At 44.4% G+C, this 64,165-nt stretch overlaps 2 protein-coding genes across 2 annotated transcripts; one reads left to right on the forward strand and one right to left on the reverse strand.

Moving 5' to 3' along the window:
• Positions 1 to 1,084: 1,084 nt before the first annotated feature.
• On the reverse strand, positions 1,085 to 15,781 carry SLC1A6 (solute carrier family 1 member 6). The gene is made up of 10 exons (XM_045992306.1): positions 15,419 to 15,781; positions 11,278 to 11,489; positions 10,948 to 11,085; positions 9,215 to 9,419; positions 8,388 to 8,430; positions 7,534 to 7,877; positions 4,758 to 4,991; positions 3,379 to 3,573; positions 2,450 to 2,584; positions 1,085 to 1,686 (listed from the first exon to the last, which is right to left on the reverse strand). Exons 2-10 carry the CDS (start codon positions 11,480 to 11,482, stop codon positions 1,491 to 1,493), a joined length of 1,695 nt encoding a protein of 564 aa, XP_045848262.1. The 5' UTR covers positions 11,483 to 11,489; positions 15,419 to 15,781; the 3' UTR covers positions 1,085 to 1,490.
• A 20,434-nt stretch (positions 15,782 to 36,215) lies between these two features.
• Positions 36,216 to 44,757, forward strand: CCDC105 (coiled-coil domain containing 105). Its single transcript, XM_045989718.1, has 7 exons — positions 36,216 to 36,785; positions 38,185 to 38,289; positions 42,703 to 42,901; positions 43,299 to 43,465; positions 43,599 to 43,694; positions 43,803 to 43,916; positions 44,509 to 44,757. The coding sequence occupies exons 1-7, from the start codon at positions 36,216 to 36,218 to the stop codon at positions 44,755 to 44,757; spliced, it is 1,500 nt and encodes a 499-aa protein (XP_045845674.1).
• The last annotated feature ends 19,408 nt before the right edge of the window (positions 44,758 to 64,165 follow it).

Below are 64,165 nucleotides of genomic sequence, written 5' to 3' on the forward strand. Positions count from 1 at the left end.
AGCTTCTTGCCTTTACATGGACTTTTCCAGTCACTGGCATAAAGGTTTCCATGGTGACTGCAAATAAGTTAAAGAATTCTTCCATCCCTTCTTCCACATTCTCCCATTTACATAGCCCAAGGGTTCTCTTGGGATCCTAAAGAATGGAGGAGGAGGCATCCCCAAACATACCTGTGTTGGAATGTCCCTTCCCCCTTGAGAGAGGTAGGTGCTCAAGTGAAGTTTAATTTGATTTAGAAAAAGCTAATATTATGTTCCCTCGACAAAAGGATTATAGAGTTAAGTTATATCCATGAGGTCTGGAATTATGTTACTCTCTATTTACTTGGGTTTTCCCCCAGTTTTATTAAGGTCTCATTTAATGTCCCACCTGGTTCATTGGGCCTGCCTGTGTAGTAAGGAGACACAGAGCTTCCTGAGGTCAGCATGGGTGTTTGAGCCAACTGGTTTCAGGAGTCAAGAGTTGGGACTACAAGATGCTGCTACTCATCCCTATGGGAAGCTGCTTCCTCTATTACCAGCCATGGGTGTATGAAGTAAAGGGTTAACTGGAAGGGCTAGGGGTACTCGAAGCCTAAATATTCCAGAGAAAGAACTTGTCCTTGACCAGCTCCCAGGAAATAACATCTGAGTCCTTGGAATATTCTCCCTGATAAAAGTGTCTTTGTAACCTAGGGCCCTGTGCCATGCCAGGTTGTCTATGCTGACAGTGTAATTTATGGTGAATGCCTGTTTTTGTTCACCTGGGGCCTTGGACAAAACTGTATTCACTTGACTTCTGTGGGGGCTGAAGCTCTCCTTGCCTACAAGACAGACCCCCCAATAAAAATCCTGGACACCAAGGCTAAGGTGAGCTTCCTCAGCTGGCATACATACTGTCACACATCATTGCTGAATTAAGGGCGTCCATGGGATTCCACAGAGGGGACAATTGGAAGCCCATATCTGGTGTCTTCTGGACCCTGCCCCAGGCAACTTTTGTCCTTGCAGATTTTAATCTGTATCCTCTCACTGCAATAAATCATAAAAAATGTGAGCATCACAGCTTTTCCAAGTTCCACGAGTCCTAGCAAATCACTGAAGGTCATGGGGACCCCCAACATGGAGATCATGAACATTGTTTTATTATAATAAATGGTGGTTTTCCTTTCCCTCTTTCAATTCCACCACTCCTTGAGAAAATAAATAACATAAGCTGACTCCTCAGCTTGTGGGACCCGAAGTTGTCCTCACCCCCAGTCCCAGAAGAAGTGTTTCCTCCCTGCCTTGCTCAGTGCCTTCCACAAGTTCTCCCCATGCACTTAAAGAGAAATGGAGGCCTTGGACATCCTTTCATCCCTGCTCCTTTATCTCGATTTCCACCAAACAAGCCAGACAGAACGTGTGTGTTCAGTGCACAGTCATTTGGGCAGCAGGTCTTCCCTAGGACATCCCCCCACCCCCACCCCAGCCCCATTCCCTCCTCTCTGAGCGGCAGAGCTGGGGGCCCCTCACATGGCACTCTCGTTGCCTCCCCGTCCCCTGGATGTCCCCTTCTCTTGTGCCATGAGTGACTTGTAGGGCTTCCCCAGGCTGGGGAGGGTAAGTTCGGCTTCCTGCAGCTCCAGCTCCCGCTGGGACAAATGCTCAATGACGGCAGCTCCAATAGAGTCCCCCAGGACATTGGTCATTGTGCGAAGTCGGTCACTGGGGAAGGGTGGGGAGAGAGAAGCCACTGTTAGCTGAGATTTGAAGAGCTCATGGAGGAGGGGGTGCATCAGGGTGGGAGGTTCTTTGTATCGAGATGTGGGGCTAATGTTCCATCCACAACCACATAACCTCAAGCAGGTGCCTCCCCCTTGATGTCCTCAGTTTCCCCTCCTCCTAACAGATGTGGATTGGATCAGCTCTGTTAGACTCACATGTGATCTTAGCATTGCAATTCTTCTTTTTTTTTTTAAGGATGTAAACATCTGATAGAGAAAATTAGGGGTTGTGGGTTGAACAGCATAACAACTGTGAGCAAATCAGGCCAGACTGGACCCTGTCTAAGTGGATCTCAGATCCACATGACTGCTCCTAAATGGGAAGGAAAGTCCAGATTTTTTTAATGTAAGCCTTCTGGTTTTCAAAGTTAAATATTAAAAACACAAACTAAAAACAACAAAAATTTGCAAGCCAGTTCTGTCCCATGGATCACCTTTTTGTGACTTCTCCAGGTACAAGGGCTTTTCAGGCTCACTAGTAAAGCCCCCACTGCTCATCTCCTCCCCATCCTACTCCCCAGGTTAACTCTATGGAATTTGGGATCTACAGGCCATGGTTTGGAGTATTCTCCAAGACTTTCCTTCTACTCTAAAATTCTACAACTCTGTCCTTGCTGGAATGAGGGCCCACAGGTTAGGAGTCTCACAAGGAAAGCAGGGATGGGGTTGAGGAAAGATAGCACCAGGGCCTGAAGAACACTCACAGGAACCAGTCCACAGCTATGATCAGCGTGATGTCTTCAGTGGGCAGGCCAACCGATGTGAGCACAATGACCATGGTGACCAGACCTGCCTGGGGGATGCCAGCAGCCCCAACGCTGGCTGCTGTCGCCGTGATACTGTACATGAAGAGAGAACACAGGGAGGAGGCAGGAGGTGGGAAGGAGAAGACGAGGAAGAGAGTGAGAAAGGGCACAACAGAAGGGAAGAGGTGGTTCCCTGGACATCTTAAATTAAGTGCCTGAAAATAAAAAGCAGCCTTCAATAAATGTATTCTTTCAACTCATATTTATTGAGCATCTACTACATGCTAGACACCTAAGAGAAACTCCCTTAGAAGAAAATCCCTGCCCAAATAGAGCTTACATTCTAGTGGGGGAGACAAGCAATAAACAAGATGACTACTTAAAACATATACTAAGGCAGAGGGTGCAACAGAGAAACAGTTCAGCCTACGAAAGTTCAAACCATGCCACTTTAAATAGAATATTCAGGAAACACTTCACTAAGCAGTTGACACTGGACCAAAGACCTGAAGAACGTGATGTTTGCTGTTATATTTAAAATGACCATACGGAAACTCTGGGTAATGAGACCCAGGGATCCATCCTTCTTATCAGAGCCTCAGGTTATTAGGATGCACCAGCCATACTTTGGAAAATACTGGGCAAAGGGATCTACCACCATAGCATGTGAGAGAAGATGGGACTGAAACATCTGGCCAGCTCCTGATAGCCTCAGGTTGCACAGTCTCACCTTTAGCGTCATTTGGCATGAGTAGCTGGGGTCTTCCCACATCCCTCCTCCAACATTCAAAGCCTCCCTTGACATCAAGAAGCTGATGTCACCCCTAGCCAACCTAATGACTTCTTAGATCTCACCTGCTGGCAGATCCCACCCAAGATCAACTCACCTGATGGTCGTGATCTGGCCCAGGTTGAGCTCATAGTTGTTGACTTGGGCGATGAAGATGGCGGCCAGGGCCTCATACAGAGCAGTCCCATCCATGTTGACAGTGGCCCCCACAGGCAGCACGAACCTGGTGATGCGTCGGTCCACACCCAGGCCCTCCTCCAAGCAGCGGAAGGTGATGGGCAGTGTTGCAGAGCTAGGAGAGAGAGCCCTGGAGGCTGAGAATGGGGAGTGGCAGGGAGGGACTGGTATGGGCCAAAGGAGGGAGTCTGCTGAGAATACTGGGAGACCAGGTGGGAGCCAGAGCAAGGGGAGGATGGCAGGAGCATTACATTTCAAGAGGTTGGTAACTGTGCACAGGGAATAAGGGCTCCTCATGATGCAAGAAGCACATGGCAATGGTAGGCCCCTAGCTTGAAGTTCTCTTGACGCACTTAAAGCCAACAACTTAAAGCTAATTACTAGACACTTATTCATGCCACTAGTGAACTTTCCACTCCCAGAAAAGAAAGGACTAGGGGTCTACTGACCTCCCATACCCTCAGTGTTTAAGGAGAAGAATTACATAGACCCTAATCCCCACTCATGTAGCTCAGGGAGCAACGTCAGCTACACTAACCCTCCTGGTCTCTCTCCCCACACCGCTCCACAGCAGGGGAAGAGCAGTCGAACTGATTGGGGAGTTTAGTTGAAGGAATGGACATCTCATTTGGAGTTGGCCTGTCCACAAAACATGTAGTCTGGTCAGCTTGATGTCATGCAGTGAGAAGCCTGGCCTCACAAAGAAGGACTCTGGGGACCCAACCCTGTGGTGATCAGGTGAGTGTCATTCTGGGCTACAATGGCATCAATCTTATTGGCCAAAGACCAAAAGATGCATTCTCCAGGCAGCATTAGGAGCAATAACATGACATTATTCTTCCATCCAGTTGACTCTCGTGATACTTCTCAAACCTCTTTGAATTTGGATGACAGGGAAAGGGGAAGCTCTTTACTAATCCCATAAAACCACAAAAAGGGGGAAAGGAGGAGAAAGGAGCCAAGTGAGCTCCCAGAGACCATTTTGAGGGGTAATGAGACTCGCCAGAAAATGACACAGAATAGGGGACACTTTGGTCCTAACCTCAAATTAGCAGCTGGTTCTCCTCCACATAAAATAGAGAAATAGAAAATGTGGGAAACAGGTCAGGAGAACCAGTCTGGGACAAAGATCAGCACCCAGGTGTTGACTGGCCTGCAGACCTTCAGTAACCACTGACATTAACACATAGCTCAGACGAGGTTCAGTAGGGGGGTTGGGGGCCAGGACTCTTAGGAGAGCCTATGAACAACTAACAGTGAACCTCAGAAAAGTGCTGGAGGTGGGGGATGAAGCCATACCTGGAAGATGTGCCCATGGCAGTGATGAGGGCCTGCAGCATACCCCCGATGAAGGGGAAGGGGTTCCGGTGGGTGATGAGGAAGTAGATGAGGGGCAGGACACCACCAGCATGGAGGAACAAGCCCACAATGACGGTCAGGGTGTACATGCCCAGCTGACCCCCCAGGACAGCCATGTCCTCCATCTCTAGGATCTTCCCAGCGATCAGGAACAGGATCCCCACAGGTGCATACCTAGGCCAAGCCAGACACCTGTCAGAGTGCCTCATGACTTACCCTAAACCTCAGAACTAGCATCCCCAAGGCTTTGCCCTTCTAAGACCCTAGAGCCAGGCAGTGCCCATCATACAGCACCCTACTCTGCCCCAAACTTCCCCACATACTGACAAACAGGGATGGACCCCATAAACATATCCCACTGCCTCTGCCTGCTCACCCACAGATCACACCTAGAACAGCAGGGAAAAGTTCCTACAACTCCAACGCATACAATCTTATAAGGTTTCTCTTTTCTCCACTCCACCATTCAAGTCCCTCCCCAGATAGTCACTCCTTGGGACTCTTTCTCTAGATGTGGCCCAAACATCCCCTATTACTGGCCTTCAAACTTCCCTTATTCACCACCTCCAACTCTGTTTGTTTAAATGTGTAACCTCAATGCCCCTGTTCTCTTTCCTGTAAGTGCATATTCTCACTCACTCACTGGCCCTGAGTTATTTCACCTGAATTTCCCCCAGACATCCCAAACCACATGTCTTATCAAATCATTTATTTATTCGACCACTCTCCTGAGCACCTACTCTGCTCCAGTCACACAGTCCCTGCCCCTGTGGCACCTACATTCTAATGGGTAAAACAGGCAATAACACATAGAAATGCTTAATTTAAAACTTCAGATGGTGAGAGCTGCATAACAGAGTCCCTCAGTGGGCTGCATCAGCAAGAGTGGTCAGGAAGGGCCTCCCTGGAGATGTGATGTTCACACAGTGGCCTGAACGATGTGAAGAGACACATCTATCTGAAGGGGAAGCATTGCAAGCACCATGCAAAGACCCTGAGATGAGCATGAGCTAGAAGTGCTGAAGGAGAAGAGAGCTGACAGTGTTTGTGGAGTAGCAAGTGAGAGGAGACTGAGTTCATCAGGGGCTCACCTATGCTCCCCACAAACCAGCACATCTTAGTCTTGCAAGATGAGACGCTGGCACCTGCCAGTGGTGCCTTCATTCACCCGTCACCAGGCTTCTGCTATTACTCCTCTCTTTAGAAACTGAAGACTACACTTGGTTGTTCTCATGGTAGAGGCATTGGAGGACAGGAGGAGGCAAGGACCTCTTGGGAAATTGGTACAATAGCTTGGGTCAGAAACAATGAGACCCACCCTGAGGTGGTGGGAAGGCAGATGTGGAGCACTCTTCTGGCCACATCTGTATTCCCCTGGGCTCAGATGGGCTCAGAGTGAGACCAGATGGGAGGCTGCTGAGCTGTCTCCCAGTCTTCACCTACCTCTATGCCTGCTCTGTGAACCCCCTCCCCAGCTCCCTCATCACCATCCTTCCTCCTCATTCTCCACAAAACTCCTCAACCCTAGGTCAGTTGCATGGGGCTTCTTTCCTTCCACATTCACCCAGACAGCACATCTGGATAAATTCTGCCAACAACTATAAGTTTATGGTTTCCAATACTGTTGAGCTTCCATCTTGTCAGTCTTCTTGCCTATCCTTGATAAGCTCCCCACTCAGGTCCTTTTCCAAGTTTTAAACTTGTCCTCTAGCCCCCTATGCAACTTTCTAATTATTGGGGATTATGTACAAAGTCTTCCCCACTTTGGCCCTAGACAGTCTTGTTAATATCTTGCTCCTACCTCCCTGAACTCCCCCCCCCCATTCTCCAGCCAACTCAGGTTCCTGCAAGCTTTGTATGTTCTCTTTCCCTGCTTGAAGGGCCTCTCTCCATTCCTGTCCTATTGGGTTCCCACTTGCCTTTCAAGACCCAACTATGAGGCAACCTTTTCCATAACTCCCTCTTCACCTTACCAGGCAGAGTTCACTGCATATCCTTTCTTTGGCTGCTCAATTCCTCATGTTCCCAACTCTTTTTGAATGCCCCTTTGCTATAGAACCTTCCACCTTGTAATACATTTATTAGGATGTGTCTGTCTCCTCCAAGATTTCATAAGCTTCTTGGGGACAGAGGCTGAATTCAGCATATCCCTGCGTTCTGGACAAAGTTAACCCAGGAAAAGATCTACTGAATGAGTAAATGAATTGGTGAAGGAATAGAGAATGGTAAAATGGACGGACGCATGCATCAACTAAGGAATAAGTAGTGAGTGGATAAACAAATAAGGAAATGAGCAAATGAGACACAAATGAACGGGTGAGTGAATGAATGAGTGTGTTAAGTGAATAAATGCAGAGAATACATGAGGGAGTGAATGGGAGAATAACAAATGCAGAGATGTGGAAAAAAAAATAAATAAAAAAAAAACAAATGCAGAGATGAATGAGTGGGCCAAAGAATGAGCTTGACTGAATACACGGCAGAGTGAGTAAATCAGTCAGTCAATCAATGGCTTCATTAATGCATGGATGAGTCTGTGAATGAGTTTATGAGTGAATGTATGAATGAGTAAATCAACCAATACATAAAATGAATGACCTTGGCAAAATGGCCCAATGGCCCCTTGAGCAGCTGCCCCACAGCCTGACTTCCCAGTCCTGGTTCCACACTTCCCATGTGCTATCACCTGTCAGCCCTGTCAAAACCCAGCACTTACCAGATAATGATGCCCACCATCCTCATAATAGCCTCATTGAGGCTGTCGAAGAAATCCCGAAGGACTCGGCCCTTATGTTTCATGCCACCAATGACCAGCCCAAAGGCCACAGAGAAGACCACAAGGCCCAGGGCATTGATGCCATTGGCTGAGCCAGGCACAGGTACAGTCTCCTCGAAGCTCAGCACCTCCTGCAGGGTGCCCAAGGCCCAGGTGACATTTTCCAGGAGGCTAGTTCCATTGTCCATTGAGGATGGGGGAGGCATGGAGGTGGCCAGCTCAGATCCATTCTCTGTCCTCACTATGGTCCTTGTTACCAGCCTCGTGCTATACTGTGTCTTGAACTGAAATACATGAAATATGGAAAGATTGGGGCCAAAATCAATTCATCAGAATCTCCTGAAGAAGTTTATTTAGAGCACCAATTCCTGGTTGCTACCCCTGGAGAGTCTTATTTAGAGGACTTGACCAATGCATAGAAGAACAAGTGAAGGAATACGTGAATAAAGGAATGAACAACCAATGCATGGAAGAATGAGGAAAGATTCTGCCTTTTTCAAAGCTCCCTGTTTAGAGAGATTTGGGAACCTCTCTCCTAAGCCATCTATGGTGAGATGCCCTGGTTCCTCCTTTAGCACCATCCCCAGGCAGCTCTTGGCCTAAGTCCTTTTCTGTTATCTTCCCTTGATCATTCCACCAATGGGAGGTACATTTTTTCTCCCAGACTCTTCCAAATGCCCCTGCCCACTGCACTGGCATGCTCTTTTTCCCACCCCTCACTCCAGGACCAATCATTCAGCATCAAGCTACCACCCCCCAAACCTCCTTGAACACACTGTGCACTTCCTCCTGACCTGTTTGAAGCAGGCCTCGACCAGGTTGGGTGGAAACATATTTCTGCAGAAAAACATCAGAAGAAGGGAGGTGGTTAGACCTTGGGAAGGAGTCCAGGGTGATAATAGTAAGAATAATAGCAATAATACCAACCATAATAATGGCAGCCAACAAGTGAATGCTTACTCTAGACCAGGTACTGAGCTAAGTGCTCCCTTAAGTTAAAGTTATCTAAAGTATCTACAGCTAAGTGCTTATCTAAACACAACAATAACTCTTGAAGTGAGCACTACCGAAGTCCCCATTTTATGCACAAAGAAACCAACACAGAGAGAACCAAAGCTACACAGCTCAAAAGGGGTGCAGATGGACCTCAAATCCATGCCTCTCTAAGCCCTTCCACAGAACCCTATGCTACCTCAGACTTCAATTCACACACATGTGCCAGTGATGCCTCAAAAAACACAGATAACTTGTGGACCTCAGATGTGGGTTTCCTCCAAGTCAGTGACTAGGGAAGAACCATGGTAAGCCTTGATTCTGGTTGGCAAAATTTAGCTTCCTTAAAAGAAAAGGAACTTGGTAACACCAAATACCACCTGTTCTGAGCTCATTTCAAGATGTAGCTAAAGCCTCCAGAGCCTAAGGTCCAAAAGATCCTACCCCAGGAGTCAGCTACTCTCAGGATTTGCATAAGGCTCCAGGACATAAAATGGGTATCAATGAACTAGGTTCAACTTGGGTGTTGCATTTCCAGGCTGAATCAGCCTGTCCCCTTTGTCTCTCCTTGAGTATGGCTGCTTGCATCTAGGGCCAGAGTTCCCATCAAAATTAGAAAGGACGTCACCTGACCAGGTCCATGAAGGCATCAGCTGTGGGGATGGTCTCAATGCGGCCCTCGCGGTGCAGCCCCTCCTTGGAGCCCTTCCCAGGATGGATGATGGTGACCATGAGGATGCCAATGAAGACAGCAATGACCGTGGTCACCATGTAGTACACAGCTGCCCGCATCCCCATCCGCCCTGTTGCCTTGTTATCCAGGGATGCCATACCTGGAGGACAGGTGGTGCAGCCTTGAGCAGCGCCATCCACACCCCACCACCCTCTTTCCCAACCATCAGCTCTATATCCCTCATACCACCAGCTCAACAAGAATTTACCAAGAGTCTCCTCCTTTTGCACCCCACCCCAGCACCCACGCTGCCATCATTTGACCCTTCTTATCAGTCTTCAACCCCTATTCTATTTTCCAAATACGTCTTCCACCCCATCCTTCATCCCAAGCCCCACTTCACTAAACTTCCTCTACTTCAAGCTGAACTTTTCAACTCCCACCCCACCCTCCATTTATGCCTGTTACACCATAATGTCACCTTCATTCCACTCTTCATCCTATTGACCCCAAGATTATACTTCCCTCCAGCCCACCTTACTGTACCCTATCTGTGAGAAATAGTTCTTTTGGTGCTCCATCCAAAAGCCCTTTACCAGGCTAACACAACCGCCCTTCAGTTGCTGGGTTGCTGGCTCCCAACAGTTTGTGTAGCCCCCTTCTCTGGAGAATGGCCCTCAGCAGAACAAAAGTTGCTTTGCCCAGAAATACCTCATGGAAGACCTAAAACCAAAGGCTGCCTGGTACAGGGATTCAGAAGGCCAGTTCCTTTGACTCAGATGAGGGCAGAGTTGGGAAGAACAATTCTGTAGCTTTTCTCCTGCTCCAGAGTTATCCATGGGATAAGACTGAGAGGCCAGCCTTCTTCTGAAGCCATCTCTGCTTAGATTCTTTCCCTGCCCCATCTTGCTCCCCTTGCTTCCTCGTGGGTCTTTCTTGAATGCTATCTCTTGATATATCACTTGTGCAAATATCTCCATTTTAGGCTCTGCTTCTGGGAAACTCCACCCAAGAAACCACTCTTCTTTATCTTCATTCCCATCCCAAAATCTGGAGGTTGGCAATCAACCACTTAGGGGCTAAATCTGGCCCCCTGTCTGTCTTTGTAAATAAAGGTTTATTGGAACACAACCACACACATTTGCTTACAAATGAATCTGCAGCTGCTCCTGCACTACCATTGCAGAACTAAATAGGTGACAGAGATCATATGGCCCCCAATGTTGAAAATGTTTACTATTTGGACCTTTACAAAGAAAGTTTTCAACATCTGCATAACTCATCCCTATTTCTACCCTGGCCCCCATCCACCATCCTGTCAACTCCATCTCAAACACTTTCACCCAATCCCAACCCCTGACTCTTGATGACATTCTATCTTCCCCGGCTGCCCTATCACAGCCTTTCTTTCACCTTTGGATGATGGTAAGCCCCTAGCAGGCTGGTATTTTATCTACACAGAAAAGCACGGTAAAGTTACTGAGATAAGTGGCATAGGTCATATGGCGACTGGAACCTGAGTCTGATGAATATCTAGGCTTTGGCCAAGAACTCGGGGTGGGTGCAGGGTTCATGTTTGAGGTCTAAGATAGAGAGGTATTCCCATGCTTGCCATAGCTTTGGCTCCAGGTTTGAGTTGGGGCTCCAGGATGGGTCTCGGAGGCCAACACTGGCCTGGGCTCCCTCACCTGTGACCAGGCTGGAGACAATGAGTGGCAGCACCAGCATCTGCAGCATCCTCATGAGAAGCTCTCCAGGGAAAGAGAAGTACTTGATCTGGCGGTAGGTAAGCTGGTATGGGCGCAGGGCAAAGGCCAGGCTGACCCCTAGGACCAAAAGGAGGGCTCTGTGGAATGGTTTGGGTCACTGGGTCCCATTTGTGTGAATGTGTCCTTATTCGGGGGAAAGTGGTGGGTGTTGCCAAGTGCATGTGCCAGTGAGAATGAGTGGGTGGAGGAGTAACGATGTGTGCGTGCAGGGAATTTCTATGAGGTCTCCGCCCCTCCCAGCCAGCTCACCGATGACCACAGCACTGACGGTCAGCAGGATGAAGGCGTTCCGGCGCAGGAAGCGCAGCACGTGCTCACGTGTCATGGTCTGCAGGCGCAGGCGCGTGCGCAGTGCTCTCTGCTGCAGGCTCTCCTGCAGCCGCTGCAGCCAGCCCACCCGGCCCAGCCGCTGGCCACTCTCCCGCAGGAACAGGCTGTTCCCGTGGCTGCTCATGGTCTATCTGCGGGGCACAGAAGGGCCTTCTGATAAGGGAGAGGACAGAAAGTGGCTGTGGGGACAGGGGAAAGGGTGAACAAAGCTGACGAGACGAAAACAAAAAATACTCTTATGCTGAAAAAATAAATAAATAAAAAATTTTTAAAAAACAGGTAAAATAAAATATTAAGTTACATTTTTACAAGTGAATTGTTATAAATGAATATAGTATTTTGGAACTAGATAGAAGGAATGGTTGCACAACATTAAGAATGTACTAAAGGCCACTGATACCACTTTAAAATAGTTGAGTTTCTGATATGTGAATTTCACCTAACATTATACATTAAACCATTTTCTTTGATCTAAAAGTGTAGTTCTTAACAATGAATCTTGGAACACTGAAAAAATAAAATTAAATTAAAAAATGAAAGTGTAATCCCTTCTTCTGATTTAAAAAAAAATGAAAACAAATGAATAAATAAAATACAAAATAAGTTAAAACATTTCTGCGGATCCCTAAAAGTATCATGGGCCCAGGGCACTGGACATCCTATTCTTGAATGATAGACAGCCTGGCCTGCAATGATCTCACAGGGGGGAAAAAAAAAGTGTGATAGCGTCCATATTCCGGGCATCCTGGGAATTCTGTTGACCCTATAGATTCCCTTCAGGCAAACAACTGACCACCAGGGGTGGCACTGCCCAGGATCCCTTGCCCACTGGCTCCCCTTTTGGTCTGACCAGTGGGAAGCAGTAGAATGGCTGGTGGGAGCAGCATTCTCCCTGCCACATCCCTGTTCAGCCAAGGTTGCATTCCTCTGCTTCAGTCTCCTGTCAGTCCTATGTATCTATTGGCTATTTGGATGCCTTCTTTGAAAAAAATGTCTATTTAGTTCCTCTGCCCATTTGTTAATCAGATTGTTGTTTGTTATTGAATTGTATGGGTTCTTTATATATTAGGATATGAACCTCTTATCTGATACATGGTTTACAAAAAAAAAAAAAAGTCTCCCATTCTGTAGATTGCCTTTTCATTTCCTTTTACTGTGCAGTGTTTAGTGTGATGTGGTCTCACTTGTTTATTTTTGCTTTTGTTTATGCTTTTGGTGTTATATGCAAACAATCTTTGCAAAGCCCAATGTCAAGGAACTTCTTCCCTATCTTGTCTTCTAGGAGTTTTATGGTATCAGGTCTTATGTTTAAGGCTTGGATCCACTTCAAGTTAATTTTTCTGAGGAGTATAAAATAGGGGTCCAATTTCATTTTCTGTATGTTTTTATCCAGTTTTTCCAACACCTGTTGAAGAGACCATCCTTTCCCTGTTGGGTGTTCTTGGCTCCCCTGACCAGATAGGGGAGCTATTGCTACAATGACAATCATATTACAATATATAAATGTATCAAAACAACATGATACACACTTTAAATTTATACAATGTTACATGTCAAATATGTTTCAACTAAAAAAGAAACACAATCCTTTGTTTCAGCCAAGGCTCTGGCCCTGTCCTCCTCCCTCCCTGCCTCCCTGCTGGTCCCTCCCCTTTCCCCACCCCCACTCTTGCTGGTCCCTGAGTGTTACTACGTCATTCTTACTGGTTTCCCTTAACTTTGCTCTTATCTTTCCAGTTCTGCTTTTCTAGTGTGTTGTTTCCTGACAAATACACCAGATTTATTTGGCTCTTAAAAAACTCTCCAAGCCAAAGGAAGGCAGTCAATATTGTTTCTGTGCCGAACTTTAACCCAGGTCAGGGCTGGGAATATGGGAGTCTGAGAGAAGTTTCAGTTCCACCAGTACGTAGACCCTTGGATTTTTTTTTTTCTATCACTACCTGTGCAATCACTTTTCTGGGGTCACTATCTTCCTTGCCTTTTTCTGGTCCCCCATATCCAAAGCATGGAACACCTGCCTCTACTCTTCAGGCCCTGCTCCCTCCAGGTCCAAGACCCCATTCTCAATGCTAAACCCCAGATGGGACCCTGCTCCAAATGGGTCCATCACTTTGAAACCATAGTTTCACTGCTTCTCACCTTGCAGTGAAAAATCCCTGGCGTGGAACCAGACTACACAGGAAACTCATAATTCCTCCCTCTCTCTAGAATGCATGTTCCCAGTCACCAAGCAGTAGCACAGAATTACCTGTGGGTCCCCAGGGAGTGTCCGGCTGAGATCCCAAGTAGCCACAAAAGGTCCAGAACTAGTTTTGTCTCCTTCCTTTCTCTTCCTTACAAGAAACAGTACAGCGTATTGCAGAAATGGACAAACCATAGTCCAAGAGCCAAATCCAGCCCACTGCTTGCTTTCATAAGTAGTTTTATTGGCCCAGAGCCACACTCGATCTTATGTGTTGTCTATGGCTACTTCCATACTACTAGAGCTGAGGAGGGGTGTTGGGACAGAGAGTATGTGGGCCACAGTACAATCTCTCTGGCCCTTTACTGACAAAATCTGCTAGTCCCTGGCCTAACAGAAGAGCATACCTGAGCTCTTTATTTCAAATCTCCCTCTACCTTGTTGGAACTGGTCACTTTTGTGTGGCTTGGATGGCCCATTTCACATGACGCTTTGAACAGCGCCTGGTGGGCACAAAATAGAGATCAACTGGGGTTGATATAAAGCAAAAATGCAACAGACACACAGTTGAGGGTAGAGACAAACACTGAAACCTGGCTTCTCTCTTTTCCAGTCTCTCCTGGTCCTAGGCATTCTCTGGACCCCGGTTTTTGTTGTTGTTGTTGTTTTCTTTCTCTTTCTCTCTCTCTTTTTTTTTTTTTTTTTTTTTTAGGCTTGCTGCTTGGGAAGTGGCCCTTCAAGTGTCCCCAGTCTGCAGGAGCTCAGGATGGGTCTCCCACCTGGTTTCCCTATCCTTGATTTTGAGATGCAATGAGATGTGATGGCTACCCCTCCCTTGGAGCCAAAGGAAAGAAAGGAAGGGCCTCTACATCCTAAAACTGAAGCAAGCTCAGTGGGCAAATGTATGCTTCCTCTACATTTTATCTCAACATTCTGCTGGCCAGAGGCGTGAGTGGAGGAAGAAAAGAGAGGAGAGAAATCACATACATAACATATCACACACAGCTCCAAACGCACAGTCTCACACGCCTTTGTGTGCAATTGACACAAATACCACCGCACAGACATACAGTCACACACACAGAACTCTTCAGACACACAAGCCCACGCACACTTTCAGAAATGCAACTCCACTCCTGCGGTGTCGGCCATACAATCCTGACACACACACTTTCATGCACACCATCAGACATACAACCCCACACACACCTTCAAGACCCTGAACAATTCCTCTTCCTAAATGAAACTCCATACACCGAGAGCCACAGAGTACACACACGCGCACACACACACACACACACAACTTGGGACTCCAGACACAAAACTTCAGACATTCAAATTCCTTCCCACATTTAAGCACCCAGCCCACACACCTCTCTAGGAAGGCGAGCCACTCAGAAATTCAGCCTCCCACACACACCACCACCACCACCACCCCACACACACAACTTCCCACCCACCACCGGTGTAACGGCGGCCAAAGTCTCAGTCACAATCAGTCTGTCCGGAGTTGGAGGAATAAACACCCCGATAAGGATGGGAGCTGAGTCCTGGAAATGGAGGAAGCATCACGCACAGAAATGGAAACCTGCCCACGAATTGAGGCCACGGTCAGAGAGATGGGATGAGGAGGAGGGAGATGGGTAATGAGACCACAGGTAATGAATGGCTAAGGTGGTAGGAAACTCACCAAGACGACCTGATGAGTGGCGGCGATCATGCTGAGGGGCAGCAGAGACAAAGGCGGCCGAGAGCTGGGAACGCGGATGCAGGGGCGCCCCACCCGCCTGACCCCAGGGTGGGCCAAGCCCGCCTCGGATCCCGCCCGCCGCGACCCCAAAGCCCCTGGCCGAGCGGAGCCGCGGTGTCCCCACTCACCCGCTCCCGGAGCGGCGGGGGCGGCCTGCCCGCGCCTAGGCCTGCGCGCTGCGCCCGGATGCAGGTGCCGGAGCCCGGCAAAGCCCCGGGCCGGAGCAGCGGCGACCCGCCAGGGATGGCGCCGAGCTGGCGCGGGGACAGGACAGCGGAGGCACCGGCGCGAAGCCGGGACGCGCTGTGCAGCGGGTGGGATTCCGGCTGGCCCTGCGCTCACGTGGGTGCGGGGGCGCGGGGCGGCCGGGGGAGGGGGCGGGATCCCCTCCGGGATGCCCCCCGCCTCCCCCGCGCCGAGCCAGGCTCAGCCGCAGCGCGGGAGGAAGGGCATGGCGCGGGTAGGCAGGGAGGGGAATCCTGGGTTGGGCGAGGTGGGTGGCCTCTCCCGCGTCCCGCCCCCGCTCCTGCCTCGGAGCCGCGCCTCTGAGCCCCAGCCTCCCGCGCCTCCGCGCACCCACCCCTCATCCCGCCTCCCCGAGGCCCGAATGTCCCGGGAGAGCTGCAGGACCCGCCCCGGTAACCGCTGGGCCTGGACCCGCATCCCCCGAGGAGGTCTGGGCCAGACGCGGGGGCCACCCTGCAGGTGCCCCGGCCGCCACGTTGGCTCCGTGGCCCCGCTTCTCCCTTCGGGCGCACAGTCGGGCCTTGGCCTCTTGGTCGCTGTGTGCCCTTGGGCCAGCCCCTCTCCCTCTCTGAGCCTGGCCTTATTTAAACAACGGAGATTACTTGGCCGACCCCACAGAAAATTAAAGCTGAGAAAAATTCGAGCGCGTGAGTGTGGAAATGCTGCGAGCCCCATGAAGCATCGTACAGATGGGAGACGACTAATTCCTGTATTGTTGTAATTAATAGTATTCTTTGCTGTCTTTACAGTACACCTGGCAAAGTTGATCCTGCGTTTCTTCTCAAACGACACCGATTTGGTCTATTCCAACCCCCCTCTCCCTCTCCTGAAAGCTAACTGCCCTTTTGAAGAGCTGAGGTCTCGGCCCCACAGGTCATTAAAATCAGTATATGTTTGTTACTGCTGTTGTTGTTATTGAATAACTGTTGAGGGGAACTTCCTAGCCTGGGCAGGCTCTTTTGCTTATAGTTAATCTACACACCCCTCTGAAGTAGATACCACTACCCCCATTTGATGAAGGGAAAGCCTTTCAGAGAGGTTAAGTAACTTTCCCAAAGTTACACAGGCAGGGAGCAACCTCCTGAGTTCCAGCTTTTCTCTATACTACCCTACTCTCCTCCTTGACAGTAGCACCCCTCCCCCAGATAGGTGGTTCTCAAACTTAGCTGTACCTGGCGATTACCAGGGAAACTTTTAAAAATTCTGATGTCCAAGTGGCACCCTAGACCAATTCCATTAGTGTCCCTGTGTGGGGATCAGGCATCAGCGTGTTTTCACGCTCCCTGAGTGATTTCAGTGTGTGGCTAAGGTTGAGCCCCTGCCCTAGGTGACAGGTTCTCCTGGGCCACACCTGCAACTTCTCCCTGAACCCTCCCCACTCCCTCTTTTTCTGTCAGGGACTGTGCAGGAAGATTCTGCACTGGTCTCTGAGCCTGAGCTTAGAGCTCCTGCCTTTTGTAGTCATTCAAACCACAAATATTTATCTTGTGTCCATGGGGGGCTAAGCTGTGCTAGAAGCTGGGGATTGAGCAGGGAAGAAAACAGAGCACCCTTGCTCTTTTACACAAAATAATAAGTAAATCAGAGAAGTTCTGAAATGGTTGGTTCTCAGAACCTCTTTACACTCTTTTTAAATTTTTTTTTTTTTTTTTGAGAGAGAGAGAGCGTGAGTGAGGAGCGGAGGGAGAGAGAAGCAGAGGGAGAGAAAGAGAATCTTAAGCAGGCTCCATGCTCAGTGTGGAGCCCAACGTGAGGCTCAATCTCTTGACCCTGGGATCACAACCCTGAAATCACAACCTGAGCCAAAATCAAGTTAGTCGCTTAACCAACAGAGCCACCCAGGCACATTCCTTTTTTTTAAACACTTTTCACAATTACAGTGGATCTCCTCCAAAACTCAAAATCGCAGTCTAATCATACCTTCAAAAAAATCAAATTCCAATAGAGGGGCATTCTATGATATACTGAGATAGTACTCCTCAAAAATGTCAAGTCATCAAACACAAGGAAAGTCTGAGACACTGTCACAGCAAAGAGTAGCCTCATGAAATGTGAGTCCCACAGGGGCTCCCAGAACAGAAGAAGGATACTAGGGGGAAAACTAAGGATGTTTCACCGAGTGTGAACTTTAATAATAATGTATCAATATTGGGTCCCTAATTGAAATAAATGTATCATACTAATAGAAGAGAGGGGAAATCATTGAGGAGGAATATGGGAATACTCTGTACCATGTTTTCAATTTTTCTGTAAATCCAAAACTCTTCTAAGAAAGTGTGTCTGTTGATTAAAAAGATCATGGGACACTGAAAAGTTTTCATCTGTGGATTATAATTATCCATCTTCACTGTATTAGAAGTTAAGGCTGGGAAAGTTTTAAAATATTTATTTACTCACCTTAACCTAAAAATAAACTCATTATATGTCAATCTAAATAGCATATTCTGTTGTGTAAGACTGATGATTCACAGACCTGTACCCTGAAGCAAATAATACTATATATGTTAATAAAAATAAATTTTAAAAAGGTTAATCCCCTTTCAAGGAATGTATCTATTCCCTGGGACCTTATCATTAAATGCAAAAATTATTAATAACAGGGTTTCCGACATTAGTTGATGATTAACTGGTTTCAGTGAGCTCCTCTGTCTTTTGATGATCTCCACTACCAAAAAGATAGGTTTTGAGTATAATGGATTTGCACTATTAATCTGTCTACCTGTGATAATTCTAACTACACCTATAAGAGATATAAATCAATTTTGATTAAAAAATAGCATATTCTATGAAAAATAATTATATTTACCAACACAAAAAAAAATTATGAGAAGACAAGTAATGCTTTACACTTTTGCAAATTGCTTTCATATCTCACTTAATAGAAAGTGGGAGGGATGCCTGGTTTAGTTTAGTGGTTAGTCATTTAAGCATCTGCCTTCAGCTCAGGTCATGAGTCCAGGGTCCTGGGATCAAGTCCCACATCAGGCTCTCTGCTCATGGGGGAGCCTTCTTCTCCCTCTACCTGTTCTGCCTGCCAATCCCCCTGCTTGTGCTCTCTCTTTCTCTGACAAATAAATAAAATCTTTAAAAAAAAAAAAAAAGGAAGGAAGAAAGGGATTCTCATACAGTCAATCCTCATTATGTGAGGATTCCATATTTACAAGTCACCCACTCACTTGAACTTCTATATGACCCCAAAATCAATACCTGTGGCACTTTGTGGCCATTAGCAGACATGCTTACAGAATATGAAATTTGAAGTGGCTGGCAGGCACGTTCCCAGCTGAAGCTGAACAGGACTGTGTTCTGCCTTCATGTTTCAGATGCTGTGCAGTAGAAGATATCCTTTTTACAGTCTATTTAGTACCGTGTTTTTCACATTTGTGTGCTCTTTGTTGATTTTGCTGTTTAAAATGGCCTAAGGCATAGTGCTGAGTGCTGTCTAGGGTTAGTTAGCACAAGAAGGCTGTGGTGTGCCTCACTGAGAAACGTTTGCTAGATGAGCTTCACTTGGCATGAGTGAAGATGAAGATGAGCTTAACTCGGCATGAGTTACAGTGCTGCTGGTTGTGAATTCAACATTAATAAACCAACAGCATATGTTAAATAAGGTGTCTTTACACAGAAACACACATAAAACAGAGTTAAGCATTGACTGGTGAATGGTTGGTTGTAAAAAATGTGACATAGGCTTGCAGAACCTAAACCCGTATTTCTCCCTGAGGGCAGTGGCTCAGTAGTCACTAATTCAGTATTTGCAGCAACTTTATAGAACAAAACTGTCTTGAATAATGAGAACCAAGTGTATCTCCTGCCTTGAATCTGTCATGATGAGCTGTTTTAGTTGAAGTGTATGAAGAAAACTTAACTTCACATGGACAGGTAATTGGAAAAAGGAGATTTTTTTAAGATTTCATTTATTTATTTGACAGAGATCGTAAGTAGGCAGAGAGCAGACAGAGAAAAGGGGAAGCAGGCTCCCCGCTGAGCAGAGAGCCTCGATGCAGGGCTCGATGCCAGGACCCCAAGATCATAAACCCAGCTGAAGGCAGAGGCTTAACCCACTGAGCCATTCAGGTGCCCCTTAAAAAGGAGAATATTTTAATCAATTTTTCAGATACTTGTGGCTATTCTTTGAGAATATACCAAAATTTAATATGCCTTGGCTTCTTTTTTTTTTTTTAAGATTCTATTTATTTACTTGAGTGAGTGAGAGAAACACAGAGCATGAGATGGGGGAGGGCCAGAAAGAGAAGCAGACACCCCATGAGCAGGGAGCCTGATGCAGGGCTGGATCCCAGGACCCCAGGACCATGACCTGAGCTGAAGACAGACACTTAACTGACTTAGCCACCCAGGCTCCACTTAGTTTCTTTTTGTTTTTTTAAGATTTATTTATTTGTTTGAGAGAGAGAGAGATGGGGAATAGATGGAGAGAGAATCTTTTTTTTTTTAAGATTTTATTTACTTATTTGACAGACAGAGATCACAAGTAGGCAGAGAGGCAGGCAGAGAGAGAGGAAGGGAAGCAGGCTCCCTGCTGAGCAGAGAGCCCCATGCAGGGCTTGATCCCAGGACCCTGAGATCATGACCTGAGTCGAAGGCAGAGGCTTTAACCCACTGAGCCACCCAGGCGCCCCTATGTCTTAGTTTCTTTTTTTATTTATTTATTTATTTATTTATTTACAGCATAACAGTGTTCATTGTTTTGGCATCACACCCAGTGCTCCATGCAGTACGTGCCCTCCCTATTACCCACGACCTGGTTCCTCAACCTCCCACCCCCCCCCACACCCCCTGCCGTCCCTTCATAACCCTCTGGTTGTTTTTCAGAGTCCATAGTCTCTCATGGTTCATCTCCCCTTCCAGTTTCCCTCAACTCCCTCTCCTCTCCATCTCCCCATGTCCTCCATGTTCTTTGTTATGCTCCACAAATAAGTGAGACCATATGATACTTGACTCTCTCTGCTTGACTTATTTCGCTCAGCATAATTTCTTCCAGTCCCGTCCATGTTGCTACAAAAGTTGGGTATTCGTCCTTTCTGATGGAGGCATAATACTCCATTGTGTATATGGACCACATCTTCCTTATCCATTCATCCGTTGAAGGGCATCTTGGTTCTTTCCACAGTTTGGCGACCGTAGCCATTGCTGCAATAAACATTGGGGTACAAATGGCCCTTCTTTTCACTCCATCTGTATCTTTGGGGTAAATACCCAGCAGTGCAATTGCAGGGTCATAGGGAAGCTCTATTTTTAATTTCTTCAGGAATCTCCACACTGTTCTCCAAAGTGGCTGCACTAACTTGCATTCCCACCAACAGTGCAAGAGGGTTCCCCTTTCTCCACATCCTCTCCAACACACGTTGTTTCCTGTCTTGATAATTTTGGCCATTCTAACTGGTGTCAGGTGGTATCTCAATGTTGTTTTAATTTGAATCTCCCTGATGGCTAGTGATGATGAACATTTTTTCATGTGTCTGATAGCCATTTGTATGTCTTCATTGGAAAAGTGTCTGTTCATATCTTCTGCCCATTTTTTGATATGATTATCTGTTTTGTGTGTGTTGAGTTTGAGAAGTTCTTTATAGATCCTGGATATCAACCTTTTGTCTGTACTGTCATTTACAAATATCTTCTCCCATTCCGTGGGTTGCCTCTTTGTTTTGTTGACTGTTTCCTTTGCTGTGCAGAAGCTTTTGATCTTGATGAAGTCCCAAAAGTTCATTTTTTCTTTTGTTTCCTTGGCCTTTGGAGACATATCTTGAAAGAAGTTGCTGTGGCTGATATCGAAGAGGTTACTGCCTATGTTCTCCTCTAGGATTCTGATAGATTCCTGTCTCACGTTGAGGTCTTTTATCCATTTCGAGTTTATCTTTGTGTACGGTGTAAGAGAATGGTCGAGTTTCATTCTTCTACATATCGCTGTCCAGTTTTCCCAGCACCATTTATTGAAGAGACTGTCTTTTTTCCATTGAATATTTTTTTCCTGTTTTGTCGAAGATTATTTGCTATGTCTTAGTTTCTTAAAGGATAGTTGCAGTGTAAGATCTGAGACTGCCAGTGAACCTTTTCTACTCTATTAACATTAAAATCCATTGAATGACATCTTTTACCCACGCATGATTTTGAAACATCATGCACTAGACATTTGAAAAGTACTAGTTCATTGAGTTACACAGATTTTCTGAATATGGACACATTTCATTATTTGATATCCAAAAGTCACAGTTGTTTAGTATGACCACCAGTTTCACAAAAAAAGTCTTTAGAGGCCCCTGGGTAGCTCAGATGGTTAAGCATCTGCCTTAGGCTCAGGTCATGATCCCTGTTCAGCTCCCTGCGCAGGGGGAATCTGAGGGGAGTTATCACCTCTCTCTTTCCCCTGACTTGTGCTTTCTCTCTCACTCATTCTCTCTCTCAAACAAATAAAATCTTTTTTTAAAAAAGAGAGAAAGAAAGAAAAGAAAAGCTGCCAAGATCGCTGTGGTAAATACAGATTTTTCAAAATTCCAGTTTTCAATTAAAAGCTCAAACATCATCACTGGTTAAAAAAAAAATACTGTCGGTTGCTTTTCTTGAAGTGACAGGTCCTTCTCTTTCACTTTTTTGAAGAATGTCTGTCAAATAATATCAATTTCAGGATAACAGGTTTTTATATCTAAAAATGGTATCCCATTTAAAAAGTGGCTGTTTCAGCTTGCAAATCAAACAATGATTCAGGTGTATTTTCCTGGAGACAGCTACCACAGTAACTCAGCATGCAGAAAAATGCTTTCTGCACACTTTCCGTTTCATCTTACAGAATATTAAAAAGACATGATCTGATATAGCAGTTAGTAAACAGTTTGCCAGCTTCTTACAAAAGTAAACATCCTCTTACCATACTGTCCAGTAATGGCGCTCTATATTTACCCAAAGGGGGTGAAAACTTATGTCTACACAAAAACCTGCACACAGATGGGCATAGCAACTTTATTCATAACTGCCAAAACTCAGGAGCAACCAAGATGTCCTTCAGTAGGCAAATGGATAAACTGTGGCCCATCCAGACAATGGAATATTATTCAACGTTGTAAAGAAATAAGCTCTCAAGTCATGAAAAGGCACAGAGGAAACTTAAAAGCATCTTACTAAGTAAGAGAAGTCAATCTGAAAAGGCTGCATACTGTGTTAGTCCAACTATGACATTCGGGAAAAGGCAAAACTTCGGAGTCAGTGAGATCAGTGTTTGGCAGTGGGGAGGGTAAAAGGAGGGAAGAATTAGTGGAGCACAGAGGAAGGAAACTCCCCTGTCTGAGCGTATAACGGTGGATACATGTCAGTCTACATTTGTCCAAACCCACAGGATGTACAACACCAAGCACAACCCCTAATGTAAACTGTGGACTCTGAGCGATAATGGTGTGTCCATGGGGCTTCATCAGTTACAGCAAATGCTCTGCTCTGGCGGGGGTTGTTGATGATGGGGAGGCTGTGTGTGTGCGAGAGGCAGAGGACATATGAGAAATCTCTGTACCTTCTGCTCCATTTCGCTGCGAATGTAAAACTGTTAAAACAAAAGTCTGGGGGTGCCTGGGTGGTGCAATCAGTTGAGTACCCGCACCCCAACTCTTGGTTTGGGCTCAGGTCTTGATTTTGGGATCCTGATCTCAGGGTCATGAGATCGAGCCCCATCTTGGGCTCCAAGCTTAACGCGGAGTCTGCTCGAGACTCCCTCTCCTCTGCCCTCACAACCTGCACTCTTTCATTTTCTCTCTCTGTCTAAAATAAATTTTAAAATCTTTAAGAAATAAAAATAAAACAAAAGTCTTTTTAAAAAAAAAACATTAAAATCAGGCAAAATGACAATGTGCACTCAAGAGTCGAGGTTTAGTAAAATACATAGTTTTTATTGCTTCATCAATAAAATAACGGCTTTTGTTTTTTGAACCATGAGCCAGTCGGTGAAGAACAGAAGGACTCGGCACAGTTTGGTGCAGCTCACTTGGTTCACGCTGATGTGCTAGCAGCTGTTAGTCACCATTGCTGTTGCACCGTTAAAGGACAGGCTAACACAACGGTAAGGCAGGGATAGGGAGTGATTGCAGATGGGTACTGATGTCCTTTGGAGGATGACAATGTTCCAGAACTAAATAGGATAGAGATGATGGTTGCACAGCATTGTGAATGTGCTAAGGGTTGATGCACTGTACTCTTTGAAATGGTTAATTTTATGTGGTATGAACGCCACCTGAATAAAAAGAAAAGCGGTACCCAAAACTCAGTATTTCAGATAAATAGCATTTCAACACAAAATTTTGAAAAACCAAAGCGAATGCCAAATTCATGATGAGCAAAATATCAACTTTCCAAATAAAGACAGGATCAGAATTCTTGATTTTTTCTCCTGCTCAGGCTCCCATATGGCTTGGCTCAACACTCTTGCTGATGCTGTCTTTTTTTATGTTTTGCTCACTATGAATTTTTCCACTGAATTTGGGGGGGGGGCTGAATTATTGATATTGGAATATTATTTATCTTTTTTATAGGAGAATATATTTCTTACCTCCGAACTCAGAAAATACAACATAACTATATCTCCAAAGAATCTCATAAAGAAAAAAAGAAATCTGATGTATTTCACTGTTTTGAAATTAGGTAAACACAGCGTCACTATTTCATTGCCTTTTTCATTTCTTTCTTTAACCATTTTATTGAAATGTAATTGACACGTAAAGGGCTGATTATCTTTAATGTATGTAACTTGAGAGTTTGGGAATAAGTATACACACATGAAACCATTACCATCATCAAGGCCATAAACATATCTAACACCTCTCAAAGTTAATATTCCAATAAAATATTCCAGCATCATTTCTCTTAACTGCAGAACATTAGGGCACTCCCTTACATTTCATGCCTCCAACAAGTACCTCACTCTCCTCACCCTGTCCCTGGCCCCAGAGTCTCCCATTCTCTCAGTAAGCCTAAGGCTGGTGGATCCCTTTTATAGATGTAGAAGGGGCTCAAAGAGGTTAAGTCACCGCCCATATTATCAATATCAATAAGACCAGAGCTTGAGCCCATCCCAGGTCCTCTCCACAAGTGGCTTCAGCTCTGATTCTAGCATGAGGTGGGCAGACCAGGCTAGGAGCATCCTCAAGCCATCCCAGATGACTGTCCGTGCTTTGGGGTGGGGCCTGTGCAGGGGATGAGCCAGGAGGAGCCTGAGATGGAAGAATCCAGGCTAATTCCTCTGTGGGAAGCGCTCCCTATTAATTAATTAGGGCAGAACTGGCCTGCGGCATCCCCGCAGCCCCCAGAGTCATTAAGGGAGAGGGGGTCTCATTATCAGCTAGCAGCTTCCCCATCATTCCCAGGGCCCCAGAGGGAACCAAGGAAAAGGGAGAGGAAGGTCAGGTCCTCCTTCTCTGAAACCCACCCTTCTTACTACCAGAATGGCCTGATATGCAAGTGACTAAAACCACAAACAGAATTTTATGGGGGGGAAGAAGAAAGAGATGAGGGGATAAATTTCCTTCCCCCTCCCAATTCAGTCTTCATTTATATTTATATGAGATATTCAGAATAGGTAAATCCATAAAGATAGAAAACAGATTAGTGGTTGCTGGGGGCTGGAAGGAGCGGGGAATGAGGAATGACTACTAATCTTTGCACTGTTTTCTTTTTGGGGTGATGGAATCTAGATAGTTCTGGAGCTAGATAGTGGTAATGGTGGCACAATGTGGTGAATGAACTTAAAACCACCGATTTGTGACTTCAAAGTGGTTATAAGGGCTATGTTGATAAACATTTTGCAATATACAAATGTATCAAATCAACATGTCATGCACCTTAAACTTACACAATGTTATATGTAAATTATATCTCCATAAAGCTGCAAAAAAATGGTTACAGTGGTAAAATTTTATGTTGTATATATGTTACAATTTTAAAAATTAGTCTCCTTCTGGTTCTTGAATATTTATTCAGCATTTAGGAACATCTGTTTTGTGCCCAGTATTATACTGAGCAGGGAAGCCTGGTCCTGCCCTCGGAGCTCTCGCTGATTGAGGAGCAGCACTGCAGAACTCTGGAGTTCTTGGCTTCTAGAGACTCTCTCTGTCCTCCCCTTATTCTGTGTCCTAGGACACTTAGGGATCACACCAACAGGCTTCCTTGCTCTCTAGCTTCTGGTTGGGTTCAGGCACAGGGAGTCCTTGCGGGAGGTGAGAGGGATGGAGGAGGATGCGCTCAGGATATTTTCTCCCCAGGTTCCTCCCCACAAACTCATTGAGGATGGCTGTACCCTTTGACCCTAGATCGTGGGTCCTGGGAGGTGACCCCTTTGAATCCTGGCACTAAATGATCCTTCCTCTTTCTCTGTTTCTGCCCAGGCACTGCTAGCTCCAGGCTCCTGTGCCATCCTTATCCCCTCCCCACTGCCCCTTTACCAAACTGTCATCACAGTACCCAGTTTGAGTGTGCATCTGCTTCCTGCTGAGACTTCCCACTAGAAAGGCATTTAGGAAAAGCAGTGGCAAAATATATAGGCATGGATAAGTAAGTCCTGGAGACGTAATGCACAGCATAAAGATTATGGACAACAATATTGTACTAGAAACTTCCAAGTTGCTGAGAATCTAGAACTTAATTTTTCCCACCACAAAAAAAGAGAAATGTGGCATGACAGAAGTGCTATCTAATGTGATGGTAGAAAGCATATTGCAATATATAAATGTATTGAACCACCACATTGGCCATTTTAAACTTACACAATGTTGAAGTAGTCCCCCCTTATCTTGGAGGGGGAGTTCCAAGACTCCCTACGCATGCCTGAATCCCAAATAGTACCCAACCTTATACACACTATGTTCTTTCCTATACACACACACCTATGATAAAGTTTAACTTATAATTTAGGCACAGTAAGAGATTAACACTAATACTAAAACAGAATAATTATAACAACATACTGCAATGATAGTGTGAATGTTCTTGCTCCCTCTCCCCCCTCTCAAAATATCTTGAGCGTACTGGGCGCATCCTTCTACTTGTGATGATGTGAGATGACAGAATGCCTGCATGATGATACGAAGTGAGGGACTGATGCAGGCATCGTGACATAGCATGAGACATTTCTGACAATATGTCAGAAGGAGGGTCATCTGCTTCCGGAACTCGGTTGACTGAGGGTACCTGAAACCATTGAAAACAACACTGTGGGTCAATTCTATCTCAATAAAAAATAAATTCATAAAATTAGCCATCTCAACTCAAGAATATACAATATAAATAAGCAGGCCCTGTAGATATAAGAATCAGTAGACTGTAGCAGCAGAAGGACCCTCAATGGAAAATTGAAAAGCTGGGAAAACATTGAAAAGTAGTACCATTGACAGGGAAGAGAGAAGGAACAGAGAGCAGAAATTTTAGACTTTTTTTATGATCAAGGCCATGCATGTTCATTGCAGAGAATTGTTTAAATGAAGAAAGTGTGGGGGCACCTGGGTGGCTCAGTCATTAAGCTTCTGCCTTCAGCTCAGGTCATGATCCCAGTGTCCTGGGATCGAGACCCGCATCGGGCTCTCTGCTCAGCAGGAAGACTGCTTCTACCTCTCCCACTCCTCCTGCTTGTGCTCCCTCTCTTGCTGTGTCTCTCTGTCAAATAAATAAATAAAATCTTTAAAAAATAAAAAAATGCAGAAAGTGTAGAATCCTAACCTTTATCACCATTAAAATGTTGGTGGATTACTTTCTAGGTGGGGATATTTTTCCTGATTCAAAATTAGAATCCGGCTGATATGCTACATGAATGAACCTTGAGGACATTATGCTAAGTGAAATAAACCAGTCACAAAAACACAAGTGCTCTATGGTTCCACTTATATGAAGTACTTAGAGTAATCACATTCACAGAGACAGATAATAGGATGGTGGTTTCTGAGGCTGGGGGTAGGGGAGAGGGAGGAATGGAGAGCTGATGTTTAAAAGGGACAGAGTTCCAGTTTGTAAGATGAAAAATTCTGGAGATGCATGGTGGTGAGTGTTGCATAACAGTGTGAATGTACTTAATGCCACTAAACTACACACTTAAAATTGGTTACAATAGTGAAGTTTATGCCACGTATATTTTGCCACAATAAAGAGAATTAGAATCATGTCATTTTGGCAGATTTTTGTCCAGTCTATAATGATGATTATGGTATTATTATTATTTGTCTTATGTCTTAAGCAATTACCTCTATCTGCCATGATCTTAGTGGTTTCCTTTAGTTCTTCATGTTCTGTCTCCCCCACTGGATGAGAAGCTCCATGAGAGATGGGACTTTGTCTTGTCGCTCTTCTCTTATCTTAGCCTAGGGCGTGACAAAGCAGATGTTCCCTAAATATTTGTCAAGTCAATGAATCCATTAGGAAAGAGAGATTTCTGGTGGACCCCCCACCAAGTCCACTATTTCCAACCTGCTCTGCGCTGCAGGAGACATATCTTTGTGGACCCTATCCATAGGCTCACTGCTTTGGGAAATCTGGAAGGTTCCATTTAAAGACATTTCCAGCAGGAGATGGGATCACAGGGGAGGGAGGATTAAGGTGGGAAACCTGGCAATAAGGTGAGCTCAGATAGTCAGGAGAGGAAATGGCCATTCCTCTCTGGTTCTGCACTTTGAGCGCTGAAGAGATACTTGCAGTGTGCCCAAGTGACCAGGAATGCTACATAGAAATAGATCAGGAGTAGGCAGGGGACCCTAGAAAAAAGGGGTAGACGCCATTATATTAGGTTTCTAGAATACCTTAACAAATTACCACAATCTGGGGGGCTTAAAATAACAGTAATATTCTCCCACACTTCTGGAGCCCAGAAGTCTGAAAACAAAGTGCTGGTGTTATCAAGGCTATGCTTCCTCCAAATGTTCTAGGAGAGAAGCATTCCTTGATTCTTCCAGGTTCTAGGGGTTGCCAGCAATCCTTAGCATTCCTTAGCTTGTAGAAACATCATGCCAGTCTCTGCCTTCTTCGTTACAGGGCCTAGTGTCTGTCTCTGCATCTTTACATAGCCTTCTTATAAGGATGCTAGTCATTGGATCAAGGGCCCCTCATACTCCAACATAACCTCATGGTAACTCAACTAATTACGGCTGCAAAGACCCTATTTCCAAGTAAGGTCACATTCACAGGTGTCAGGACATATCTTTGGGGGGACACAATTCAACCTACAACAGTAGGTAAGACCCTTCAACAGTCCTGCCTCCCCCTTAATTTGGATTCCCCTATAAATTAAAAGGATGCTTAGAAGTTGAGTGGCCAGAACAGGAATTTCTATGGCAGAAGCAGCACAAAGTCCTTTTAGTTGCTCCATGCAATGGATTATATCCAAGAGTGGCAGGCCACCATCTTTCAGTCATTCAACAAGTAGGTATTAAGGACCTGCATGCTCTGTGCCAAGAACCCAGCTGGCACCGTGGATTCAGTGATGACTAAGACAGATGAGATCCTCATCAAGGAGCTGACATCTAAAAAGGGAGGTGACAAACACAACCTGATACGTGCTATGAAGAGATGGAGGGTTCCAGTGTGGCATGGCTGTGTAATATTTCAGATCAGATAGTCAAGGAAGTTCCCATTAGGATATAATATTTGACCAGAAGCATAAAGGATGAGAGAGAGAGAGAGTAAAACATATAAAAATGTAGGAGACTATCTCAGAGAGGGAGGAACATTCCAGAGAGGAGAGTCTGAGCACTAGCATGGCTGACCCCTTATGATTTGAAGACAGAGTGGCAGGAGATGGGAAAGTAAATGTGGACAGAGGCCAGGTGGTAAGGAACTGGGACCTTGTAGATCGTGGTTAGAAATATGGATTCTAGGGGCACCTGGGTGGCTCAGTGGGTTAAGCCTCTGCCTTCGGCTCAGGTCATGATCTCAGGGTCCTGAGATCAAGCCCCGCATTGGGCTCTCTGCTCAGCAGGGAGCCTGCTTCTCCCTCTCTCTCTGCCTGCCTCTCTGTCTACTTGTGATCTCTCTTGCTCTGTCAAATAAATAAATAAAATCTTTTAAAAAAAAGAAATATGGATTCTATTCTAAACTTAAGTCTCGCCTCACTGAATCTACCCATTGGACTAAAGCCACAGTTTCCTAACCTAACAAGTAATAGCTAAATCCACTAATGTGGATGAGCTTTTCTAGGGAGAAGGTGAGAAATGAGAAGTGAATGGGGGATGGAAGCCTAATATATTAGTTAGCTATTGCTATATAGTAGATTATCTGAAACTCATCAGCTTAAAAAGAAACATATTTATTAAATGAGTTCTTGTGGATCAGGGCACGGCTTAGCTAGGTCCACTAGTTCAGTCTCTAACCAATCTGAAGACATGATGTCAGCTGGCACTGCACTCTCTTCCCAAGGCTAGACTGAGAAAGAATATATTTCTAGGCTCACTCATGTGGTTGTTGGCAGAATTCAGTTCCTCGTGGGATGTTGCACTGAGGGCTTCAGGTCATTGCTGGCTGATAGCCAGAGGCTCCCTCAGTTTCTTGGCATGTGGGCTTCTCCATTTCTGAAAGAATCAGCAAGATCTCTTTATAACTTAATTCAGAAGTGGCGTCTTATCGCTTTTGCCATATTCTAGTGGTTAGAAGTGTCATTAGGTCCAAGCCACACTCAAAGAGAGGAGATTACGTAAGGCATGAAGACCAAAAGGTAGAGACCATTGGGAGCCATCTTCAAGGCTGCCTAACTCGCCTGAAGAACTCTACTTGACAGGTGGATGGCAGACAACAAGCCCATGAAGGACCAAGACCTTGGCAAAAGGGGAAAGGTGTGGCGAGTATAGGGGAAGAGAGTCAAGTTCCAGGTGGTTAATAATTTCAAATGGTACCTAGAGGTCAAGTTGAATGGGACAGAAAAGAAACTACAGAATTTGTTGTAAGATGACCTTTTGCCTGAACCATTTCAGGGGACTTATGGGGACTAGAGTCATAGGGACGAGTCCTTATCCCTTACCAACAATATGGTTACCACCATTGCAGGAGGTGACTGGGAAGAACCAGGAAGAACCTCTTCTGCCAGCCTGGGGCTTCCCACTGTCTCCTGACACCTTCCCCAGGAGAGTGACCTCATTTCTCAAAGACAAAATTGATTCTAGGTCATATCCCCCTGGAACAAGAGACCAATTGATGTGATTATCTCCAAGAGAAAGGGGGGCACCTACTAAAAGTAGAACTTGGTGCCCCAGAAGGGAAGACATCGGGGAACCTAAAAAGGGGTCTCTGATAATTACCTACCAAAATTTCAGAGTGAAGGGCATCTCCATGTAATAACAAAGGAAAAAAAAAAGGAAAGAAAAGCTAGAAGTTTTAGAAGGTTTTCCTTCTTCATATACCCTGCAATTCCACACTATTTAATCCAAGGGCAAAACTCTGTTCCCCACTTTTCACAGTATTTGTTGGGCAGAATGCAAGATGTAAGAATGCAGCAAAGACGGCTGCAAAAAGGAGTTGTTGTAAAACATTCTTCATTATAAAAATCAAAGAGCTAATTTCACAAATATTATTCCCCATTGGGCTGAGTTAGAAATATTTGAACTTCGGTATATTGGGAGGAGGGAGATGTATATAAACGTAACTGTAGTTATGGGGGGAGGAGTATAGGGAAATAGAGTAAAATCAAAACATGTTCATAATAGATGTCTCTGGATGATAAAATTACAGATGATTCTTATTCTCTTCATTCTATTTTTTTCTGTATTTTACACATTTTGCACAACTTGTATCTGTTACTTTTGTAGCATAAAAACAAGCTTATTCATTAACTTAAGAGAGTGACTTGTATTTGAAGAGTAGTGAAAAACTTCCTTAGTCCTCTGCACATGTATATAAATGTTTCTGAGGCATATTCTGAATTTCATCATTTCCTTTTTTAAAATATTTTATTTATTTGAGAAAGAGAGAATATGAGAGAGAGCATGAGAGGGGAGAAGTCAGAGGGAGAAGCAGATTCCCTGCTGAGCAGGGAGCCCAACGCAGGGATCCCAGGACTCCAAGATCGTGACCTGAGCCAAAGGCAGTTGCTTAACCAACTGAGCCACCCAGGTGCCCCCTGAATTTCATCATTTCTGTTCAGCCGCACATAGTTGAAGCTCTTGGACACTGAAGCCTAATCCCAGCGCTGCCATGGTTCTTTCCAAGCACCTGCTGTCTTGGTGTGTTTGGGCTGCTATAACAGAATACCATAAACAATGTGGCTTATAAACAACAGAAATGTATTTCTCCCAGTTCTGGAGGCTGGGACATCCAAGATCAAGATGTCAGTGGATTCACCATCTCATGAGAACTTCCTGGTTCATAGACAGCCATCTTAGCCCTGTGCCTTCACATGGAAGAAGGGGCAAGGGAGCTCTCTTCAGGTCTCTTTTTTAAGGCCCTACATTCATTTATAGGAGTTCCACCCTCATTACCTAATGATCTCTCAAAGGCCCCCCTCCTAATATCATCACTTGAGGCATTAGAATTCAACATACACAAATGTTTGGGAGGACACAGATATTGAGTTTTTAACAGGTGCCCATCCAGGCTGTGACCAGCAGGCTTTGAAAGCAGAGCAGAAGATAGTTCATTCATTGCTCAAACACACACATACATGTACGAGACTAGAGAAAAGTATCTAAAATAGGCTATCAGAGCCAGGAACCAGAGGTGAATTTTAGAAGTTTATATAGTCAAACTTGGATAGGAAAATGAAAATGAGATATTGGAGTATTGAGCACCGAGTAGTAGTGCACACTTATTTCAATGTTCAAAAAATGATGGTATACATTAGGAGTATGTTGACGTGAATGGGTTGAGCCAACAGAAAGCCAGAACAGAACAGACCGAATCCCCTACTCAGAACCCTAATGAATTTCACCAGAGATGCTTGTTAGAGTCCAAATCTTTCATATGCAGTCTGGCATAAGAAAGTCTCCTCAGGTATCCCTTGGTAGCTTGGTAGGAATAGTGCTCTGTACACCAGTCAGTGAACCAACACGGTACAATCCTCTGCTTGCGAAAAATAGAAGCACCTAGTGGACAAAGCAAATGTTGAGTACAGAATGCTGTCCCAAATGAGCTATCTCCCTGGTTCTTTGGGAAACCCTCTCTGCCTCTCCTGGTGTTAGAGTAGCTCATTCATTTATTCACTTGATTACTAAAAATGAAAAGTAATCTCTTAAATCATGCTTATTCTATGTGAGCCATCATGTTAAGTTCTTTTCTCATACTGACGGATTTAATCCATGCCATGATCCTATTATCCTAGTTGACAGATGAGAAAATAGAGTCACAGAGATGTCACTGACTTTTCCAAGATGACATAAACATTATGTCAGAATCATAATGTGAATCCAAGTCATCCAGCTCCATAATCTTAACCACAGCACTATCCTGACTCTAATGAAGAGCTGTTTGTTGAGCCAGATACCACTGGTCCCAGCGACTGTGCTAAATCCACATTCTTATAAAGCCTGGAAACAAGTCTCCATCACCAAATGTCACCTGCCTCCATCATTTCCTGGTGACCTGGTAGTTCTCCAGCATGGCTGGCCTGGAAGGCTTCAGTTAACCATCTTATCCCTCCCCATTACTGAATGATCCTTTGTTTTGCAAAGCCATTCATTCCCTCTTCATCCTTGCACCTCTCAATCACTGAACAAGAAAAAACATACTCATTCCCTTACTCATATATTCATTTAATAAATGTTTATTGAGTACTTACTAGGAGCCATGACCTGTGCTCGATCACATGGACAGTAGCATATAAGAGAGGCAAGACGATACCCTCTTAAAACTCACAGTCTGATGGGGAAAATGAACCAAGGAGTTAAGTAAAAAAAACAAATTAAATGTCCATCAGTGGATAAACAAAGTTGTAGTATATAAATATAATGGAATCTGGCCATAAGGAAGGAGGAATGAAGAACTGCTACATGATACAGCATGGGCAAACCTCAAAAACATTATGCTAAGAGAAAGAGGACAGACACAAAGGGTCACAGTGTATGATTAATTTAAATGAAATATGAGAACAGGCAAATCCATGGGGACAGAAAGTAGACTAGTGGATGCCTAGAGCAGGGTGAGGAGGCTGGGGGGTGGGAATAGGAAGTGACTGCTGATGGGTATAGGGTTTTATGTGGGGATGATGAAAATGTTGTGGACCTAGGTAGAGCTGGTGGTTACACAACACCATAAATATCCTAAATGCCTCTGAATTGTGTGCTTTAACATGATTAATTTTGTTTATGGGAATTTCATCTCATAAAAAAAAAAAAGACAGTTGGTTAAGCATCTGACTCTTGGTTTTGGCTCAGGTCATGATCTCAGGGTCCTGGGATCCAGTCCTGTGTCAGGCTCCGGGCTCAGCAGGGAGTCTACTTGAGAATTCTCTCTCCCTCTTCCCCTGTCCCAGCCTCCACTCATGTGCTCTCTCTCCCTCTCTCAAATAAATAAATAAATTTTAAAAAAGAAAAGGAAACAAATAAAATGATCATGGCATGTGACTACTATCCATTCCTTCATCGCATGTGTACTGAGAACCTACTATATGCCATGAGCTGTGCCAGGCTTTGAGAGCAAGGTTCCTTCTAGGGGAGGTGGGGGAAGATCAAAAATTAAAAGGATACAAATGGATAAGGGACTTTCAGGTAGTAATGAGTGCTATGAAGACACTGTATGAAGGAACTGTAAGACTAAGACAGATACTTTTGTGTAAGTAGACAAGGACTACCTGTCTAAGTGGTGAGACCTCCTTGAGGGACACGAAGAACCCAGTCAGGCAAAAATCTTAAGGGAAAGAGATCTGAGCAAAAGATAATAGCAAATACAAAGGCCCTGGGCTAGGAACTAGCATGATGTGTTAGAGGAATTCAAAGATACCCAGTGAAGCTGGAGCACAGTGAGTGGGCCTGGGGGTGGGAGGTAGAAGGTGAGTTAGTTCAGGGAAGTGAGAAAAGTCAGATCATGCAGAGCCTTGTGAGTAAAGAATTTGGATTTTGTTCTAAGTACAGTGGCATTCACTGAAGGGTTTTAAGTAAGAAAAGGATGTGGTCTACTTTAAAATATGCTGCTGTCTGTGGTGTGGAGAATGAATTTGAGGATACAAGGGGGGCAGGTATAGGCAGAGAAATCATGTCAATGAGACATGAGGATGGGAGCAAGAATAAGAACAGATTGTTGGGATGCCTGGTGGCTCAGCCTGTTGAGTGTCTGACTCTTGACTTCAGCTCAGGTCATGATCTCAGGGTCATGAGATAAAGCTGCAAGTCTGGCTCTGCACTCAGCACAGAGTCTGCTTGAGATTCTCTCTCTCCCTCTCCATCTGCCTGTCTCCATGCTCACACACACACTCTTTCTCTGTCTCTCTAAATAAATAAATAAAATCTTTGAAAAAAAATAATGTTGGTGGCAGCAATGGAGAAAAGGATGATCATCCTGGGGATAAATTTTTAAAGTAGGGCTGGCAGTACTTGTTAATGGGTTGGCTACAGACGTGAAAAATTAAGGAAGCTTCTAACTTTTTAACATAAGCAACTGGGGTGGACGGTGGGTCAACTGTCAGGTCAAGCAATACTAGTGGAGGAAAAGGTTAGGAAGATTATGCAGAAGTTTGGTTTTGGACCTGTTGACTTGGAGGTGCCTACCAAATGCTCAAGTAAAAATACCACTGCTAGAAAGAAACAAACAAAATGATGTGGTAGAGACTAATGGGAGAGGGATGGAGAGCTGTCCTCTCTTTTTTCTTCCCCAGACTCTAACCTGCTTCCTATGTTGAAGAAAATCCACATCAGATGAGTCTCAGTAGGACATTAAGTTCTCCTTCCTGCCATAGAAACAGGAAGTACAGACATGACTCACTTTCCAACTTCCCTTGCCGCAAGGGCATGGCCATGTGACACAGGTTCAACCAGTTAAAGGCTGCCAGCTCAGACCAGAAATACAAAGAAGCAGATGCCACAGACAGGTGACACCCTGCTCTGGCAGCCTCCAAGACAGACAACACAGCTGAGAGCACGATGTTCTCAAGAACCACAGCAGGTCTTTTTATTTTTTGCCTGTGATTCTGACTGTGAGGCCATCTTTTCTGTTTCTGTGGCTTGCACAGAAAAAAAAAGAAAAAGGAAAAGGAAAGAAAAAAAGAATCCTGAGTGATGGGAAAGAAGAGTTGGGCTTAAAGATAGTACTAACGAAAGAGCCTTTTGACATAGTGATACTTAAGCTGGGTTTTGAAGATTGGAGAAGAGCCAGCCATGGAAAGGACCTGGAAAGGAATACGCCACCCAAAGGAACCATGAGTGTGAGGCTCTGAAGTGGGAAAGAGCTTAGTGTGCCCCAAGGGCTGGAAGAAGGCCTATGTTGCTGGGGATAGGAAGGAACAGAAAGAGATGTGCTAAATGAGGTCGGCTTCTCAAGGAGCCAGGATTCCAAGCCAGATTCCAAGCCACCATGGCCGCGTTCCAAAGCAAAGACTCCGTCCACGCCTCTCTGCAGCCTTTCCCCTCCCCCACCTGTGGAACTCCTTCTGCGCTGTTGCCCCCGTCGTCATGGTAATGGGCACTCCGTTTCACTCGCTGTTCGGGCTAGGAAGGAGTTGGCGCGTCTTTGGGAGTCCCTGCCCCTCCCCGTGGAGGCTCCGGGGCCAGGCCGAGATAGCGAGCAGGGACAATGCCCGTGTTGGTACCCCCAGCTGAGCGCAGCCAGGACACGCGCGTAGGGGCTCCAGCATGGCGCGAGGCAGCCAAAGCCATCACGCGGAAGGCTCACCACCTGACCGACCGCTGCGGGCAGGAGGCAGTGACCATGTGGCAACCCAAGGACAGCGTGAGGGATCCGCACGTGGCGCGCCACCTCTGCCGCGCTGCCTACATCCTGCCCTGGCGCTTCCGCGTGGAGATGCTCAAGGGTGGCGGCACCTTAGAGAAGCCACCGCCGGGCGAGGGCGTCACGCTGTGGAAGGGCAAGATGAAGCCCCCCGCCTGGCACGCCCGCCTGCCGCTGCCCATGCACCGCGATGCGCGGGCCCTGCAGACTGCGGAGGTGGTGCACGCGCACGCGCGCGGGGCGCGCCTCACAGCTGCCCGCCTGTGCCGTGCGCAGCACCAAATCAATGGGCAGCTGCGGCTGCTGCTTCGGCAGCGGGAGGCTACGGACCGCAGGCTCAGCGAAGTGCGCAAAGGCCTGCTCATTAACCAGCAGAGCGGCAAGCTTCGGGGCTACCGGCCCAAGTCTGAGAAGGTGGGACCATCTCCCCTGCCCTCTCAGAGCCCGAGGCCTCAGCTCCCAGATGCTTGGCCTGGGGGAAACCCCTCCCCGTAAGAGAGCGCCCACCTGCACCCCAGGCCCCAGCTCCCAGAGAGTGAGGGCACAAGAAAATGAGGACGCTCCCAAGAGGAGGTGCCTCCATTGAGAGCCCAGAGGGTGACCTCCCGAGGGGATGAGATCCTCAGCCCCCTTCCCCCAAAGAGAGTGTCCATTCCAGTCCCCCAGCCCAGGAGAGAAGGTGGGACTCTGAATCAGACTAGATGAAATTCTTCCCAAACAGCAACCACAGCCCCCAGGCCAGGTATGAAATCACCCACCCAGCCCCAGGCCCAGAAAGTGAGACCCTCCCATGGGCTCAAGACCCTCAATGTCCCAATTCCAGTGAAAACAAACCCAAAGTCTCACACTGAGGAGAGTGGATGATGTCCTCGTCCTAACCCATGAAACTCTGCTCAAAATGGTGTGTTTTGTTTTGTTTTCTAAGGTTTTTATTTATTTGAGAAAGAGAGAGCAAGCAGGGGGACAGGCAGGGATAAGCAGACTCTGCACAGAGCATGGAGCCCAATGTGGGGTTCAATCTCAAGATCTTGAGATCATGACCTAAGCTGAAATCAAGAGTCTGGCACTTAACCCACTGAGCCACCCAGGCATTCCTCCTCAAAATGATTTTTTAAATCCCAAGTCCTCCCCCAAAGTGTCAGAATGTGAGAAACCCTCCTCAGACCTTGTCTGGGGAGAAAAGACCAGGTCCTGCCTACCGGTTGAAACCCTCGGACTCCAAGCCCCAGTCCCTAGCCAGAGAAAAGAGTGAGACCCCTAGTCTCAGCCTTGATGAAATCCTTCCCCTAAAGTGAAACTGCAGACTATCATCCCAAAAGTGGGGAACATTCCAACCTCCCTAAGGAGACATGAAACCCACACACACCAGGTGAGATTCCTACCCCCAGCCCCCAAATCCAGATAGTAAGAACCCAAAAAAGTTTCTTCTCATCATTCCTATGATGAGTCCCCTCTACTTCCGGCCAGGGAGAGAGGATAAGACCATCACCAAGGAAGGGGAACCCCCAACCCCAGAGAATGAGAACAACCTCCCCCCAAATCACCTTCATCCCATCTCACTGGACTCCTACCCATAAAAGGGAGAAGCTCCCAGCCCTACTTTCTAAAGTATAAGACCTTCCCCCCCAAGTGAGAGCCCCCTTGAAAGAATAAAGCCTTCTCAGAGTGAGGTCCCCAAAGAGTGAGATCACCCCCAACTCCATTCTCCAAACCTGAAGTTTATGGAGTTAGCAAATCCTCTACTACCCTCGAAGGAGAACTCTCCCTCCAGCCCCCTCTGGAAGATGTGAGAGATTCTCTCCTTGTTTTCTAGGTCCCTGACAAAGCTGACAGTATGCTTAACTGGGAGAAGGAGGAGCTAAAGAGCATGAAGAGGAAGATGGAAAAGGATATGGAAAAATCAGAGACCCTGCTCAAGGTTGAGAATACCTAGGGCCAAGTTGGGAGGGCTGGAGTTGGATCCGAATGGGTGAACTGCTCTCACCTTGGGGACTGTAGCTACAGCAAACCCTCAACCCACTGCCCTGACACTCATTGTATTTCCACTTTGTGCAATGGGAAAACTGAGGCTCTGAGAGATGGGGTTGGGCCCCAAGATAACAATGAACACCCCTTCTGTGTTGTGCCCTATGCAGTCACTGAGTTAACTTCTTAAAACTCTCCTGTGAAATATTAATTATGATCCCCTCATTAGAGATAGGGAAACTGAGGCTCAGAGAGACACAGACTCACCCAAGGCATAGGGCTGGCCAACAGCAGGGCATTAGCTTCAGCTCAGGCATCTTTTTGCTTTCCATCTTTACCGAGGTATAACTAACCATTTAAAATTGGATATATTTAACACAACTTGATGATTTGATAAATGTATGCATTGTGAAATAATCACCATCATCAAGGTAATTAACATATTCATCACATCTTAAGTGAGAACACTTAAGATCCAAACTCTTAGCAAACTTCAATTATAAAATACAGTGTTGTTATCTATAGTCACATTGTTCTATATTAGATCTCCAGAACTTAATCATCTTGCACAACTAAAACTTTGTGCCCTTGACCAGCATCTCCCCATTTCTCCCTCCCCTGCCCCAGGCCCTAGCATCCACCATTTTATGCTCTGGCGCTATGAATTTGACTTTTAGATATTAGTCAAATATAAGTGAGATCCTTCTGCATTTGACTTATTTTACTTGGCATAATAATGAACCTCCAGCCTCATCTATGTTGTCACAAATGGCAAGCTGTCCTTTTTTAAGGCTGAATAATATTCCATTGTATATATTTTATTATATACATATTACATTACATATTCTATACCATATACTGTTATTCTATATTATTAATATAATACACAATATATAATTATATAATAATATTGTAACATATATATTAGTATCTATTATATAATTTATGTTATGTTATATATTAAATTACATATTAATATATTCTATAACAATATAGTATAGGCTTTATACTGTATATTATAACATATCCTATATAAAGTATTCTATATATACTAATATACATTGTATACTGTATACTGCAATATAATACATAATATATAACATATATTATCTTTAATACATATTAATTATAATTATCTTATATTTTATATATTATAATATTATAATATGTTATAATTATACAGTTTATTGTTATAAATTTTATATGGCTTCCACATGATATAAAATATAATTATACAATGTAATGTCATTATATAATTATTATACAGTTATTGTATGTTATATCATATTACATATAATATAATTTCTATATATGCTATATATAATACAATATATTATATAAAATATTACATATTATAATACTATATCATTTTATATCACTATTTTATAATATATTAAGATATCAATGTTTTGATTAATACACTGATATTGTAATAATATATTTCACATTTTCTTTATCCACTCATCTGACAAGAGACACTTAGATTGTTTCCACATCTTAGATATTGTGGATAATGCTGAAATGAACGTGGAGTACAGCTATCTCTTTGAGACCCTGATCTTCTTTGGATATATACCAGGAAGTGGGAAAACTTCCTTATGATTCAGGTCAGGTCTTGAGCCTAGCTCTTTACAGTGTTATGTGTTCAGTCTTTGTCGGCTCCAGCCAGAGATGGTCTGTCACTACATGCTTCATTCTTGCAATAAGGACTTCTTTATGAGGGCACTAATAGAGGTGAGAGGGCAGCCAAGTTTGATGGAGTCTTTGGAACTGGTTTAAGTTAGCTGGTAACCTGTGTGTGCTTTTGACTCAACTATTTGACAAATATTAATCCAAAATCCTGGTGTCTGGGGTGCATGCTTGGCATTGGTGACAAAGACAGAGCTGGTCTTGCCCTCACAGAGTTCACATTATAAGGACATTCAAATAAGAGACAGATCAAGGTAGTGGGTGAGGTTGGGGGTGGAAATTAAGGAGCTGGTGCACCACTGTCCGTGGTGCTGAACCCTTCTGGTGCTCACCCCACCAACCCCCCAGGCCACTGCCATATTCCTTTAAATCTGGTGAGTCCTGAAAAATCCTTCAAGAAAGTCCAAAACTGACAAGGGAGAAGACCCTGAGGGTGGCCCCTGTAGGGAAGGGTTTGCAAGAGAGAAATAGGAATGGAGAGATGGGGAAAAAAACAGACATAGATGGAAACTGAGAAGGGCCACTGGAGAGGCCTGATGTACATATTTCTGGAGAAAAATTCTTACAACCAAACAGACCTGTTTCAACATCAGATCATGAATGCAAATTGGCATTCAGAACTTTCCCAGGGGTCTCACCATATGTGTCTAGAAGGTTTCTTGTCCCACTGGGCAAATTATTTCATACTTTCCCTTGCTTCAAACCTCTCTCCAGCCCTCTGCTTTCCTCATTCTCGGTGAATGACCCCAATGCACGGAAGCTACTAAAGAGAATCTCTCTCATTATTCCCTGCCAATGATATAATTCCATCTACCTCTGCATCCATTTTCTCCCCATTCTTCTTCAACGCCAATACTTCGATCTTTATTAAATTATTCTCACCAGTGAATAAAAGGGGAATTATTCTCTAATGGGTAAAGATCTGTTTGGGATGATGAAAAAAAAAGTTCTGGAAATGGATAGTGGCAGTGGTTGCACATTCATGTCACAGAACTCTACACTTAATGGTTAAAATGGCAAATTTTGTTGTCTATTTAATCACACACACACACACACACACACACACACACACACACACACAACCCCTGGATCCCATGCTCCCCTCCAGATAATCTCCATTTCTCTGATCCTCTCATTAGCACATCTTGTCTACACATGTTGACCCCATCACTTCTTTTGGGCAGGAACTGGATCAGTCTTCTCCACTGCATTCCCCACTCCCTGCTACATTGCCCAGCACATGGGAGGAGCTTGACGAATATTTGAATGAATGAATGATCTTTTAAATCTATTTTTTACTCAAATGGATGAACCCCAAAGATATTATATTCAGCAGAAGAAGCTAGACATAGGATACACACTGTGTGGTTCCATTTATATGAAGTTCTAGATTTCAAAAGCATTTTCTTGAAGAGCTGAATAGTACATATTTTAGGCTTCATCCAAAGTGCAGTCTCTCTTACAACTCCTCAATTAGGCCAGTGTAGCAAAAACAGCCAGAGAAAATATGCACAAGAATGAGCGTGGCTGTATTCTATTAAAGTTTTAGTTACAAAAAGAGGCAGCCAGTCCATAGGCTGTAGTTTATGGACACCTTAAAGAACAAGAAAAATAAATCAGCAAGGCAGCTTTACAAAGGGAGGAGAGAAGGGACACCAGGGATATTTTTGGGGAGATGAAAATATTCTATATTTTGATGAGGGTGGTATTTATATATGGATATATATATTTATATGTGGATAATATATAAATAAATATATTTTATGTATTATATATTATGTGTTACAAATACATAATAAATACATAATAAATACATAATATACAAGTACACAATATATAAATATATAATATATATCCACATATAAATACATAATAAATATATATACTCTCTATATAAATACATAATAAATATATATACATTTATATATGGATATATACACAAAAAAGACTTGTTTTAACGTATGGAGATATATATATGATTTATATAGATAAATATATGTGTATATATGGATCTATATACAAAAGACTTGTTTTAATATAACTTTCAAATAACAGAAAGTATCAAAAAAATGCAATATGCTTCATTTTATAATGAGAATGGCAGAAGTGGGGTTTGGATGGGAGTAGGAGTTCAGAAGAGATAGATGTTGATGACGGAGATACTCTGAAGACAGTTGAGGGCTCCCAATGCTAATAACAGCAGAGAAGAAGAGACCCTGAGGCTAGGGGAGGGGATCCACCTTGAAGGCAGCTGAGGAGCAAAGGACTGGTACAGGAAAACTATTCATGTAGGTTCAGCCAGTACTACCTATCCTCTTTACAGGTGGAACAACTGAAGAGGAGGGGGGTGTTTCTCGCAGTGCCAGAGCAAAGCCAGGCACAGAACCCAAAAGAAAATGACACCCAGGACAGGGAAGCTGCCACTGGTCCCTTCAGCTCCTCCCCTCTCCACCCAGGGATCATTGAAGGCTTCTGGACAGGAGGAGGGGTTTGGGGAGTGTCTGAGCTTCCACCTGGAAGTCAATTCTTTCTCCCAGCAACAATACCTGGAGAGGGTCAGTTTGGAGCTGGAAACGTTTTGCAGCCCCAGCAGAGAAATCTCTTCCAGCCACCTCTGCCAACCTCCCCACTCACACTCTGCCTTTTTCTCTGCCCCTCTCTGCTTCCTTGCCCCCAGGCCCTGGCATCCTGCCGTGACACTCTGGCCTTCTGCTATAAGGAGAGGCTCCAAGCTGTGGACTTAATGAATCAGCCGCTGGATAAAGTTCTGGAGCAGGCTGGTCGCCACTCCTGGGTGAACCTCTCCCACATCCCTTCTGCGCGCCCTCAGGGCCAGAAAACACCTCCCCCAGACCCTGTGGGCACCTATACCCCAGGTAAGCACCCACAGAAAGGAGTCCACTGTTGTAGGTACCCCTGGGTGCCACTAGGCCTCTGCTTCTCGGCCACTGCCTTCTCTGGGGAATCCCCCTCCTCCTGACCAAGTGAGAAGACTGAGAACTCATATCCACTGAGGCCACGTTCTTGATTACCTCTTGCCTTTGCACACTCCTGCTTCCCACACACCTACGGACAAGCACTCCTTCAGTCAATCCAGGACACTATTTATGCCAACTCCACAAATAGCCCCTCCCCTGGACTTGCTACAAGTCCTTCAGTAAACCCCCTCACCCAGGGCCCAACACAACCTAAGCATAGAAAGGGGGACTCAGACAACCAAGATGGGGAAAAGGAGGCCTTGGTTCTCCACGCATGACCCCACCCTGCCCGCAGAGTGCGCCACGGCGCTGGACGAAGCCAAGCGACTGTTGATGGAGTCCAAGGACACCTTGCTAGAAATGACAAAGAACGAGGAGGACGTCCAGGAACAACAACAAGAGATAAGCAATCGCGTGTGCGCCTCTCTGGCACAGAAGATGCGTGAGACCTTGGAACTGAAGGTAGGAGCGGCGTGGGCTACTCGTAGTTTGTGGTGGGAGACTAAGGTGGACTAGAGCTGACTACAGAGAGAGGGATGCGGGAGCAGAGGAGTCTGGAAGCTAATGTGACCCCTCTGTGCTCCCACCCACCCAGGAAAGAATGAATATGACCTTAGGACTAATGAGGGGAACTATCCATCGGTGCACGAAATTCAGCCAGGAAATGTACATCACTCGTGGCCTAATCAAGGTGTGCTGGGGCGCAAGAGTGTGCGGGGGGTGGAAGAGTGTGCGGGGGTGGGGCCGGGGTTGCTCTCCTGGCCTGGGCCTCACTGCTCCTCCCACCACACTCCGCCAGGGTCCTGTGTCAAAACGTCACCTGGAGACTCGAGAGAAACTGGATAGACCTCTGGTTCGAGTGTACCAGAGACACGTGGGCACCCAACTCCCCGAAGCCTCGCGCCTCGCCCAGGTACCCCCTCCGTGGCCCCTTCCGCGCCTTCCCGGCCTCTCTAGGCTCAGCCCCATCCCGGTAACACCCCTTCCTCAAGCACATCTGAGCCAGGTCTGCCAGTTCTTCAACTCCCATGAGAAGGAGGCCCTCTGGTATCCATACCTGTCTCAAAAAATCCTCTCAGCCTCTACCCGCCTCACCCCCGTCATGATAAGGCCCTCTTTCAGCCTAGCTCCTTCATGCACTCCTTGCCCAGATGCTCTCCCACATCCCAGGTCCGCCCCGCCCTTCACTCTGCAGGTGCGTACCCCGCCGCCCCCACAGGCCCGCTGGGTCGCAGGTTCTTTCAAGGGCTTTCGGCACAAGCGTGTTGCCCCTGGTCTCTGCGAGTCCCGCCTCTCCTCCGGTGCTCCTTCCCAGGCGGGGACCTTCCGCAAGCACACTTGGCCCGGGTAGGCTCCTCCCCTTCTGTGGCCCGCCCCTTCTTAAAGGTGTGCTCCTTTCACACGCACACCTGGCCCAGGCGTGTTAGGCCACCCCCGAAAGTGCCGCGCGGCCCTCGCTCCGTCCGGCTCGCCCCGCCCGCAGCACAGTCCCGCCCCCTCCCCAGGGCACTGACAAGCTGCAGCGCCACATCTCGCACGTGGAAAAAAACCTGAAGGAGCTGCTCGCCACGCACAAGAACCTCACCGGGAGCCTCAAATGCAAGAAGATCGGGTATGAAGTGGACTACAATGTAGTGCGCCTGCGCCTCCGCCAGCGGCACCCGCACATGTGCTACGAGCAGGCGCAGCGCCTGGTCAACGACTGGGACCCGCGCACGCCGCCCCGCGCGGAGCCGGACGCTGCCTCCAAGTGACAGACTCGCCACCTGCCGCAGCCCTCCGGCCCAGTTCTGGCTGGACCTGAGGAGCAGCGACTTACAGCTCGATGGCCCTCCCGCCCGCCTGACCTACCCTCCCTCAAAGCATCCTCTAGCAGAATTATAATAAAAATGACAATAATTACCATTTATTGTACATCAATCACTTACCCTACAACACGTTATGGGCAGTGTATCCTGGGAGTTAACAGGCTGGATCTGGGCGCCAGATTTCTGGGGTTCAAATCCCAGCTCCCCAATTTCAACTGTGTAGCCTTGGGCAAGTCACTGTCCCTCTCTGGCCTCAGTGTCTTCACCAGTAAAATGGAAAGAAGTAACAGCATCCACCTCAAAGTCTTGTCATAAGGATACCGTGTAAGAATGGTGACTGCCCAATGTTACACAGCTACTAAACAGAAAAGCTAAAATTTTAATCCCTGCATCTAAAGCCTGCACTCCCAGCAAAATCTGAACTCCCCTCTTAGATGAATGCAGGTTCCCCACCCACTGGCTGTAGTTATTAACATTACGCGTGCGCACACACACCCAGTTATAGAACACAACGACCACAATGAGAATCAACTGTATTTGCAAAGGTGTAAGCAGGATAGAGAAAGACCTCAATGGATAGCACAGTGCCAAGGTGTTGGCAATTGTGGAGAGGCACCTCTGCCACCCCTAAATCTGAAGAAACAAGGCAGTCAAAAGCAGCCAGGCTTGCAGTGCTGCCATGTGGATGCTGGGGGAATAAATGTCCCTGCCCACCTCTCCCCATTGGCCAGTGTTCCGTATTTTTTTTTAAGATTTTATTTATTTGACAGAGGCAGCGAGAGCAGGAAACCAAGCAGGGAGAGAGGCAGGCAGAGGGAGAAGCAGGCTTCCCACAGAGCAGGGAGCCCAATGCGAGGCTAGATCTCAGGACCCTGGGATCACGACCAGAGTCAGAGGCAGACCTAACGACTGAGCCACCCAGGGACCCCTTCCTTATTGGTCGGAGCTGAAGAGAAAGGGCATCCCAGGGTGCAGTCCATACATCCTTTGGGGCACAGAGCTGCCACCACCCTGTTGACTGGTTTTTTTCCACTTTTTTTTTTTAATTTCTTTTCAGCGTAACAGTATTCGTTGCTTTTGCAGCACACCCAGTGCTCCATGCAATACGTGCCCTCCCTATTACCCACCACCTGGTTCTACAATCTCCCACCCCCTGCCCCTTCAAAACCCTCAGGTTGTTTTTCAGAGTCCATAGTCTCCCATTTTTCATCTCCCCTTCCAATTTCCCTCAACTCCCTTCTCCTCTCCATCTCCCCATGTCCAACATGTTCTTTGTTATGCTCCACAAATAAGTGAAACCATATGATACTTGACTCTCTCTGCTTGACTTATTTCGCTCAGCATAATCTCTTCCAGTCCCGTCCATGTTGCTACAAAAGTTGGGTATTCATCCTTTCTGATGGAGGCATAATACTCCATCGTGTATATGGACCACGTCTTCCTTATCCATTCGTCCGTGGAAGGGCATCTTGGTTCTTTCCAGTTTGGCGACCGTGGCCATTGCTACTATAAACATAGGGGTACAGATGGCTCTTCTTTTCACTACATCTGTGTCTTTGGGGTAAATACCCAGTAGTGCAATTGCACACCCTGTTGACTTTTGAGCCTCTTGCAGATCCTTCCTGGGACTGGAAATTGTCCTTTTCCCTGCATCATTGTCCATCCATCAAGTCCCAAAACTTTGCATAGGAATGCAAGTACTCCTTTTGCACACAATGCCTTACACCCTCTGTTGCAGTCTGCCACTGTCATCCTTGATGACACAGCCCCAGCTTGTCACCTCTTCTCACCCAGTATTCCCCAACAGTGATTGCATAATCCCCTCTATTGCCTCTGTGGTTTCAGATCTGAGGTTCTCTGAACTAAGATTTCAACTGCTGCCCCAGGTCACAACATGGGCATCTTCTAAGCCTCTCAGTGACACCATAAGGTGGGTGTCATCTTCCCATGGTATTAAGGAGTGCACTTGTTATGATGAGCACTGGGTGTTGTATGTAAATGACAAATCACTAAATTCTCTTCCTGAAACCAATATCACACTATATGTTAACTAAAATTTAAATTAAACTCGAAACAAAAAAAAATAAAATTATAAAATAAAATGGGAATGAAATACATCATCCCTTAAAAAGAAAAAAGAAAGAAAGAAAGAAAAGGAACTGAAACAGTAGTTTTCAGCCAAAAGAGTTTTGATGAAAACAGTTCCTCAACCAGAAGCAATTCTGCCCCCAGCCAGGGGATATTTGGCAAAGTCTGGAGGCATTTTGGGTTGTCACAACTAAGGATAAGGGTTAGGGGACGCTGCTAAGTGTCCTGCAGTGCCCAGAGCAGCCTCTGCTATAACAAATAATTACTTGGCTGAAAATAGTCAATTGTGTCAAGGACTGGACTAAACTAAGTGCTTCTCAGAATCATCTTCAAAGTCAAAGAAAAAAAACTTTCAACAGCTTTATTGAAGTATAATCAACAAAAATTGCTTATGTTCAACAAGTACTATTTAATGTTTGACACATGTATACATGGTGAAATGATCATCATGATCAATCTAACAGGGCGCCTGGGTGGCTCAGTGGATTAAGCCGCTGCCTTCGGCTCAGGTCATGATCCCAGGGTCCTGGGATCGAGCCCCGCATCGGGCTCTCTGCTCTGCAGGGAGCCTGCTTCCTCCTCTCTCTCTGCCTGCCTCTCTGCCTACTTGTGACCTCTCTCTCTGTCAAATAAATAAATAAAATCTTAAAAAAAAAAAAAGGTTGTATGATCAATCTAACATATCCATCACCCCACACTTAGTTACCAATTGTCTTCTTTTTTTTATGTAGTGAGAACACTTAAGATACACCCTCCTTGAAAATTTCCAGTATACAATACAATGTTGCTAATTATAGTTGCCATGCTGTGCATTAGATATCCAGAATTTACTCATCTTGCATAGCTAAAAGCTTACATCCTGTGATCAACATCTCTTCCATGTCCCCCTCCTCCCAGTCCCTGACAACTACCATTCTATTCTCTGCTTCTATGAGTTTGTAAAGTCAAATACTCTTGAGCAAATCGTAGGAGGAAATACAAAATGTTGAGAGTGGTTATTTCAATCCATCCTTCTTTCCATGGAGGGTGACATCCCAAAGTATCATCATAAATACTTCTACCTCAAACTCCAGGACCTCTGGATGATCCACAGTTTTCTCCATTAGGTCCATATATAGTGGTTCATGGTCTTGTGATCAGCAAACCAAACAGTAAATTATCTGCCCCATACACATCAAATAAACAGTGATGGGATTCAAACAAGAGAGTGGGGAATTAAAACCCCCATTATAAAATGGAGAGAAAAGTTGACATGGAGCAACAGCCCATGGTCGTTAGCAAAGGACAAGTTCTTCTGTACAGAATATTAAAGAACTCTCTCTTTGGGAATAGAGCAAGCTCCTTTCATTCAAGAAGAATTTGGGATGTTGCTTAAGAGTGCATACTTACAACTTTTAGATAAATCAAGCTTGGAGATTGGAGATCTAATACACAGTACAGAAATGACACAAAACAAAACTATATTATAAACATCAAACTTGCTAAGAGAATAAATCCTCACTATTCTCACCACTAGAAGAAATGATAACTTTGTGATGTGTTGGTGGTTAGGCAATCATGTTGCAACATAAATATATCAAATCAGTATGTTGTACCTCTTAAGCTTATATGAGTTATATGTCTATTTTATCTCAATTTTTAATGGTGAAAAAGAAAAACTCAGGAATAAATTTGAGAGCTGAGAATTTTTTTAACTTACAAGAGAGTCTCACCTGCAAAGAACCAACTCTCAGAACTAATATTTGATATATATTTAAAAACTAATCCCACAGAAGTATGGTTATTTTGTTCGGTATTCTAATTGGTGGAGGGAAATAATGGTTCTTCAGTGTGGTTATCTGTAGGGGTCAGTGATGCAAAAATTTCAGCAGTACACAGTTTTCTTTTAAGGAGTCAGTAACATAGGGTTGTATTAGTTATCTATTGTTATGCAACAAATTACCCCAAAACTCAGTGGCTTGAAATAACATTATCCCTCAGTCTTTTGTCATGGGGTCTCTCACATAGCTGAAGGCATGATGTAGCTGGGGCTCTGGTCTCCTGAAAACTCTTCTGGAGGAGGCTCTGCTTCCAGGCTTACTCACCAGGTTATGGCAAGATTCAGTTCCTCACAGGTTGTTGGCCATATGGGCCTTTCCAACATGGCAGCTCACATCACTGGAGTGTGAAAAATAAGGCAAATGAAACAAGTCAGAGACAGCAAAAGTCAGTCTTTTTGTAACCTAATCTCAGAAGTGACATCCGATCACTGTCACCATATTCTATTCATTAAAAGCAAGTCACTAGGTCCAGGTCACACTGAAGGTGAGCAGGTGACACAAGGAAATGAATATTGGGAAGTGGGGACTCTTGCCAGCAACGTCAGAAGCTGCCTATCACAAGGCCCAATATTTAATCCATTTGAGGATTTTTTTTTCCTTTTAACTTATTTATTTTTTCAGCGTAACAGTATTCATTGTTTTTGCACAACACCCAGTGCTCCATGCAAAATGTGCCCTCCCTATTACCCACCACCTGTTCCCCCAACCTCCCACCCCTGACCCTTCAAAACCCTCAGGTTGTTTTTCAGAGTCCATAGTCTCTTATGGTTCGCCTCCCCTTCCAATTTTTTTTTTATAAACATATAATGTATTTTTATCCCCAGGGGTACAGGTCTGTGAATCGCCAGGTTTACACACTTCACAGGACTCACGATAGCACATACCCTCCCCAATGTCCATAACCCCCTCCCCCTCTCCCAACCCACCTCCCCCCAGCAACCCCCAGTTTGTTTTGTGAAATTAAGAGTCATTTATGGTTTGTCTCCCTCCCAATCCCATCTTGTTTCACTTATTCTTCTCCTATCCCCCTAACCCCCCATGTTGCTTCTCCATGTCCTCATATTAGGGAGATCATATGATAGTTGTCTTTCTCCAATTGACTTATTTCACTAAGCATGATACGCTCTAGTTCCATCCACGTCGTCGCACCATTTGAGGATTTTTAAGCAAAACTATGGAACAGGTTAGCAAAAGACAAGGCACACTTTTGGGGTGGTTTTCTCAAGATGCAAGGCATTTTTCTGACTATGGGATGTTGTGCAAAATGTTGCCATAATGGAAATTTAGGTAAGTTACGGATAGATTGAAAAATCTACTTTCCCACCTTGCTCTTTTTTTTTTTTTAAGATTTTATTTATTTATTTGACAGGCAGAGATCACAAGCAGGCAGAGAGGCAGGCAGAGAGACAGAGGAGGGGAAGCGGGCTCCCCGCTGAGCAGAGAGCCTGATGCAGGGCTCGATCCCAGGTCACTGGGATCATGACCTGAGCCGAAGGCAGAGGCTTTAACCCACTGAGCCACCCAGGCGCCCCTTGCTCTTTTCTTTTGGAGAAATTTCTTTGTCCACTGTCTGCCATGATTTCTTGTTTGGCCTCTTGTTTTGCCTCAGGGTCTTTTTTGTTCCTTTTTCTCCAAAAATACATTTTAGGTGGTCATAAGACATGGAACCTTGAGGAAGGAGGGTGCAGATCTCAAAGTTTACTTCCTGCCAGTATCAATTTAGAGCCAGAGATGTTTGGGGGGTTTGAACAATCATGGGCTTTTTGACAGAAACCATACTTGTAATTTTTTCAATAATGAGCTTTTTTAAAGTTAATATAACTTATATATATTATATATATTATATTAAAATATATATAAATGAAATATAAATATATATATGATATATATTATAATATTAAAAAGTTAATAGACTTTCAGTCTATTGATTTCTGGTCAGTTCCATCTGTGATAAATAACTATAGCCAACAAGTTCATCCACATATACTTAATATGCCTAACAATTCTAGATGGCCTCTCCCTCTTCCTCTCTTTCTCTCTCTCTCTCTTTCTCTCTCTCATCAAACTCTCCTTCAGCAGAGCTTTCTCTCTTACATCCCTGATGTTGGCAACAACCACCACCATCTAGCTCCAAAACATTTTATCACCCCAAAATGAAACCCATGCCCATTAAGCAATCACTCTCCATCCCCCTCCTCCAGCCCCTGGCAACCACTAACCTACTTTCTGTCTGTATAGATTTGCCTATTCTGGACATTTCATGTAAAAGAAATCATACAGTATGAGACCCATTATGTCTGGCTTCTTTCATTCAGCATGTTTTCTCCTCTTTCAGCTTGCATATTGACTGACCATTCTGAGTCTGCTTTCTTTTTTAAGATCTTATTTTAATTCCAGTTAGTTAATGTACAGTGTAATAGTAGTTTCAGGTATACAACGTAGTGATTCAATATTTGTTCTTTAATTTTTATTTTTTTAAATTTCTTTTCAGTGTTCCAGAATTCATTGTTTATGCAACACACCCAGTGTTCCATGCAATACATGCCCTTCATAATACCCACCACCAGGCTCATCCAATCCCTAACCCCTCTCCCCTCCAAAACCCTCAGTTTGTTTCTCAGAGTCCACAGTCTCTCATGGTTCGTCTTCCCCTCCAATGTCCCCCGACTCACTTCTCTCCATCTCCCCATATCCTCCGTGTTATTCCTTATGCTCCACAAATAAGCAAAACCATATGATAACTGACTCTCTCTGCTTGACTTATTTCACTCAGCATAATCTCTTCCAGTCCCGTCTATATTGCTACAAAAGTTGGGTATTCATCCTTTCTGATATACTCTATAGTATATATGGACCATATCTTCTTTATCCATTTGTCCGTTGAAGGGCATCTTGATTCTTTCCACAGTTTGGTGACTGTGGCTATTGCTACTATGAACATTGAGGTACAGATGGCCCTTCTTTTCACTACATCTGTATCTTTGGGGTAAATGCCCAGTAGTGCAATTGCAGGATCATAAGGCAGCTCTATTTTTAACTTCTTAAGGAATCTCCACACTGTTTTCCAAAGTGACTGCACCAACTTGCATTCCCACCAACAGTGGAAGAGGGTTCCCCTTTCTCCACATCCTCTCCAACACACGTTGTTTCCTGTCTTGCTAATTTTGGCCATTCTAACTGGTGTCAGGTGGTATCTCAATGTGGTTTTGATTTGAATCTCCCTGATGGCTAGTGATGATGAACATTTTTTGGTGTGTCTGTTAGCCATTTGTATGTCTTCTTTGGGGAAGTGTCTGTTCGTGTCTGCTTTTTTTTTTTAATAGGACTGTGCTGACAACAGCAAGAAGCAGTCAACACATTCCAACACTCTGAATTTTCTTAACCATTTCCTCTAGAGCTACAGGCTCTGCCCCCATTGTAATTAACAGCCTTATCAAGTTTAATCATAGCAAAACATGAGTTACCAGCTTTCCAGCACGTACCCATGTGTCCTCACCACTTCTTGCTAAGCCAGATTTTCTCATTTGTGGCACTGTTGACATTTGGGTCCAGATCATTCTGCGCATTAGGGGGCTTCCCTGTGTATTATAGGATATGTAGCACCATCCTTGGCTCAGTAGATGCCAGTAACATCTCCCTCCAACTCAAGACAACCTAAAATGTTTCCAGACTTTGCCAAATATCTTGGGGGGAAGGAGAAGAATTGCAGAGTTGTCCCTGATTGAAAATCACTATACTAAACCAATGTCATGTATTTGCAGTTCTGGTACCAGATTTGCAGTCTCCTGTGTTTGTTATGATATAGATGTGATTTTTAAACCATATAAGCCCAGTAAAACGGAGTAGCAAAGTAAAATTCCAGGTAGACGGTCCAAGACTGTAAGGATGGAAGCTTCATGATTATCTTGCTCTAGCTTTCACGTTGTGTTCCACTCTTAGCCCCTCCCCACACCTGTGGCTGGCAGGAAATGAAGAGGAAGAGGAAGAAGGAGGAGGAGGAGGAGGAGGAGGAAAGGGCATGCTTATCCCCTTTAAGGGCATGACCTGAAATTTGTCTATACAAATTCTGTTCATTCAAAGTGGCCACGACTTACTCATATAGCCACACTTAGCTGCAAAGAGGCCTTGGAGATGCGGTCTTTTTCTAGTGATTGTATAGCCAGCTCAGGTTTATATTACTCTGCAATCAGGTGGGGTATGAATTTAGGGGGAAACTTGAAGTTTTTGTGACATTCTCCAGCCATCAACAAAGCTTTGCTTGAGGCTGAAACTCTTGAGGGAATGCTTGAAAGATGGAATAAAGAGTTGGGTGATCAGAATAATCACGGGTGCGATAGGGGCAAGCATCTCAGTTCTCACAATGTTGTTAGTCCTTGGAATTCTGTGCACCATGGTGAAGAACTTTCTTGAACCCAGAAGGAGATGAAAGGAAAAGGAGCCAATCATTTCATTTTATAAGTGTAGAGGCTGAGACCCAGACAGGAGGAGCAATTCAATTTGGGTCTCAAACTGAGCTTGTACCAGGTTAGGGCTAGATTTGAGGTCCCCCAAGTCCCTAATGAGAGCTCTCTCAGAGCCCTATTCATTCTGTAAAGCTGTGGTCTGAAGAAGTAAACTATGAGGTTGTGGCTTTGACATGTATAAAGCAGGACACCCTTAGATCCATGAGAAGGAAAATGTGAGCTGAGGCTCGGTTGGAAAATCCAAAGAGGCTAGGTATGGCTATAGAATCATATTTTGGCTAATGAAATGTAAGTAGAAATGCTATGTGCAATATCCCTCATTCCTTTAAAGGAGAGGAAGATGCTCTCTCCTTTCCCTTTCCTCTTTCCTGCAAACTGGAATGTAAGATGTGATGATGGGAGCTGGAGCAGCCCTTTGGGGCCACAAGATGAAAGCTGCATATTGAGGGAAGCCTAACAACAAAACAGAGTGAGTTTGGTTCCCTGAGTGTTGAGTTTGTTTCCGCTCTGAACCATCTACTTCTGTTTTTACCTGAAAGGAAAAAATGACCTTTTATTTCTTAAGCAAGTAGTAACAGCCACAGGTTTTACTAAATAATATATTTTTTAAAAGATATATGACTTCTTTTGGTTCCTACCTTGTGCTAGAATGAGAAGTGCAAGCCCCCCTGTGTCTCTTTCTTCCAGAGACATAACCGTCTACCACTGAACAGCTACCTGCTCCCATCTCCCCCAGTTCATCACCTGATTTGCTTACCAACTCCACCCTTAACATGTCCCTGCCAATCATCGTATCTCTATATGGTGAGAACTAGCATGGGACTTAATGATCCCTGTTTTCTGGGGTAAGCTCTGAGGGTCAGGTAGCCTGGAAATAGCAGACCCATCATGCTCTGAGAAGCCACTGAATAATTCTCCAGCCTTACCCTTCTTCCTTTTATGCTGCAAAAAGTAGTAAAGAATATGGACACTGGAGTCAGATATCAGTTCAAACCCTGGAGCAGCCAAGTATTCTCTAAGAAACCTTAGCCATCGTATTTAACCTCTCCATGCCCGTTCCCCTAACATACAAAACTGGTCAGAATAACAGTTCTCACTTCACAGGGCCAAGAGAATTCAATAAGATGATATATTTAAAGTGCTTAGAATAGTGCCTGGTACACAGTGAATATTCCATAAAACAGGACAAATTTTGACCTGAGTAATTAGAAACGTTATAAAGGAGAGGCATAGGGCACCTGGGTGGCTCAGTCAGTTAAGTGTCTGACTCTTGATTTTGGCTCAGGTATGATCTCAGGTTTGTGAGATCGAACCCCGTATCAGGCGCCATGCTGAGTGTGCAGCCTGCTTGGGATTGTCTCCCTCCCTCTCCCTTTGTCCCTCCCCACCCACTCATGCTCTCTGTCTCTTAAAAAGAAAGAGACAGAGAGAGAGAGGGAGGAACAAGGTGTAATGCATGCATAAAACTAAGGAGATCTTATCTACAAGAGAGAAGGCAGGTCAGGACAGACTGCCCTGAAGAAGCTGACATTAAAGCTGCCACCTGAAATATGAACAAGAATCAATCAGGTTTTTTCTTAATTTCTTTTCAGTGTACCAGAATTCATTATTTATGCACCACACCCAGTGCTCCATACAATATGTGTCCTCCATAATACCCACCACCAGGCTCACCCAACCTCCCACCCCCCGCCCCTTCAAAACCCTCGGACTATTTTTCATAGTCCAAAGTCTCTCATGGTTCCTTTCCTTCTCCAATTTCCAATCAGGTTTTTTAAAGGAGACTGGGAAAGAATGTTTCAGAAAAAAATGAACAGTCTGTGCAAATGTCCTGGGGCAAGAAAGTATATGAAATAAGAAGTGTTGGCAAGGGTCTTGAGAAACGGGGGCCCTCGTGTACTGTTGATGATAACATAATTTGCTACAGCCACTATGGAGAACAGTATGGAGGTTCCCCAAAAAATAAAAATACAACTGCTCTATAATCCAGCAATTCCACTTCTGAGTATTTATCTGAAGAAAATGAAAACAGTAATTTTTTAAAAAGATACATGTGCCCCTACATTCATTGCAACACTATCTACAATAGCCAAGATGCAGAAGCAACCTAAGTGTCCATCGGTAGAGGAGCAGATAAAGAAAATGCAGCATCACATACACACAATGGAATATTACTCAGCCATAAAAAGGAATGCAACCTTGCTATTTGGGACATTATGTATGAATCTACAGGGTATTATCCTAAGGGAAATGAATCAGACAGAGAAAGACAAGTGCTGTATGATTTCACTTATGTGTGGAATCTAAAAACAAAGCAAATGAGCAAACAAAACAAAATAGAAATAGACTCATAAATGCAGATAACAAATTGGTGATTGCCAGTGGGGAAAGGGATGAGGAAGGTGGGTGAAACAGGTGAAGAGGATTAAGATAAGCAAGTCCCAAGGATGTAATGTAGGAAAGATAGGGAAAATAGTCAATAATATTGTAATAACTGTGTAGTGACAGATGGTAAACTAAACCTATCATAGTGATCATTTTGCAATATATAAAAATCTCAAATCACTATGTGCTACACCTGGAATTAATATCATATTGCATATCAAAAAATTATATTTCAAGACAAGTTTACCAACAAGGATCTGACACTTTATGAAAGAGAGAGAGAGAGAAGAAAGGATGGAGGGAAGGTGGGAGAGAGAGAGGAAGTAAGAAAACAGTACATTTGGGAAGCTGAAAAATATTTTTAGACAGTGGTGGATGAGGCTGGAGAGGTGGCCAGGGACCCGGTGTGGCAGATCAGATTCTGATTTGGATGTGGTTCAGATGCTTCCTCCCTTGTACGAATTTAGTGTAGGACCCCCTTCTTCTGCATATGCCTTATCGTTTTCCTCACATGGTCTCTGTTGAAAAGTTCCTTTCTTCCATTAAAGAGGGCAGGTGTGGTGATGAGCACTGGGTGTTATACACAACTAATGAAGCATTGAACACTACATCAAAAACTAATGATGTATTATATGTTGGCTAATTGAGTATAATTAAATATATATAAAATAAAATAAAAAGGAATGTCACTAGTGGCTAAAATCAACAACACAAGAAACAGTAGGTGTTGGTGAGGATACAGAGAAAGGGGAACCCTCTTACACTGTTGGTGGGAATGCAAGCTGGTACAGCCACTCTGGAAAACAGCACAGAGGTTCCTCAAAAAGTTAAAAATAGAACTACCCTATGACCAAGCAATTGTACTACTAGGTATTTATCCAAAGGATACAAAAATACAGATTCAAAGGGATACATGCACCCTGATGTTTACAGCAGCAATATCAACAACAGCCAAACTATGGAGAGAGCCCAAATGTCCATCGACTGATGAATGGATAAAGAAGATGGGAGATACACACACACACACATAATCATACGTATATATATGGTATATATAACACTATGTATGTGTGTATGTATGTGTATATATTCATTGTGTCTATGTATATGTACATGGTTTGCATACATACACACACACACACACACACACACGCCCCAAATGAAATATTACTCAGCCATCAAAAAGAATGAAATATTTCCATTTGCAAGGATCTGAATGGAACTAGAGGGTATTATGCTAAGTGAAATAAATCAGTCAGAGAAAGACAAATACCGTATGATCTCATTCATATGTGGAATTTAAGAAAGAAACAGATGAACATATGGGAAGGGGAAAAGAAAAAAAAAGGAGAGAAGGAAACAACCATAAGAAACTCTTAGTAATAGAAAACAAACTGAGGCTTACTGGAGAGGAGGTGGGTAGGAGATGGGCTAAATGGGTGATGGGTAGTGGGAGGGCACTTGTTATGATGACCAGTGGGTGTTGTATGTAAGTGATGAATCACTGAATTCTACTCCAGAAACCAATATTGCAATGTATGTTAACTAAATAAAATATAATTTTTTTAAAGAATCTCATTTGCACTGACAAAAAATTCAGCAATCTATCATTATACTTGAGGGCTCAAGTACTGTCCAGATCAGCAGTCCTGAGTACCCAATCTTTATCAACAGACATCTAAAGAGGTTCACTCCCTTCAGGACACTTACAAAGCCCTGGTCTAATGCCTCATGAATTGGGAAAATACTCCTCTTGGTTTGATTTGAGTGATCTTGGAGCGACATATTTCTCTGAGTCCTGGCATTGCCACTTGCAGCAACTGGAGGTCATGGTGGGAAAATTTGATTCCATTTCATTTGGAGAAAAGTGTATGTTTAGGACAGAAGGCTGCAGGGTCAGGCCCTATATTTGGATCCATTCCCATCTTGGATGTCCTCCCTCCTCCACAAGCCCAGAGCCTTCTGTTCTCATTGATTCTCTACCTGAGCAACTCTTTCTCACTCCCCCCACACCATCTCACACCTCTACCCAGAAGACACCCACTCAAACACGTCCCTTCCTCAGGGAAGCCTTCCCAGATTCCTTAGTGGTCTTGGTTGGCCTCAAATTCTCCTAAAACCATACTTCTCTCCTTCAACATACTTACCTTAATGAATCATATATTCATTAGCATAATTATTTTACAGGTATCCTCCACTTTTCAAAAGTTCACGTTATACCATCTTGCTCTTAGGAAAGACCTACGTCAGTACCTGTTTTTGCTAACTAAAGGAAATTTGAAGAGGATTTCTGCTTTTATGAAAAAAGGTGAAAAGTGAAAATAACATTCAGCGTTTGTTTTGCAGGGAGCAGTTACAGAAGCAGCGCACACCCCGAGTGGTACGAGCGTCCGCACCAAGCTCCTTCCCTGGGGACTGCTCTAAGCCTGCATCAAGCCACCAGAGCATTGAACCGTGTCTGTGGGCATCTGTGCCTTATCTCAATTTATTTTGTACACACATTAACAAGACGTGCCCTAAAGTATCAGAAAAGCCTAAGAGAGGCTATTTTGGGGGGTCCTAAGAATGTTCAAAAATTTTTCCATACAAATTAATAGTAATTGTTTCTTCATTTTATGCCATTTGGTTTCAAGAAAGGTTTCATAGGAGTGCTCTACATTGGGAGAGTGGGAGACACCTGCTGATGACTGCCTCTATTGAGTAAATGTAATGTCCAGAATGGTATAGACTGTATCTAGATTTTCTCCATTATATTCACCATGCCTGAGACATAGTAGGCTGCTAATAAATGTGGCAGGAAGGACAGAAGGAAGGGTAGGGGGAGGGAAATAAGGATGCCCTACCTAAAAATGCCCCATGCTCAGTGTGAGAGGAAAAAAAAATTACACTTTCTGTGTAACACAATTAAGTCTTCCCCCAGCTGGAATGGCTCCATGTCTTGTCCACAATCAGGAGACCTTCACAAGGCCAGCATTTGGAAGATCTTATTTCATGCAGACATTTTCCACTTAGGATAGAAAGGCCCCCAGAAGGTCTTGATATCTTGCCAATAGATTCCCCCTTGGGATTCAAGATGTCTTATAAGTTGATGTGTAGCTGACCATATCAGGACCTCAACTCTGTGAGCAATGGCTCTTTGCAGGCAATCCTATTTTAATCCCTCTTTCAACAGTAGATTTCCACACACTTCCCAGGATTCTCTCTCACTTATTCCTTCCCTGCTCTTTCCTCATCCATTTCTGAACACAAAAACATGTTTGTGCTTTCCACAGCAAGAGCAACCACAATTGCAAATTCTGCTTGTTCATGCCAGTAATACGTTATAATTATTCTTTTATCTGCATCTTGTGCCTCGTATAGCGCAATTTATAGACATCATTAATTGCTATTAAGTCACTGTATCTCACAGTAGTGTGAACCATGTCTCTTCCCAGCAGGCTTGGCTCAGGCCATTGATAGTATCAATTTGTGGTCACCCCCTTTCCCCTTTCCTTTACTCCATCCTCATTATGAAAAAGACATACAGTGCACGCCTCATGCAGCTTCCAAGCCACCAACTGGCTGACCGGAGCCAGTCTCTCCATGTACAGCAAAGAGGCAGGTGTCCCAGGGTGTGTCAGGGACTTGTCCAGGTCTCATACCAGCTAGTGGAGATCAGTTAGGAATCTGCAGCCACTGTTCAGGTCATGGATATTGGCCATCTCAACTGGGAAGTGATACTGGAGAGAAAGAGGTGAATCCAAGAGGTATTTGGGAAGTAAAATAGGGTGTTTTCTAAATAACAGACACTTTTTTAAGTGCTTTGAATATATTAACTCCTTACAACATTCAAGCAAAATGAATATTACTGTCTCTTCTTTACAGACATGGAAACTGAGCATCCAAGAGGTTATATTATTTGTCACCATGTCAGACATCTAACCCAGGCAGTCTGATTCTGAAGCCTATACCTTTACCATTATGCTTTTGTAACTCCTGCTCAATTATCTGTTTGCTATAAAGTGAAGATTGCCCACATATTTTCATCCCCAATATCTGCACCCCCTTACATACACACACACACACACACACACACACACACACACTTATACACACATACACCTACATCTACATCATATTGGCAGGGTTGGTAGCAGCTGAGACATGTAGATACCCACAGGGTGGATCAGACCAGGAATTTGGCCATGCACAGTGGGCTCACTCAATCGAGGTCAGAGACAGAACTGTTTTTGTTACCAGACCTGCTTCAAGTCACTCTGAGCAGTTTGCACAAGCTCATATATCCTGCTAAGCTTTTGTGACCTTCTCAGGCTGGACTTGGAGTAGTCGTCAAGCCCTTCTATGATTTCTTTTTCATCCATCTGACCCGGGAAACATGGAGGAAGGAAAATAAGAGGCCTAAGAATTCTAAGAGACCTGCCTTCTGAGTCCAACTTACTTAACTTTTTTAAGCCTCCGTTTGCAGTTTCAAAGTTGTCAGGATCGGAGTTCCCATTCTGCAAATTCTCTGAGTGGGTGCCTGAAAAATGACAGCCACACACATTTGCTCTGCATTGTATTTCATGCTCAGTGACTCACAGAACTTTGATACCTTCAGGGAGGAAAGGAGTGTCTGGATCACATGGGCGTCTTCCCAGACTGTGGCCAACAAAATCCTGCTTGATGAGATGCCAATCTCATCTTGTCAGGCTCCCTGGGGTTGTTTACTCCTCAAGGGAAGCTGTGGTGACAAGAAGTTGCCAAGTCGTTGAGCAACACCACCTTCTTTCAACACCAGGAGATCTCACTGCCACAGCCCTGACACAGGCAAAGGGGGACCCAGAGGTCAGAACTTGAGGTTCAAATGGAACCATGAGCTACCTGAGAAAAAATGTTGCTAGAGGAGGGGGAGATGGGGGGATGGGGTAATTGGGTGATGAGCATTATGGAGGGAACTTGCAGTAGTGAGCCCTGGGTGATTTATGGAAGTGGTGAATCACTATATTATAAACCTAAAACTAATATTACATTGTATGCTAACTAACTGAAATTTGAATAAAAACAAAAACAAAATAAAACAAAAATAAAAGGTGGTGCCTGGCTGGTTCCATTGATTAAGTATCCAACTCTTGGTTTCAGCTCAGGTCATGGTCTTGGGATGGTGAAAATGAGCCCCCGGTAGACTGAGCATGGAGTCTGCTTGAGATGCTCTCTCTCCCTCTCTCTCCCTCTGCCCATTCCCCCTGCTTGTGGTATAAATAAATAAATAAATAAAATAAAAAAACCTGGGGGTGGGGACAAAGAATAAAGGCACCAAGTAAGGAAAAGTCTCTATTACTACAAAATGGATTCATGCATGTACCCAGGGTTGAGCGCTCTTGGGGTACATGGCCATTCTCTGGCTGTGTGTAGCGACAGGATGTTGCCTTTATGCCTAGGAACTCACAGGGACATGATGCCCAGGAAGTATGTGCACGTCCAGTGAAGGATCTCCCCTCACTTTTTGCAAAACAGTCCAAGAAACTGAGAAGAATGGGGACTGGGCACCTCACCCACATCCACCTGAGAAATAAGTCCATTTCAAGTTTGGGATGTCATTGTTCACTGTGATTGTGAATCCTATCAGCCTAGGCCTGGACATCCATCTTTGATTGGCTGAAATTCAATACAGTATAAGGCAGTGGTTTGCAAGCTTCGCTGCACATCATGGTTATCTGGGGCTTTTAAAAATCCCGTGCACCATACACTGTGTTCCCTTTTGTGTCTGGCTCTTTTCACTTGACGACAATGCTTTCAAAGTCTATCCCTCCCATAGCAAATACAGATCTTCATTCTTTTCTGTGTCTGAATAATATCCTGTTATAAGGATATATCATACATTGGTTATGCAATCATCCATTGATGGACATTTGGGTTACTCCACCTTTTGGCCATTGTGGATAAGAATAAGCAGATTTATAGAGACAGAATTAATTCAGAGTAACAGTTGCAAAAGCTGGGAGAAACAGAGAATGAACTGCTTAATGGGCAGGGGGTTTCAATTTGGGGTGATGAAAATGTTCTAGAATTAGAAGTGATGGTCGCACAACATTGCAAATGTACTCAATACTACTGAGTTATATTTTTATATTTCTTAAATGGTTACAATAAAAAAATTTAAGAAATTAATAACCAAAGGATGCCTGGGTGGCTCAGTTGGTTAAGCATCTGCCTTCAGCTCAGGTCATGATCCCAGGATCCTGGGATCAAGTCTTACATCAGAGTCCTTGCTCTTCTGGGAACCTGCTTCTCCCTCTGCCTGCCATTCCCCTGCTTGTTCTCTCTCTCTCTCTCTCTCCATATATATTTTTTTATTTTATATATATATAAAATAAAACCTATTTTAAAAAAGAAATTAATAACCTATAACCCTGCTACCAAAAAAAGAAAGATTTTTTTTAAGTGGGATACCCTCCCAGCATGGAGCTCAACCTCAATGCGGACTTGAACTCAGGACCCCAAGATCAAGACCTGAGCTGAGATCAAGAGTTGGACGCTTTACCAATGGAGCCACCCAGACACCCCAAAAAAATATTTTAAAAATAAAAATAAACTGTAAATAAACAAATAAAAAAATTAAATTAAAAAAACAATTGTTTAAGAGTGATATTACCAATTTCATTTTTCTGCATGTGGCTGTCCAATTTTCCCAGCACCATTTATTGAAGAGGCTGTCTTTTTTCCATTGGACATTCTTTCCTGCTTTGTCGAAGATTAGTTGACCATAGAGTTGAGGGTCGATTTCTGGGCTCTCTATTCTGTTCCACTGGTCTATGTGTCTGTTTTTGTGCCAGTACCATGCTGTCTTGATGATGACAGCTTTGTAATAGAGCTTGAAGTCCGGAATTGTGATGCCACCAACTTTGGCTTTGTTCTTCAATATTCCTTTGGCTATTCGAGGTCTTTTCTGGTTCCATATAAATTTTAGGATTATTTGTTCCATTTCTTTGAAAAAAATGGATGGTATTTTGATAGGGATTGCATTAAATGTGTAGATTGCTTTAGGTAGCATAGACATTTTCACAATATTTATTCTTCCAATCCAGGAGCATGGAACATTTTTCCATTTTTTTGTGTCTTCCTCAATTTCTTTCATGAGTACTTTATAATTTTCTGTGTATAGATTCTTAGTCTCTTTGGTTAGGTTTATTCCTAGGTATCTTATAGTTTTGGGTACAATTGTGAATGGGATTGACTCCTTAATTTCTCTTTCTTCAGTCTTGTTGTTGGTGTACAGAAATGCAACTGATTTCTGTGCATTGATTTTATATCCTGACACTTTACTGAATTCCTGTACAAGTTCTAGCAGTTTTGGAGTGGAGTCTTTTGGGTTTTCCACATATAGTATCATATCATCTGCGAAGAGTGATAGTTTGACTTCTTCTTTACCAATTTGGATGCCTTTAATTTCTTTTTGTTGTCTGATTGCTGAGGCTAGGACTTCTAATACTATGTTGAATAGCAGTGGTGATAATGGACATCCCTGCCGTGTTCCTGACCTTAATGGAAAAGCTTTCAGTTTTTCTCCATTGAGAATGATATTTGCGGTGGGTTTTTCATAGATGGCTTTGATAATATTGAGGTATGTGCCCTCTATCCCTACACTTTGAAGAGTTTTGATCAGGAAGGGATGCTGTACTTTGTCAAATGCTTTTTCAGCATCTATTGAGAGTATCATATGGTTCTTGTTCTTTCTTTTATTAATGTGTTCTATCACATTGATTGATTTGCGGATGTTGAACCAACCCTGCAGCCCTGGAATAAATCCCACTTGATCGTGGTGAATAATCCTTTTAATTGGACCACTTCCTTACACCACACACGAAAATAGACTCCAAATGGATGAAGGACCTCAATGTGAGAAAGGAATCCATCAAAATCCTTGAGGAGAACGCAGGCAGCAACCTCTTCAACCTCAGCCGCAGCAACATCTTCCTAGGAACAACGGCAAAGGCAAGGGAAGCAAGGGCGAAAATGAACTATTGGGATTTCATCAAGATCAAAAGCTTTTGCACAGCAAAGGAAACAGTTAACAAAACCAAAAGACAGCTGATAGAATGGGAGAAGATATTTGCAAACGACATATCAGATAAAGGGCTAGTATCCAAAATCTATAAGGAACTTAGCAAACTCAACATCCAAAGAACAAACAATCCAATCAAGAAATGGGCAGAGGACATGAACAGACATTTCTGCAAAGAAGACATCCAGATGGCCAACAGACACATGAAAAAGTGCTCCACGTCACTCGGCATCAGGGAAATACAAATCAAAACCACAATGAGATATCACCTCACACCAGTCAGAATGGCTAAAATTAACAAGTCAGGAAATGACAGATGCTGGCGAGGATGTGGAGAAAGGGGAACCCTCCTCCACTGTTGGTGGGAATGCAAGCTGGTCCAACCACTCTGGAAAACAGCATGGAGGTTCCTCAAAATGTTGAAAATAGAACTACCCTATGACCCAGCAATTGCACTACTGGGTATTTACCCTAAAGATACAAACATAGTGATCCGAAGGGGCACGTGTACCCGAATGTTTATAGCAGCAATGTCTACAATAGCCAGACTATGGAAA

The sequence above is a fragment of the Meles meles genome, chromosome 20 (genome assembly GCF_922984935.1).
Source record: "Meles meles chromosome 20, mMelMel3.1 paternal haplotype, whole genome shotgun sequence".
Taxonomy (NCBI): domain Eukaryota; kingdom Metazoa; phylum Chordata; class Mammalia; order Carnivora; family Mustelidae; genus Meles; species Meles meles.

Bases quoted from the DNA above. Each gene is read 5' to 3' on its own strand.
- SLC1A6 (XM_045992306.1), bottom strand. From the start codon at position 11,482: ATGAGCAGCCACGGGAACAGCCTGTTCCTGCGGGAGAGTGGCCAGCGG. The intron at 7,878-8,387 runs GTCAGGAGGAAG...CATGTATTTCAG, and splicing joins TCGAGGCCTGCTTCAAACAG to TTCAAGACACAGTATAGCAC. The intron at 3,574-4,757 runs GTATGGCTTCAT...TCTCTCTCCTAG, and splicing joins GCCATGGGCACATCTTCCAG to CTCTGCAACACTGCCCATCA.
- CCDC105 (XM_045989718.1), top strand. From the start codon at position 36,216: ATGCCCGTGTTGGTACCCCCAGCTGAGCGCAGCCAGGACACGCGCGTA. The intron at 36,786-38,184 runs GTGGGACCATCT...CTTGTTTTCTAG, and splicing joins ACCGGCCCAAGTCTGAGAAG to GTCCCTGACAAAGCTGACAG. The intron at 43,466-43,598 runs GTAGGAGCGGCG...CCACCCACCCAG, and splicing joins GTGAGACCTTGGAACTGAAG to GAAAGAATGAATATGACCTT.